Source organism: Chiloscyllium punctatum, chromosome 48 (assembly GCF_047496795.1).
Source record: "Chiloscyllium punctatum isolate Juve2018m chromosome 48, sChiPun1.3, whole genome shotgun sequence".
Taxonomy (NCBI): Eukaryota; Metazoa; Chordata; class Chondrichthyes; order Orectolobiformes; family Hemiscylliidae; genus Chiloscyllium; species Chiloscyllium punctatum.
The window spans coordinates 22,670,001-22,730,948 of record NC_092786.1 but is presented as its reverse complement, the minus strand read 5'-3'; the positions used below and the strand labels follow the sequence as shown (position 1 = coordinate 22,730,948).

Sequence of the window (60,948 nt, the reverse complement as noted above, 5' to 3'; positions counted from 1 at the left end):
CAGCAGTGCTAACCATTCAGCCCTTTACCATTCAAATGACTACAACAACTTAAAACAGCTCAAATTATCCAAGTCATATCAAACAGAAACAAGGTGATACCAATTACTTAGTTCTTGTCTTCCAAATATAATGGTCAAATTTAGCATATTACATATGACATCAGATTTTAGAATGCATTGGTGAATGAATAGTAATACAGAATGCCAACTTTTTTTATATAAAATATGTAGGGCAATGTTAATCCTATCTCAGGCTTACACCCAAAGGATAATCTAACTTGTAACTGGTGCTTGGTTTATGATTATTCACTTTGATACATTAATGTCCAAAATCCTGAGGGAAGCAGAGGTTGAAGCACACCCAGGGTTACCACTTCCCTACTTTGATAAATTTTCTTCTAGCCCTTCATAATCCCAGCCACAAGTAACCACATACTATTTATCTTCAGCACTCCTACACTTCATTGATGTCATAGGGAATTTATGCTAGAAAACTGGAAAAGGTACAAAAAAAAATATTTACAATGATTGTACAGAGATTGAACAGTTTGAGTTACAAGGATAGGACAGGACTGTTTTCTCTGTAGCATGGGAGGCTGAGGGGTGACCTTACAGAGGTGTATTAAATCATGAGGGGTATAGGTAAGGTGAATAAACCAAGGTATTTTCCCTAAGATAGGGGAGCCCAAAATTAGAGGGCATAGGTTTAAGGTGAGAGGGGAATGACTTAAAAGGGACCCAAGGGGCAACACTTTCAGAGGGTGGTACAGATAGAGGAAGTGGTGGATGCAGGTACAATTACAACATTAAATGCATCTGGATGGGTGGATGGACAGGAAAGGTTTAGAGGAATATGTGCCAATCACAGACAAATGGGGCTAGTTCAGTTTAGGAAACCTGGTTGACATGGTCGAATTGAGCCGAAGAACCTATTTCCATGCTGTATGATTCTAAAACTGACCAAAGGCTAAAGATAACCTTTTCTAAACTGGGCAGTACAAAACTGAAATCTCTTGTTCTAGGAGACAGAAGAAGAGATTTGATGAATTATTCAGCAAGTGTGCCAAATGCTTCTTTCTCCAGACACTTCCCACATGACAGAACTGCACCAAGTGAAAGATCCAAAAGGACAATTTAATTTCACGTGCCCCAAAGTAGTTTGATTGAATTTGTATTTCGTATGAGTTAGAGGCAGGAGCAGACAGTTACTTACACTGGAAAGAAGAATACATTAAGGGCTTGCCAGCTTCCCAACCTGTTAGATTATTTAGATGCTTGTTGCTCAGCAAAGCAGTTCCACTGTTCAAGATAGTACAGTGCAGTCCAGTAGCCATCTGCATGTACTACAAACACTGAAATCAGAGAACACTGGGAAGCTACTTACACAAAAACAATCTTGTCATAATAGCAAAAAAACTAACAAACACTGCCTCTTTGAGCAAGTGAGATTTTATCAGTAAATTTCAGTACAATGATTGTCTAACTCATTGTAAAAGCATCAGTATTGTAAAAGCTGGTACAGTGCGAGCAGTAAGATGTCAGACAACATACTTAAAAGCCCTGAACAACTTTCTACAGCAACTGAATAACAATTATACAAACACACAAGGTTGAGTTGGAACTTGTCTACAAAAAAAATTAAACAGTTCTACAGTTTAGGCAAAAGTGGTGTCGAAATTTGAGTGCTTTTCTTTGAAAAAAACTGAAGTCACTGACAATTGAATTGCTTTGTTGCTGTCAGCAGAAAATAGACAGAAATATACCATGGCTACAGGGGAGAATCAGATGAGTTAAGATAAAAGGCTGATATTACAGTGAAAACATTTAAACAGAGTACAGAACTTGCCCAAGCATTGTCAGAAATATCCTGAAATTAATACATAACACTGCTATATTGACCATATGCTCGCTGCATTTTTAAGAATTTCATGTTGAATTTAGAAACCACATCACTGCTCACAAAATAACGGTTTCAAAATAGTACCTAAATCATGGAAGAAAATTGTATTAAGTGTCAATTCGTACAAAATGAAGAGAAACCTTATTTAATGCTGTGATGAAAGATATTGGAAGCAAATGTGACTTATGTTCACAACTGTACAGTGGTAATTCCATTCTTGCCTTTTTAAAAGGCTGCAACTTGCAAAGAAACAATGAAATGCCTGCATATTTGGAATCACTGTCAGGTGAAGTTCACAATGCAGTTTCATCACCTAAAGGCTTGGTGAACTGTAAAAACCAGCACCACTGATTCAACAGTAGTTCCATAATAAATTTCAACATCAAAAGACAAACTAATACAAAAAAATAATTTCTTCTATTCATTTTGAACATCTTCTAATTCAACTATGTCATAGTTCATTTTTATTTGCTCGGTTGCCTTTCTGAGAAACTGTTGCATCTTTTTTCTTATCGGGCTTGATTTCATTCTTCTTTTTCTCTGCTGCTTTTCCGGGGTATGTCTGTCCTTCAACAGTAACATCTACACAGCGCTCCTGATTTATCAGGAAGTCTTTAATCTCCCAAGCATAGCTTCCATCACGTAGCATAAATATGGCACGATCGGAACCAACAACAAACCTAGGAAAGAAAATTTTTTAAAAAGGTGAATTTTCCTCAAAACTAATAGAAGTGGGCAATATCCACATAACCTAAACAAAATTAAAGATCAACCAGGGAACAGAGGTGACAGGAGATTGCTTAGATCCTTTGATCCTCTGCTGAAAAGGTTACTAGTTTTTGCTGTACTTTCACAGCATCTAAGAAGTGTTTTTCTTTCCCCCATTCTTTCATGGGACGTGGGCATTGCTGGCCAGCATGTGTTATCCACCCCTATTTGCCCACAATCTAAAATGCCAAACATCAAACACAAAGATGATTTCCGCCCCTAAAGGATATTAATGAACCAGATGGATTTTTACAATAATCCATGATTGTCATGGTCACCATCAATACCAGATGTTGTTAACTAAATTTAAATTCCACAGCTACTACCACTGGGTATGAAGCTATGCCCCAGAGTACAGGGGCCTCTGGATTATTAGTCTAGTGATATTACTACCATGCTATCATTTCACGGGAAAACATGTCGATCAAAAATGCTAATAGAATGCTGACTTCTCTCAAAGAGGCTGGTATAGTAGTATTACAGTTGCAATTCGTTGATCAGACCCCACCTAGAATACTATATCCTGCTTTCAGCACTACATTTAGGAAGATGGCCTGAGAAAGATTGGAATACCAATTCATCGGCATGAAAGGTTAACTCTGCAGGACAGATTGCATAAACTTGACTAGTACTTCCAAGTTCTGATCAAGTTATTGAAAATCGTAGAACGATTTGATAGTATAATTGCAGAGAAACTCTTTTCTCTGGTGAAAATCCAAAACAAAGGAATACAAACTTAAAATTAAAGTTTCCATATAAAAGGCCAAAGAAATCAGCAACACTTTCTTCAAACATCTGTGGAACCTAAAACCAAGAGGGAAAGAACTTCATTTGGGGAGGGCATTACAGAACATGAGACAAAGGCAGCTCAACAAAACTGGGGACCAGTTCAGTCATGATCTGGCTGAATGGGTTACACAGATTTCAAGTACTAAATGGGCATTTCTTTAATGCTCCAAACAAAGTTCTTAGGCTAATGTTGCTGGTCTGTGCCACTCCTCTTCAATGCATTAAAAAAATACTGTTCTCCTTCACAGGAACTTTATCAGATTTGAAAATGGGCCAGCAGGAATATTGAAGGCAGGTGGTGAAACATTTGGCAATCAGTTTTAGGAAATAATTTTATAAAGGGATGGAAAGTAGAAAGGTGTAAAAAGGGAGTTCTCCTTTATTCATTCACAGCATGTGGTCATCACTGGCTAAGAGGGCATTTACTGTTGACCCACAATTGTCCTCCAGAAGGTGGTGGTGAGCTACCTTTCTGAACTACTGCAAGTGCATACCCACAGTGCTGCCAGAGAAGTATTCCAGGATTTTTACCTAATAGTATTGAGGGAATGGAGATATAGTTCCAAGTCAGAATAGCAAGTGGCTTGGAGGGAAACTTGCAGTTGGTGGTTTTCCTATGTATTGACTCCTTTGTCCTTCTGGTGGAAAGTTGTAAGTTTGGAAAGTGCTGTCTAAGAGGTCTTGATGAGTTGTTGTAGTACATCGTTTAGATGATACAATTTGCTGTCTATTTATGATGGGAGTGCATGTCAATGGTGATAGATGGGTAACAATCAAGCAAGATGCTTTGTCCTACAGAGTTTATAGTTGATTAATTTGTTGTGGGATTGCTTGCCCTATTACATGTCACTCCAATCTTTGGCATGTAAAGTAGTTCTGTGCTGTAGCTTAATTACACTGACACCTCATTTCAAGGCAAACCTGCCTGCACTCTTCATTAAGTGAGAGTTAATTGCCTGATTTGGTAGTAATACAATAGGGGAATGCTGGGCCATGAGATTACAGATTTTCATTAAACACAATTCTGCTGCAGCTGATGGCACACAGCAATCTCAAGGATGCCCAGTCTTGAGTTATGAACATATGAATTGGAGCAGGAATAGGCTATTCACCGCCTTGAGCCTGTTCCATCATTCAATACAATCATGGCTGATCTGTTGGATTTGAATTCCACACTCCCATCAATGCACAAAAATTTTTGATTTTCATACCTAATAGGAATCTATTCCCACTTTAAGAATATTCTTAATGACCATGCCCCACTCCTGCCTGAGGAAGGCAGCAGAGTCACAACCCGCAAACAAAAATCCTAAAATACCTGGCTCTACTTTTAATACACTATTTCTGGACTTACCCATAAGAGAAAATATTATTTCCACGTCCACCTTGTGATCAGTTTGAGGCTAGAGTTAGACAATAACCAGGAGGACTCATTGACCATGTTTGACTCAATGGCATAAGACTTCATGAACTTAGAACATGAGTCGGTATTTGAAGCCTCGATGTTGCGGCCATTACAGAGACTTGGATATCATAGGAGCAGGAATGGTTGTTGGATGTTCTGGGGTTTAGATGTTTCAAAAGGAATAGGGAGGGAGGTAAAAGAGGTGGGAAGTGGCATTGCTAATCAGAGGTAGTATCACAGCTTCAGAAAGGGAGGTCGCCGAGAAAGGTTTGTTTACTGAGTCAGTGTGTGTGGAAGTCAGGAACAGGAAAGGAGCTGTCACTTCGAGTTTTCTACAGACCCCCTCCGTTAGCAACACAGAGGCATGGAGGAGCAGATTGGGAGGGAGATTTTGGAAAGGTGCAGAAATAACAGGGTTGTCGTCATGGGGGAACTTCAACTTCCCTAATACTGATTGTAACCTTCTTCATGCAAATAATTTGGATGTAGCAGACTTTGTCAGGTGTCTCCAAGATGGATTCATGACTCAATATGTACATAGGCCGACTAGAGGAAAGGCCATATTGGATTTGGTGCTTGGCTACGAACTAGATCAGGTGTCAGATCTCTCGGTGGGAGAGCATTTCAGTGATAGTGATCACAACTCAATGACCTTTACTATAGTCATGGAGGGGGACAGGAGCAGGTGAAATGGTAAAGCATTTAATTGGGGGAGAGGGACTTACAATGCTATTAGGCAGGAACAGTGGAGCATAAATTGGGAGTAGATATTCTTAGGGAAATGCACAACAGAAATGTGGAGGTTATTTAGGGAGCACTTGCTGTGAATGCTAGATAGGTTTGTCCCCCTGAGAAAAGGAAGAGATGGTAGGGTGAAGAAATCTTGGATGACAATAGATGTGGAACATCAAGACGAAGAAGGAAGCTTAAAGTTGAGGAAGCAAAGATCAGAAAGGGCTCTACAGGGTTACAAGGTAGCCAGGAAGGAACTGAGATGGACTTAGAAGAGCTGGAAGGGGGCATGAGAAAGCCTTGACAGATAGGATCAAGGAAAGCCCCAAGGCATTCTCACACCTACATGAGGAACAAGAGGATGGCTAGAGGGAGGGTAGGGCCGATCAGGGATAGTGGAGGGAACTTGTGCATGGCGTCGAAAGAGGTAGGGGACGTCCTTAATGAATACTTTTGTTTCAGTATTCACTAGTAAGAGGGACCTTGTCGTTTGAGAGGACAGCATGAAACAAGTTGATATGCTCAAACAGGTTGATGTTATGGAGGAAATTTTTAAAAACATGAGGATAGGTAGGTTTCCTGGGCCAGATGGGATATATCCTAGATTTCTACAGGATGCGAGGGAAGAGACTGTTGTGCCTTTGGCAATGATCTTTGCACCCTCACTGTCCACTAGAGTAGTACCAGATGATTGGAGGGTGGCAAATGTTATTCCCTCGTTCAAGAAAGAGAAGAGGGACAACACTGGGAATTATAGACCTGTCAATCTTATGTTAGTGGTCGGCAAATTATTGGAGAGGATTCTGAGAGATGGGATTTATGATTACTTGGAAAAGCATAGCTTGATTAGAGATAGTCAGCATCACTTTGTGAGATTCATGCCTCAGAGGCCTTGTTGAATTCTTTGAGGATATGACAAAACATATTGATAAAGGTAGAGCAGTGGATGCGGTGTACATGGATTTTAGCAAAGCATTTGATAAGGTTCCCTATAGTACACTCATTCAGAAAGTGATGGGGCATGGGATACAGGGAAATTTGGCTGTCTAGATACAGAATTGTCTGGTCCATAGAAGATAGATGATGGTGGTAGATGGAAACTACTGGAGCTCGGTGACCAGTGGCGTTCTGTAGGGATCTGTTCTGGGACTTGTGCTCTTTGCGCATTTTATAAATGACTTGGGGTGAGGAAGGAGGAGGGTTGGTTAGCAAGTTTGCCAATGACATGAAGGTTGGAGGAGTTGTGGATAGTGTAAAGAGCTATTGTAGGTTGCAATGGAACATTGCCAGGACGCCAAACTGGGTTGAGAAGTGGCAGATGGAGTTCAACCTGGAAAAGTGTGAAGTGATTCATTTTGGAAGGTCACATTTGAATAGAGATTACAGGGATAAAGGTAGGATTCTTGGCAGTGTGGAGGAACAGAGGGATCTTGGGGTCCATGTCCATAGATCCCTCAAAGTTGCCATCCAAATAGATAGGGTTGTCAAGAAGGCTTATTTTAAGGTGATTGGAAGGTTTAGAGGAGATGTCAGACATAGATTCTTCACAGAGTGGTGGTTGCGTGGAATGCAGTGCTAGCAGAGGTAGTAGAGTCAGATACATTAGGGACATTTAAGCAACTCTTGGATAGGCATGCGGATAATAGCAAAATTTAGGGCATGTGGTTTAGTTTGATCTTAAGAGTAGGATAAAAGGTCGGCACAACATCGAGGGCCAAAGGACCTGTAATGTTCTATATGGCCCAGAGTCAACATTCAGGACTTTTACAGCAACTCCTTCCTAAATATCGATCACAGTGTTGCGGCCCCAGTGCAGCTTTCCTGTCTGTTGGATAACAATTGCCCAGGAACAATGAATGTAACGTCTGGGACTTTACAAGTTCTACAGCTTACAGCCCAGATAGATGAAAACATGGCTGTCAACATTAATCAGCAAAATAATGGATACACAAGTGAAAAGAATTAGAGGTGGGTTGTGGGGCTGAGCCCATGGGAGATTTGAAAACAAGGGTAGAATTTTAAAATCAAGACATTATCAGCCTAGGAACAATATGGGTCAGAAACCACAGGAATTAGGAGTGCGGACAGCTTGATGCAAATTATGAGGAATAAACTTTGAAACAAACATGTAGACCCAGGTCTATGGACCTACACTCATAATGAAGGAAGGAACAACATAAAAGCGAGGGGAAAAAACACAACTGTCTCTATCAAACCAACATTCCCCAGGTACCTATAGCTTTCTTTCACCTGCCTATGGTGCATATCAGGGAAGTTTGTGAACATAGCCCAAAGTTTTTAAACTTAAATTCATAATTCCCTGACACAAATGGCTAGCAAAGAAAGTACAAATCAGCAACTTAGCGTTTTTACAGCATAGAGCAAGGTTACTCAGCCTGTCTATTATGGCCCTTAGCATAAGCAATTCAGCTAGTATCTTTCATTCTATCTTATATTATCTTAAAGCCCTGACTATTTTTCTCGGATAATAATCCAATTCTCTGTTAAGTCATGCTTGAAACTATCTACACCAATCTCAGGCAGTGTATTTCAAGTCCTAACTACTTGCTGTGTCAAGAAACTTTTGCCTCCATGTTGCCACTGCTTCTTTTGCCAAGTACCTGAAATCTATACCTCAGACTCTTAATTCTTCTCTAAATGGGAAGAATTTCTATTTACCCTGTCCAGGACAATCAAGATTTTAAACACCTCTATCAAAATCCCCCTTCAAATATCCCTTCTCCAAAGAGAACAGTCTTTGTTTCTTTAATCGATCTGCATAATTTAACTTCAGTAGAACTGTAATTGAAAATTACTGTATGCCTGTTTTTAAAATAGAATCACCAAGCAGTCACTTAATTTATTCCCAGGTTGGATCATAATGTGATGATTATTTGAGATTTCTCAGTCTTAAAAAGGTGCAGAGAAACAGATCTATTAGACTTCATATTTGAAATCTCAGATTAAATTGATGCAAGGAGTAATACGAGAGTATTACAGACTTCCAAAAGACAGATACATTGAGAGATCAGACAAGAAAGAAGTTAAAATGCAGTGAGAAGGGAATGCGCTGGAAATCAATTATAAGAAAAACAACTGTTTAGTGCAAGTCACAAAAAAGGTGGTCATCTGTTCTCTCAGCCAGTACTCAACTTGCAGCCCAAAATTCTTGCAGGATGATCTGTGATGAGCTCAAAAAGTTACTAAGTATCATGTATGCTTTACATTATTGCTGTGCACAATTATAGATAGATAGCCATAAAGCTGTACAGCATGGAAACAGACTCTTCATCCATGCAGACCTGATATCATAAATTAATCTAGTCCCATTTGCCAGCATTTACCCATGTCCCACTAAACCCTTCCTACTCACGTACCCATCCAGATGTCTTTTAAAATGTTGTATTTATACCAGCCTCCACCACTTCTTCTGGCAGCTCATTCTATTCACGCACCATCCTCGGCATGAAAAAGTTGCCCCTTAGGTCACTTTTAAATCGTCCCCCCCCCTTCACCTTAAACCTATGCCCTCCAGTTTTGTACCCCCCAAACCCAGGGAAAAGACCTTCGCTATTCACCCTTTTGCATGCCCCTCATGATTTTATAAAGTTCTATAAAGTCACCCCTCAGCCACTGATGCTCTAGAAAATAGCCCCAGCCTATTCAGCCTCTCCCTATAGCTCAATCCTACCAACCTTGGCAACATCCTTGCAAATCTTATCAGAACCCTTGCAAGTTTCACAACATCCTTCCTATAGCAGGGAAGCCAGAATTGCATGCAATAGTCCAAAAGTGGCCTAACTAATTGTTGTGGTTCTGTTCGCCGAGCTGGGAATTTGTGTTGCAGACGTTTCGTCCCCTGTCTCGGTGACATCCTCAATGCTTGGGAGCCTTCTGTGAAGCGCTTCTGTGATCTTTCCTCTGGCATTTGTACTGGTTTGAATCTGCTGCTTCCGGTTGTCAGTTCCAGCTGTCCATTGCAGTGGTCGGTATATTGGGTCCAGGTCGATGTGCTTATTGATTGAATCTGTTGATTGAATTTGATTCAAATCAATAAGCACATCGACCTGGACCCAATATACCGACCACTGCAACGGACAGCTGGAACTGACAACCGGAAGCAGCAGATTCAAACCACCACAAATGCCAGAGGAAAGATCACAGAAGGCTCCCAAGTACTGAGGATGTCACCTAGACAGGGGACAAAACATCTGCAACACAAATTCCCAGCTCAGCGAAAAGAACCACAACAACGAGCACCCGAGCTACAAATCTTCTCACAAACTTTGGCCTAACTAATGTCCTGTACAACCACAACATGGCTTCCCAACTCCTATACTCAATGCACTAATAAAGGCAGGCATACCAAACACCTTCTTCACTATCCTACCTACCTGCGACTCCACTTTCAAGGAACTTTGAACCTGCACTGTAAGGTCTCTATGTTTAGCAAAATTCCCAGGACCATTAAATGCAGCGCCTCACGTTTATCTAAATTAAACTCCATCTGCCACTCCTCGGCCCACTGGCCCATCTGATCAAGATCCCACTGTACTGTAAGGTAATCTTCTTTGCTGTCCACTACACCTCCAATTTTGGCGTCATCTGCAAAATTACTAACATACTTATGTTCACATCCAAATCATTTATGTAAATGACGAAAAGCATTGAACCAGCATCGATCCTTATGGCACTAGTCACAGGCCTCCAGTCCGAAAAGCAACCGTCTACCACCACCTTCTGACTTGTACCTTTGAGCCAGTTCTGTAGTCAAGCGGCTAGTTCTCCGTTCACCATGTGATCTAATCTTGCTAATCAGCCTACCATAAGGAACGTTGTCTGAAGTCCAGCTAGATCACATCCACCACTCTACCCCCACCAATCCTCTACATTGAATTTTTTTTTAAGTAATCAAGTTCATGAGACAATTCCCCATGCACAAAGCTATGCTGGCTATCCCTAAACAGTCCTTGCCTTTCCAAATATATGTAAATCCTCTCCCTCAGGATTCCCTCCAACACTTTGCCCACCACTGATGTCAGGCTCACTGGTCTAGAATTCCCTGGCTTTTCCTTACCACCTTTCTTAAATAGTGGCACATTAGCCAACCTCTAGTATTCTGGCACCTCACCTGTGGCTATCAATGATACAAATATCTTAGCAAGAAGCCCAACAATCACTTCTTTAGCTTCCAACAGAGTTCCACAGTACACCTGATCCGGCCCGGGGATTTATCTACCATTATATGTTTTAAAACGTCCATATTGCCTCCTCTGTATTATGGACATTTTTCAGGATATCACTACTTATTTCCTCACGTTCCCTATCTTCCATATCCACAGTAAATACTGAAGCAAATTTCTGGTTTTGTATCTCTGCCAGCTCCTGGGGTTCCACACATAGGTGGTCTTGCTGATCTTTAAGTGGCCCTATTTTCTTCCTTGTTACTCATTTGTCCTTAATGTTCAGTGCCTAACTGCAGTTCCTAAACATCATTACAGATCTATTTCTAACCACAGAAAATTAATACATGGCACCTTGCAAAATTCCATTGCAGCACCATGCATGGCTTGATACAAAAAAAAAGGGCAAAACTGATTGGCTCAAATGTGAATCTAAGATTACCAAATATCTCATTCAGGGAACATAAATTAACCAATAGCAGACAGTAACAGCACAGTCAATCCAATAAAACCTCAGTTCACTAACATGGATTCTAATGTTTTAAAATCAGCATGAGTTACATAACAATTCCTTGATAATAATTCTTCCGTATTATTGTGCATCTAAGCTTGGTGGCGCTGTTGCATTAACTTTTAGATCAATGACCACAGAGTATAGCGCAGCCAGCTTCCGACTCTCCCTACAGCCCACCAGCTTCTCGTGATGTCCAGATGCAAAAGTGGAGAGTGGACTATGACAAGAATCAGAAACCAGGAGAATAGTCCATAAAATAGGTGCTATCATTGCAGTGAAAAACAGTAAGCATGTGAGGGAGGGGCAGGGGAAGTATGGGTCAGGGGAGAGGAGATGCCAACATCATGGAGTAGTTATAATGGGGGACTTTATCTACCTGAGTCTTAACTTGAACAGTAGGCATGTTAAGGACAGAGGGGAAAAGCATTCTTAGATTTCAGGAGAATTTCCTACAGTAGTATAGTGTAACAAAAAAGGCGACAATGCTGGAACTATTTCTTGGGAACGAGGTGGGCAAAGTACATCGAGTGTCAGTGGGTTAACATACGGGGGGCTGGGATCATTGTATCGTTAGGTTTTAGATAATGTAGAAAAGGACAATGGGCAATCCAGAGAAAGAATAACCACTTTCCCCAAGTGCCGATTTCAATTTCTCACTGCGATGTCATATTCCATCCATCAATCAATCCCCTGTTCTTATGCTCAGTAGAATAGGACTCTGGGAGTAATTCTGAGACTAACACACGAGGTCCTCCTATTTAAATTATCCTCTTAGCTTCCTGAATTCTAATTTCATGACCATATCTCTCTCCCAACTTAGGCAGTTGATATCAATGTGGACAATGACTTCTGGTCATCCCCTCCATTGGAATGATTATCTGCAGCCTCCCTGGAACACAGCACTACTTCATACCACAGAAACACCCCTACACTCACACCCACCCCACCAAGGGACACCCCTACACACACACACCCCCACACTCTCACCCCCCCCAACACACACCCCTACACTCACACCCCCCAAACACAGCCCTACACTCACAACCCCCCAACACACACTCCCTTAATTCATATCACAAATCACTACTGCTCATCAATCCTTCATTCATCCCAGACCAACTCCCCTGTACCCACCCAACAGCTGAAATGCCCTTTGTACCATGTTTTATTTCTGACTGCACTCCCAAGTGCCATACCTTCACTTGTTTCAAAATGGAATACTGATTGGGCAAGCGTGAAAAGACTCAGGGGATTTTTGCACAAGTCACCTGGTTTTCTTCGAATGATTGGAAGTCACCCATTCTCTCTCAAACAGGAGACTGGGATATCATAGCAATTACAGAAACATGGCTCAGAGATGGTTGAGACTGGCAGCTTAATGTCCTAGGATACAAATGCCACAGGAAGGATTGGGGGGGGGGGGGGGGGCGGCACGAGAGGAGGAATGGTGTTTTTGATAAGGGATAGCATTACTGCTGTACTTAGGGAGGATATTCCTGCGAATACATCCAGCGAAGTTATTTGGGTGGAACTGAGAAGAAATAAGAAACAGACAATCACATTATTGGGATTGTATTATTGAACCCCTAATGGTCAGTGGGAAATTCAGAAACAAATTTGTAAGAAGATTTCAGTTATCTGTAAGAATAATAGGGTGGCTACGGGAGGGGATTTTAACTTTCCAAACATAGACTGGGACTGCCATAATGTTAATGGTTTAGATGGAAAGGAATGTGAAGTGCGTACAAGAAAATTTTCTGATTCAGCATGTGGATGTTCCTTCTATAGAAGGTGCAACTACTCTTGCGAAATAAGACAGAGCAGGTGACTGACATGTCAGTGGGAGAGCAATTTGGGGCCAGTGACCATAATTCCATTAGTTTTAAAATAGTGATGGAGAAGGATAGACCAGATTTAAAAGTTGAAGTTCTAAATTGGAGGAAGGCTAATTTTGACGGTATTAGGCAAGAATTTTCAAAAGCTGATTGGGGCAGCTGTTCACCGGTCAAGAGATAGCTAGAAAATTGGAAGCCTTCAAAAATTAGATAATGAGAGTCCAGAGACAGTATATTCCCTGTTAGGATGAAAGGAAAGGTTACCTCAGATTACAATGGATCTTGATCAGATGTGGCGAAAGTGATGAAGGGCTCCTGCCCAAAACACAGATTTTCCTGCTCCTCAGATGCTGCCTGACCTGCTGCGCATTTCCAGCACCACTCTAACCTTGACTCTTGATGAGGTGTGCCAATGGGGTTGAGGAGTGGCAGATGGAGTTAAATTTAGATAAATGCGAGTTGCTGCATTTTGGGAAAGCAAATCTTAGCAGCACTTAATGGCAAGGTCCTAGGGAATGTTGCTGAACAAAGAGACCTTGGAGTACAGATTCATAGTTCCTTGAAAGTAGAGTCACAGGGAGATAGGATAGTGAAGAAAATGTTCGTATGCTTTCCCTTATTGGTCAGAGCACTGAGTATAGGAGATCGGAAGTCATGTTGCGGTTGCACAGGACGTTGGTTAGGCCATTTTTGGAATATTGCGTGCAGTTCTGGTCTCCCTGCTATAGGAAGGATGCTATGAAATTTGCAAGGGTTCTGAACAGACTTACAAGGACATTGTCAGGGTTGGAGGATTTGAGCTATAGGAGGAGAGTGAGCGGGGAAAATTTTCATGGAGTGTCAGAGGCTGAGTGGTGACCTTACAGCAGTTTATACAATCACGAGGGGCATGGATAGGATAAATAGACAAAGTCTTTTCCCTGGGGTAGGGGAGTCCAGAACTAGACAGCATAAGTTTAGGGTGAGAGGGGAAAGATAGAAAAGGGACTTAAGGGGCGACGTTTTCATGCAGAGGGTGGCGCGTGTGTAGAATGAGCTGCCAAAGGATGTAGTGGAGGCTGGTAGAATTGTAGCATTTAAGAGGCATCTGGATGGGTATATGAATAGGAAGGTTTAGAGGGATATGGGCAAAGTGCTGGCAAATATGATTTGATTAGGTTAGGATATCGGGTCGGCATGGATAAGTTCGACCAAAGAGTCTGTTTCCATGCTGTACTGCTTTATGACTCTGCTTGTACACTTCAAATCTGCAAATAATTATTTTCCTACACATTCTGTTCATGTAGCCCAATGCCTTGAGGCTACACACTGAATCCAGCTACTGCTCAAATGTCTGTGGCTGCTTCTGGCAGATGTGTTTGTTTGGGGCACATGGTAAGTCCATGACCCCTCTCAAACTGTAGGATGTACGCTCCATTTGTCTCCACTGATTTTCCATCCTGTAACTCTGAAAACTATTTGCTAGAGGAAGTACAGAAAGGAAGTGAAAAAGCAAATACAAGAAACAAAGAGGGATTATGAAAAAAGGCTGGCATTTAACACAGAAAAACGTTGAAGTCCTTTCAAGAAACAATAAAAGGGTGGTAGAGAAAGGAGTAGGGCTGAGCTGACTCCCATGGATATTGAACTGGAAATGAGAAAGGAAATCAGAGGCACTGAAAACCATTTTTTCAATCATCCCTGGATTTAGAGGTGGTGTGAAAGGAATTGGAGAATTGTAATCAAGGTTGTATGGAGCAATCTGGCAATTAAAGATCAGCTTAACTCTGGTGGTGGGGACACATCTATCCTGAATAATTATTTCTAGAATAGTCGCCTCGTCACTCTCACTCACTTTTCAAGGAGTACGAGCACTGATTGAAGATATATTGTGGTTTGTCTATTATCTGAGAATCATAAAATTCCTAGTGTGGAAAGATGTCACTGTCTACTGAAATGCACCGACCTCCACACAGATCCAGCCCCCACCCACCCACCCCCATTTACCATAGCAAATCCACCTAACCTGCACTGTTTTGGGCTGTGGGAGGAAACCCACATGCACACAGGGCAAATGTACAAAACACCACCCAGAATTGAACCCAGGTCTCTGGTCCTGAGGGGCAGCAAAGCTAACCACTGAGCCACTTTGCCACCTTTTTGTGATTATGATTTTTGTTCCCCCCTGCCCCCTCACACACCCAAGTTTAAATTGACCACCTAGAAGGTGGTTAAAAGTAGTGTAAAACCACAGCAAGAGTCACTGTCTTCAAGAAAGAGAGAATGGTTAAAAACAAATTCAATTTACTGTGTCTTTACAGGTGCTTCACAGGAACATTATAAAACAGAATATGACAATGACATTAGATCATAAATTATATGACAGAAGGTTTGGTCAACAAGCCAGGTTTTGAGTTGTGTCTTAAAGGATATAAGCAAGGAAGAAAAAATGTAGGGATGGTATTGTAGCGGTAAATGCCTAAGGAATTGAAAGGAGGGATAAAAGTCAGTGCTACTCAAAGCCAGAATGAGGGGATGCAGCTATCTTGGACAGTAATGTAATTTCTTGCTTGGGCATCTGTTGCCTCAGTCCTCCTCCAGGCTGCAGCCTCTGATTCAGCAGCAGCTGGCAGCAGGCTGTCGAAGATTTGAAGGCAGTTCCTGCTTTGCACAGTGGCAAAAGATTCCATTGCTGGCTGCTGTGTGACCAACCCACATCCTGCCACGGAAAGCCATAGGACTGACAGTCAAGAAACCAGGGCTCATTTGCCCCTCATTCTGGGTGTCTCTTTGTTGACAGCTGGCTTTACTGAAGATCATATTGCACATGATCAACGTAAGGTTATACAAGCAAGTTAACCAGATGTGACTACACAGAGCTTTCTCATACTAAATGTCAGTAGCTCGCTGTACTTAACGGTGTTATCAGGCTTTGCAATCTTACACCTATATTCTGTTTCTTCTCTGTACTTTATGCCATCAACTAATGATCCTGTCCAACTGAAGGCAATGCCTCACACTGAATAAACTGACTCAGCTCTCCAGTCATTCTTCCTGTGAGATTCCTCAGTGAGAATCAAAGCAGCAACAGAGCATCCTAACAACCCTAATCCCATCCTTCACATACAAAGCTTCTACAACAAAAGTCATCACCAGGGTGCAGTTTGGGAATTCAGCATGCACAGGGGCTGGTCAGGGACCACTAATCTCTCATGGAGTTGTAAAGGTCCTTTTGCCAGGGAAAGGGAGACCAAAACTAGACGGCATAGATTTAAGGTGAGAATGGAAAGATTTAGAAGGGACCAGAGGGGTAACTTTTGCACACAGAGGGTTGCACTATGGAATGAGCTGCTAGAGGAAGCAGAGGCAGGTACAATTACAACAGTCAAAAGGTATCTGGATGGGTATATAAAAAGGAAAGGTTTAGAGGGATATGAGCCAATTGTAGACAAGTGGGACTAGTTTAATACATGAAACTTTGTTGGCTTGGATAACTTGGATTAAAAGATCTGATTCCTGTGTGTCTCAATGACTCTATGGCTGTTGACATGGTGTACATGGACTTCCAGAAGTTTTGATACTGTGCCAAACAATAGACCTGTGAGGAAAGGTGTAGGTCAAGGAAGAAAAGGAACAGGAGAAATCTGGATGTAAAATTGATTGAGGAATACGATTAGAATATTGGTTAATGGGTATTCTTCAGGCTGGAAGATGACTGTAGTGGAACTCCCAGGAGTTGCCACCGAGACTCTTTTTCTGATTTATATAAATAAACTAGAGCTTGAATCGCAGGGAACAATTCTAATGTTTGTCAATGACATCAAACTTAGGAGAATTTATAACAGGCTGGTCAGAGAAGGAATTGGAAAGGACATTGACATGGAGCAGGGGAATCAGTGCAGGTGAAACTCAATGTGGAGAAATAAGAGATGATGTGGTATGCTACAAAGAACATGGACAGACAATATAAAGAGTACGCTTATAAAGGTTGTGCAGGAGCATTTGTGCACAGGTCCTTAAAAGTAGCAAGGCAGGTAGAGAGCTGTTAATAAAAAAAACAATATTCTAGGCTTCAATAACAATGGTATAGAGCACAATAGCTGAAAGGTGATAGTGAACTTGTATTAAACAGCTGGAATATCACTTACAGTTTTGGGCCCCACATTTTAAGAAGGATGTGAATGCGCTGGAGTGAGTGCTGAATAAGTTTATAAGAAAGATCCCAGTTATGAGAAACTTCAGTTGAGGATGGATAGGTAAAACTGGGACTGGAGAGAAGGCCAAAAGGAGATTTGATGGAAGTTTTCAAATGCTGAGATCTGGACTGAGCAGTTCAGGACACTATTCCCATTCATAAAAGGAATAAAGAACCAGAGGACAGTTTTGAAGTGTTTTGTGAAAGAAGCAAATGCAGGTGAGGAACGTTTTCAAATAGTGAGTAGCTGGCATCCAGAAATACTGCCTGGAAACAAGGTGGAGACACGTTCAATTCAGGCAATCAAGACTTGATTATTTAAACAGAAATAATATGTAGGGCTACACAGAAAAAACAAGTGATTGACATTAAGTCAAAAAGCTCCGACAGCCAGTGTTGTCATGATGGGCTGAATGGCCTCCTTCTACACGATCATAATTCAGTGATTGTGAGGGGAAAGAGAGAAGAGAGGGAGGAAAGAGGAGCCCAACAGTTTTCTTCAATTTCATGTAATCCCTCCCCTCACTTATGTTCTTGACAGCACCTGCCCCCACCCTCGATCATCTTGTCACTAGTACTCCAATTCCAACTTGGAGATGCCAGTATTGGACTAGGGTGGACAAAGTTATAAATCACACAACACCAGGTTATAGTCCAACAGGTTTATTTGGAAGCACTAGCTTTTGGAGTATGGCTCCTTCATCAGGTGATTGTAGTGGTGAGATGCAGAATGAAGTTTCCTTAATCTTTCTGCTCCTCTCCCTCCTTTATAAACATTACTGCTTTCCACAGACCTTACTGAAATCCCTCAGCTAATCAGAAACAGACAAATCTCCAACTGCTCTCAACAATGCACAGAAGTGGTACGAACTATGACTTGGTGCCAGTACTTTTGTGAATTAGGTGGTTGTCAGTTCATCTTTCATTCTATCAATTTGAGCCCAAAATTGAGGCTGACAAATCAGCGCAGTACTGAGGAAGCAGTGCCTTGTTAGATGCTGCCTTTCCAATGGCTGCAAGATATCATGGTTCTGTTTTGGTTCTATCATATCTATCCCTCAAGCGAAAACAGTCAAATAGTACAGCATGGAAAATCAGAGTATGTGTCATTTTCTGAAGAACAATTCAGTTAATTCCAAACCACTGCTCTTTTTCCAAGATCCTTTTCATCTTTTTCCTGAAATTATTTATACATGTTCCTTTCAAAAGCTTTAGTGAACAGTGCCTTACAGATCACAACAGCTCACTGTATTAAAAAGACTCATTTCTCAGGATTTTTTGGTCCTTGTCACTTTCCATCTGCATCCTGGAAGCAGTTTCACTTTAGTTACGACATCAAAACATTTTTATCAGATTTCCTCTTGGTTTTCTCTGCTTTACGGACAACTCTGGCTTCTCAAAACTATTCAAATAGCTGTAACCCTCAATCCCTGCAACCATTCTACCAAATATCGCCCATAAGCCTTCCTAGTCTTGTATTCAGAATTGAAAACAATACTCTAGTTGGGGCCTCTCTAGTATTCATACAGGTTTAATATGTGTACTCTTTGCACCTATTTATAAAACCCATAATACCACATGTATTATCAACTGCTTTGTTAACCTGACTGACATGTCCAAAGCTTTGATCATAAGCACCCTCATCTCTCGCACTTTATATCTTTTAAAATTGTGTCATTTATCATGTTATATCAGTCCTCAGACTTCCTTCCAAATTCTACTACTTCACACTAGTGTTATTGAACTTCATCTGCTTGTTCTACCAGATTATCCAGTCATTATCACTGCTCATTGTGGGATGATCTGTGCACAATGGTCTGTGCTTCCCCATATTAACAACAATTCAAAAGTATTCTCGGTTGCTCTGAGATTGCAAAATTATCTGTGCTACGTTTTACTGATAAGTCAGTAAATAAAAGGTAAGGAAATTAATGCTTCCTGTTCAGTTGCATTTTGGTTGCTACACACTTATGCAAGATTCAACTATTATACAAAAAGAATTTGAACTTAGTGACAAATCAGAGCTACAAGGGAAACAAATATATATTAAAGACAAAAAAAATCTGTTGGTAACACATTTCAAATCCTTTTCATCTAACGTCTTTAGAAGAAAGATGAATGTCAGAAAAAAGTTAGCAGTTAACTTACAAATTCAAATTCATAATACCATATTTAATTCTTATGTCTTGTGGACCTAAACTTCTCAGTAACACTTTTACTCCAGATAAAAATGAGAAATTGGATTAATTATGTAGGTACATAAAAGCAAGATGTAAAAAGTCACCCCAGTCTTCCACAATTAAATCATACATTGAATATTTAACTAACCCTGGCTTCATTTTCCTCATTTACCTAAAAACCGTAAGAATTCCAAATAAAAATGGTATTAGTTTAGAAATTTTCAAGTGATTTAACCTCCACTCAACTTGGTGTAAATCTTTCAAAGGTTATGGATTCATACACATTTCAAAATATCAAGATGTAAATTCCAAGATGGTTGCCAAAGTCCTATGTTGGACCCATGGAACGTCACATCCTGTAAAGTGTCAAGAATACCTTAAACAGAGATAGACATGTAACAGGAAGAGAGCTGATGATCTCCCACCTTCTCAGCAGAAAGCCACCTATTGAAAATATTTTTTTGGTTTCGCCTTTCTAGGAAAATACAGATAATTGTGCTTAAAAATCCGATGCACTGCATTAGTCAAAAGAGATGTGCCAGTGGAAGATAGTATGCTAGTGAACTGAGGCACCACATGTAAGAGCTTTGACTTCAGTGCCAGTGTGCCAGGAAACTAACAGACAAAGAGTCATCCACTAGTTGCAAATGCATTGCAGGTAAAAGGACTGACTTGTTCTGCGTGCTGGAAGCCAACAGCAAGCCAGTCAGAAGGATCCATTGTAAGAAGCATTCTTTGGATCAGAGGGCTACCAACAAGCCATTGTCAGAAGGATACAGGATAAAAGGACTTTGAGTGATCAGCAAGAGTCAAAAATCCTAAAATGTACTATTCAACTATCAATACTCTACACTCCACAAAATACGCTGAGAGATTGATCCATATATCTTTTAACACTAATCTTTTTTAGTCTCTTTATCTGTGTCATAGTCATAGAGATGTACAGCATGGAAACAGACCCTTCGGTCCATGCCGACCAGATATCCCAACCCAATCTAGTCCCACCTGCCAGCACCCAGCCAATATCCCTCCAAACTCTTCCTATTCATATATCCATCCAAATGCCTCTTAAATGTTGCAATTGTACCAGCCTCCACCACTTCCTCTGGCAGCTCATTCCATACATGTACCACCCTGTGTGAAAACGTTGCCCCTTAGGTCTCTTTTATATCTTTCCCCTCTCACCCTAAACCTATGCCCTCTAGTTCTGGACTCCCTGACCCCAGGGAAAAGACTTTGTCTATTTATCCTATCCATGCCCCTCAATTTTGTAAACTTCTATAAGGTCACTCCTCAGCCTCCGACATTCCAGGGAAAACAGCTCCAGCCTGTACAGCCTCTTCCTGTAGCTCAAATCCTCCAACCCTGGCAACATCCTTGTAAATCTTTTCTGAACCCTTTCAAGTTTCACAACATATGTTTGTGTGTTGTCTTATTCCTCGTTTCTGCAGTTACTAATTAATAAAGTTATTCTTTTGTAAAATTGATTTATTTGGAACAAATTCATTTGGTAAAGACAAAGGCATTCAGAAGGGAGAGACGCTTTTAAATTCATTGTGTTGTGAACAAAGAGGAGGGCAAATGAATAAAGGAGGAGAGCCAGTTTGTCCCTCCTCACCCAACACTTAGAGGCCTTGAGTCACCATATAATCACCAGATCAGTGTGTCAGGTTTGGCACTGTGCAAGTCTGGGATACTGTTCACTAGCCATGGGGAGTACAAAATCACTACCTAAATTAGTCAGTACTGCTGAATCAGAAAAAAGTTAAAACAACACATCATCACAATACCCATCATTGCATTTAGTCACTTAAAAGCAATGGAGAATTTATGTAGTGGTATGTTCCCAGGATCCTGTTGCAACATATGGATCATTAATTTGGAGAAAGACGAGTAAGCTGTTTGAAAAAGCATGGACTAATAAAGGATAAATCAGCATGGACACATTACTGGCAAATCATGTTTGACTAACTTGATGTATGCTTTCCTAATGAGGTAACAGAGAATGAGGAGAACAGTGCAGTTGCTGTCATGCACAGGAATGTTCAAAAAGCACATGAGAAAACACAGATTTGCAAAACTGCCCATGAAATACACGATCATAAGAAACAGAAAAAGGAGCACACCATTTGGACGTCGACCCTGTCCATTTACCATCTTACCATTTAGTATGATCATGTTTGATCTCACTGTGGCCTTAACTCTACTTTTTTGTCTGCTCCCCATAATCCTGCCTCCCTTGTTGATCAAAAACTGCTCAAGTTTCAAATATATTTAATGACTGAGCCAATGGAGCTCTCTGGAAAAGAAAACTCCAGAAAGCAAATTATTGCGGAAAAACTACTCATTTGCATCTTAAATGGATGAAGCCTTAGTTTAAAATTTGCCCCCTCATTTCAGAAAACACTCAGGACTTGCTCTGGCAAGCTCTGTCAGAATTTAATGTTTCAATAAAATCATCTCTCCATCATCAAGGTTGCAAGGGGTGTAGGCTTCAATACTGAACACATAAGAGAACATCTCACCCCAGTAATCAGCTAAAGAACCTATTGTGAACTACTTTCTATGCAAATATATCAAGTTTTCCTTCTAAAAAGGCCAAAACTGTTCACTTTCCTTGAGGTGTGGTCTCACTGTACATTTGTAGCAAATCTTCCATACTTCTCTGCTGCATCCATCATTCTAATTACTTGCTGAATCAACATGCCATCTTTTGAGATTCATGCACAAGAGTACCTAGATCCTTCTGTACTAATGTATTGGAGCATCTCTATTTAAAATAATATGCTTCTCTTCTATTCTTTTGATCAAAGTGGACAACCTCACATCTTTGCACATTACACTTCATATACTGCCAGTTGGCTCATTTGGCTAGATGGCTGGTTTGCATTGCAGCGTGACACCAACAGCACAGGTTTCATTCCCAAACCAGCTGAAATTACCATGTAGGTCCCACCTCTCCCCCTCACCTGAGGTGCGGTGACCCCGAGGTTAAATCATCACTAGTCATCTCTTTCTAAAGACAGAGCAGCCTTATGTTCTGCGAGAGGTGAAACTTGAAAGGACTCAGAAAAGATTTACATGGATGTTACCAGAGTTGGAGAGTTTGAGAAAAAGGGAGAGGCTGAATAGACTGGGGCTGTTTTCCCTGGAACAACAGAGGCTGGGGTGGGGGCTGTGACCTTTTAGAGACTTATAAAATCATGCGGGGCATGGATAGGGTAAATAGTCAAGGTCTTCTCCCTGCAGTGAGAGAGCCCAGAACTAGATGGCATAGATTTAGGGGGAAGAGGGAAAGATTTGAGAGAGACTTAAGGGCAACATTTTCACGCAGAGGGTGTTGCACATATGGAATGAGCTGTCAGAGGAAGTGGAAGCTGCTGGTACAATTAAAACATTTAAGAGGCATCTGGATCGGTATATAATTAGGAAGGGTTTCGAGGGATGGGGGCAAAGTGCTGGTAAATGGGACTAGATAAGGTTAGGGTATTTGGTCAGCATGGACGAGTTGGACCAAAGGGTCTGTGCTGTGCATCTCTGACTATGGTGACTTTTACCTGCATTGATAGAGGAAGTGGAGCTGCTTTCCTCAGAGCCAAGGCACTGACAGGAAATTTGATAACGATGTTTAAACCATCCTCGATAATTGGCAGGGGCGGGGGTTGGTCTTGGTGGAATGCTCTTCGGAAGGTTGGTGTACACTTGATGGGCTGAATGACTTCTTCCTGCGCTGTAAGGATTCTATGATTCTACCCATCCTTTAATCAACACCACAAACAACAGATTATCTAATCAATATCAGAGTAGTTAGAGGAAACTTATGTTTTCTACAATACCATTATGAGTAGACTTAAAATAAAGGAGCTTTAAAGTACAAGATTCCAAGTGATGAAAAGCACAAATGCAGGTGTTACCTTATAGAAATTTAAAAACAGAAATGATGCAAAATGTTCTCTCTGGTCATCAGAGATAGAAATATAAATCATTGAAATTGGCAGCTTATAATGGCTTAACAAAGCAGATAATATTGTGGGAGTCATAGGGAAGCAAAATGTACAAAAGCAACAAAATTATGATGAACCTTTAAAACAGCAGTTTGGTTCAACTGGAATATTTTGTTCAATTCTTTACACTTGCAACAGGCTGTGAATGTGCAGAAGTAGATTCATTAGAATGGTTCCAGGTGAGAAACTTCAGGACCCATCCTGGAGTACAGACCCAAAAATGCTAACAGAATCCCACTATACAATTCATGTAAAACTGTTCATACGCAAAATAAAGACAGCAAATGTTAGTTAATTATTCAACCATGACAGTTACCTCACAGGATCCCTTTTCACTTTATATGTTTCACAGAGATGGGGAAAGCTTGTACCATAGTAGCAGCATCACTGGACTAATAAACCAAATGCTAACGTTCAAGGGAAATGGGTTCAAATCCCACCATGGCTGTGGTTGGAATTTAAATTCCATTTAGAAAAATCAATATATGGAACTGAAAGTCAATAGTGACCATGACACCATCACTGCTTTAAAAAGCCATCTAATTCACCAAATGTCCTTTAGGATAGGGTTGGACCAAAGGGTCTGTGCTGTGCATCTCTACGACTCTGGTGACTTTGCCTGTATAGAAAGAGGAAGTGGAACTGCTTTTCTCAGAGCCAAGGTGCTGACAAGAAATTTGATTACGGTGTTTAAACCATCCTCGATAATTGGGGGGGTGGGGGAATGGTGTGTGTGGCTGGGGCTGGATCTTGGTGGGATACTCTTCAAGTGTACACTTGATAGGTTGAATGGCCTCTTCCTGCACTGTAAGGATTCTACCCACCCCTTAATCAACATCACAAACCTCGGTTTGGCCTACATTGGTTGAGGTCCAAAGTGGTGTGGTTGATTCTGAAATGCTATGGGCAATTAAGATTGGCAACAGCTCATCAGCAATACTCACATCTCATGACAGAACGAACAAAAAAATTCAACTTTTAAGCGAAGATCATCAAATAGACAATCATACCACAAAGTAAAAACTGAAAGAATGGCAGATGCTGGAAATCAGAAACAAAAAACAGGAATTGCTGGAAAAGCCGAGCAATTCTGGTAGCATCTGTGGAGAGAAATCAGAGCTAATGTTTCAGGTCCAGTGATGCTTCCTCAGCACTGTTCTGAAGAAGAGTCACTGGACTTGAAGCATCAAACCTGATATCTCTCCTCAGATGCTGCAAGACCCGCTCAGCTTTTCCAGAAATTTCTGTTGTTGCTGTTGAATTAGACTACAGACACCATTTCACTTATAGCCATTTTTGTTGATTCACTGGTTCTTTGTAGCTTTGTTTTAAGACATAATGCTGAAACACTTACCGCTGTACATCATAATTTGCATTGTACAGGCTGCCTTGCCAAAGACTGGTAATCTCTTCAGTGTCCTTTTCAGTGGGATTCCCAGACACTGTTACAAATACCATTAAGGTCTTGCCTTTCTTGGTTGCCTTCAGCAGGTTTTCAGGATTGCTGGGATCAATTTTGGAAAAGTCTATTGGTGGAGAAGCTCTCTTGTGTTCTGGTAGGTCCCCTTCTTCTATATCATCGTCTTTCTGCATAAAGACAAGGTAATACAAATTTCTGATGGAAAATCATCTACTAATTTGAAATCAATGTTAACACAAAACACTGTACCACATTACCTGAGAACTTCACGCAAAATATCATTTAATTAAGCGATCTTCCATGTTATTTTAGATTAAGTTTATAGATAAGAAAAGCAGATGTCGACTTCAACATTTTAAGAGTTCATAATGAAAATGGCACATACTAACTAGCACTCTTATGCTTGGTACAGGCCACATGATACTGAACATTAGCAGAAACAACCAGGCAAATCTTTTAAACTGCGGGAAGTATTTTGTGCAATACTCAGAATATACAAATCTTGTTTCAATGACACTTTTGTCAGCAATAATATTTTAGAGTTAATTCTTCAAAATAAATATCTTAACTACTTGAGTTTTGAAACATGTTTGCAAAACAACACAATGCTGGATAAATTCCTTAAGAGCTACAGATCCTTAACTTTACAGGAAGTGAAGCGCAAATCCTACTTTTGAAGAAATTCACCAGAACTTAGCAATTTGCCGACTGGTTATTAGTTCTGTTTGGATCAGGGAACGAAAATCAAAAATATTTTATGGAATAGTTAGTACGACTTTGTCACCATCTGGTTGGCTATCCTTCAACAACATGATGTTGATAACCACAGCACCACCCTTTCTCACCCCATCAGGCTGCTTCCTCAATCATGAAATATCTGTTACGTCCGTCCCTATCCCTCAATATACTTAAAATCAACTTCAAATTATTCCAAACCAATTAATTCTACCTCCCAAGCAAACACCCCTCCCACACCCACTTACCTGACCCTATCTTTTTCAAAATCATACAGCAAGACAGACTGACTATTTGGTCAAACTCATTCACGACAACTAAGTTTCCCCAAACTAAACTAGTCCCACTTTCCTGCATTTGGCCCATATCCCTCTAAACCTTTCCTAAGGCGTAGGTGTAGGTGTATTAATGTCTTTTAAATATTGTAATTATACCTGCATCTACCACTTCCTCTGACAGTCCATTCTACACACAAACCACCCTGTGTGCAATAGTTACAGCTCAGGTCCCTTTTAAATCCTTCTCCTCTCACCTTAAAAATATGCTTACAAGTTCTGAACTTACTCACCCTAGGGGAAAAACCTTTGTTATTCACCTTATCGATGCCACTCATGATTTTATAAACCTCTGTAAGACCACCTCGCAACCTCACCCACTCCAGTATAAAAGTCCCAGCCTATCCTCATAAGCAAACCCTCCAGTCTCAGCAACATATTTGTAAATCTTTCCTGAACCTTGTCCAATTTAATATTATCCTATATTCAATCATCTGAGCAAGGAAGACAGCATGCTAAATACCTTGTTTAGCACCCTGGCTGAGATGCAACTTTCAAACAATTGGTAAGGCCATTTTTGGAGTATCGTGCGCAATTATAGTCTCCCTCCTAGAGGAAAAATGTTGTGAAACTTGAAGGGGTTCAGAAAACATTTATAAGGATGTTGACAGGGTTGGAGGTTCTGTAATATAGGGAGTGGGGCTGTTTTCCCTGGAATGACAAAGGGTGAGGTTTTGAAAATGAGGGGCATGGACAGGGTAGATAGACAATGCATTTCACCTGGAGTGAGGGAGTCAAGAACTAGGGGAGAAGGGGGATGAGGAGAGGCAGACACAGGGGCGGGGGAGGGTAACCGGGGATGGGGGGAGGGAGAGAGAAGAGACAAGGGAAACCAGATGGGGGGGGGGGGAAAGAGAGACGAGGGTAACCGGGTGAGTGGGGAGACCCTGGCTTGCTCCCATCCCTGCTCACTCCTTTCCTTTCCCTCCCTCCCGCCGGGCCTCTCTTTATTCCCGCCTCATAGCGACTCCGCACCTCCCACTCCTCCAGCAACCTCGCCATGTCGGCGTCGTTGTAATCGCGGATGTCCTTTTTCTTCTTGGGCCGATTGTCCTGCCCGGCGGCAGGGCCGCTCGACAGCAGCGGGAGCAGGAGCAGCAGCAGCACCGAGACCCAGGCCGCAGGCGCCGCCATTGCAGAGAGCAGGCCGCCCCTCCGCTCGCGCCGCCCCTTCAACGGCCGTGCTCGCGCGCTCACGCAGCCCCTGACGTCGCCAGCGCGCGTCCCGCCTCCATGCGTCCCCACCACCGCCGCGCGCGCGCGTCCCGCCTCCATGCGTCCCCACCACCGCCGCGCGCGCGCGTCCCGCCTCCACGCGTCACCACCGCCGCGCGCGCGTCCCGCCTCCACCCGTCACCACCGCCGCGCGCGCGTATCGCCTGTCCCGCCGCCCTATTCGTGAAGCACCACGGAGCGGGTCTGTGACGTTAGGCTGTTGCTACCCTCCTCCCTCCTTCCAGAATGATCTCTGAGCTGGGCGAATGTTGGTGTGTCGTCTGTTCAGCCCCTCCAGCATCTGGAATCTCCCCGCATTTTCCTAATTTTCAGGCATCATGGACCCACTTCACTCAGCTCAACTCTTTCATCCTCAGGACCAAAATGGTGAGCCGTGCCCCACGTCCAATGTACATCCTTCAGTTAGACAGGGAGACTACACCAGATGCCCCCCCCCATCCCCCCCCCGTGTGTGAGATGAAGGGCTCATGCCCGAAATATCGATCCTCCTGCTCCTCGGATGCTGCCCGACCTGCTGTGCTTTTCCAGCATCACTCTCTCAACTTTGTAAGACTTGTGCTTTTTTTTTGTGCCATTCAGTGAACATTAACCAGACATTACAGCAAGTTGGAAATCGTTTAAAAAAAAACTTTCCCCATGGAACGTTAACGTTAAATAGTTGGTTCATTGTGTGTGACAGCAAACTTAAAAACTGAAAATCTGGAGGAACTGAACAGGTCTGATAACAGCTGTGGAGAGAGAGAGAGAAAAACAGCTGTGGGTGGCATGGTGGCACAGTGGTTAGCACTGCTGCCTCACAGCGCCAGAGACCCAGGTTCAATTCCCGCCTCAGGCGACTGACTGTGTGGAGTTTGCACATTCTCCCCGTGTCTGCGTGGGTTTCCTCCCACAATCCAAAAATGTGCAGGTTAATTGGCCATGCTAAATTGCCCGTAGTGTTAGGTAAGGGGTAAATGTAGGGGTATGGGTGGGTTGCGCTTCAGTGGGTCAGTGTGGACTTGTTAGGCCGAAGGGCCTGTTTCCACACTGTAATGTAATCTAATCCAATCTAAAATTATGATTCTGATATTGCTTAGTTCTTTATCATCACACTTTAATTGATTCTGTAATTGCACTTGATTATTTCTAAGTTATAAATCACAACACCAGGTTATGGTCCAACAGGTTTACAATATTTTGGAAGCTCTAGCTTTTTGAGGGCTGCTCCTTCATCAGGTGGTTGTGTCATAACCACTTGATGAAGGAGCAGTGCTCCGAAAGTTAGTGCTTTCAAATCTTGATTATTTCTGTGTATTTTTAAAACATGATATAGGAATAAGGGCAGCAATGGTTGAGCTAGTATTTCGTGCCCATCCCCAATTACGCTGGAGATGGTGTGGTGAGCCCCCTTCTTGTTTTTGAGTACTTATAGCATTCACAAAACAAAACAAAAAAAATTCACCAAAAATTTCTATAAAAGTTCCAAATTTAAACCTAAGAAACATCTGAGCAGCACGGTAGCACAGTGGTTAGCACTGCTGCCTCATGGCACCAGAGACCCAGGTTCAATTCTCGCCTCAGGCAACTGTGTAGAGTTTGCACATTTCTACCTGTGTCTGCGTGGGTTTCCTCCGGATGCACCAGTTTCCTCCCACAGTCCAAAAATGTGCAGCTTAGGTGAATTGGCCATGCTAAATTGCCCACAGTGTTAGGTGTAGGGGAATGGGTCTGGGAATGGGTTGCACTTCGACGGGTCGTTGTGGACTTGTTGGGCCGAAGGGCCTGTTTCCACACTGTAAGTAATCTAATCTAAAAAAAATCCAGGAATCAATCCAAAAACACTTAAATTGATGTCTCTGAGCAAAAGTTTTCAAAATTTTATGTCCAAATCTCTCAGCTTGGAGATGGGCATCTCTTCTGTGTGTGGGATTTGACTAAATGGTTTTGTTGTTATAAATTGTTTAATTGTGAATTTGTTTATTTAATTAATCCTGTACACTGATAGATGGATATCATCACATGTTCACATCAGAGAAACTGAAGATGTAGCAGGTATGTATAAAATCCATTATGTTACCACAAAGATAATTGTCATATCCGGATTGTACCAGTTCTGCAAAGTTAAATGAAAAGGGCAGACCTTCAGAGAGTCCCCAGTGTGGAAAGAGGCCATTTGGCCTATTGAGCCAATACTGATATCCTCCGCAGAGTGTCCACCTAGGCCTAGCCCCGACCCTAAGACATTAAAGAGTTAATTTGCTCTACTGACCTGCAAGAAATTGAATGCCCCAGGGATAAAGGTGGTGTGTCTTTGTCTTATAGATGGAATGTAGGAGGTTTACATGGTCATTTCCTTGCCATTCAAGGATGATTTACATTTTCTTCCAGTTGGAATTTGACTACTCCCCCATAGTTACAAAAAATAATTTGCAACAGATTTGACCATTAAGGGATGATTTGCATTACATTGTTTCTGGAGGTGGGGTGGTCACTGCATTGTATCTTGAGTGCCATTTGACTGTAAGGGAATGGTTGGGGGTTGTCTTGTGGGCAGTACTAACTGTGATGTTGAGAGTTTTGTACAAAGGAAAGACTGTTTCCTTTGTACAATGAAAGCTTTTACCACAATCCCGTAAGTTCTGTGAGGTGTGTTAAAGGTTCCTCCAGAAAGCCTGTACTGTACTGTGTTTAATAAATTTGGTTGCTTGTTCACAGAAGTTGGTGTGTTGCAGTTGCTTCAAGTGTGTAAGAACCTCAGAAAAAAGGACTTACAACCCTATTCCTATAATCCATATTTAACACAGCCAATCCTTCTCATCTGCACATCTTTGGACATGGGAGCATCTGGCAGAAAACCATGCAGACGTGGGAGAACGTGCAAACTCCATACAGTCGGCCAAGGCTAGAATCAAACACAGGTCCCTGCACTGTGAGGTAGCAGTGCTAACCCCTGCTGCCCTTTCAAAGGCATTGTCTGTTTATGAAAACTGTAATTAGGTCATACCATGAAGCGACGGTTTGAAGGTTGGTTGGTGGCTGTGCAGCAACTGTCTCCCACCATTAATAATGAAGAAATCATTCCCATCATACAGAAAGACCAATCCAAAATCTCTGGATATGAATGCAGCACAGAGGATGTGGTAACTGTTTATCATACTCTCTGCTTGCAAGAGGTGTCCATTGTTGTACAGGACCAAACTGTACATCTGGAAAACAGCAAAACAGTCATTTGATGTGCCATCAAAAGGAAGTGTATCAATTCTGAAGCATATTTTTTAAAAATTCATTCACAGGATGTGGGTGCCACTGGCCAGGACAGTATTTATTGCCCGTCCCTAATAAAATCCAACTGACTCAATGATGCCTAAATCATGAACTGACATTCTTGGGTGTTTAGCAGCAACATGTAGTCATATTGAAATTTATCCTTTCAAATTCAAAAGGACCCATAGACCGTAAGAAGTGGGAGCATAATTAGACCATTTGACCCATTGAGTCTGCTCTGCCATTCAATCATGGCTGACATGTTTCTCAGTCCTATTCTCCTGCTGCCTCCCTGTAACCCTTGATTCCCTTACCGATCAAGAACCTATCTATCTCTGTCTTTAATACACTCTATGAATTGCTCTCCACAGCCTTGTGTAGTAATGAGTTCCACAGATTGACCACCCTTGGGCTGAAGAAATTCCTCCTCAACTCCGTTCTAAAGGGTTGTCCCTTCACTCTGAGGATGTGTCCTGGGTCTCAGTCTCACCTACCAGTGGAGACATCTCCTCCATGTTCATTCAATCCAATACTCTAAGTTTCAATCAGATTCCACCCTCCACCACATCTTCTAAAGTCTTTTGTGTGCAGAAGAAAGTGAGAACTGCAGATGCTGGAGAACAGATTCAAGAGTGTGGTGCTGGAAATGCACAGCAGGTCAGGAGCATCCAAGGAGTAGCAGAATAGATGTTTCGGGCATAAGCCCTGATGAGATGCCTGAAGAAGGGCTTATGCCCAAAACGTCGATTCTCCTGCTCCTTGGATGCTGTCTGATCTGCTGTGCCTTTCCAGCACCACACTCTTGACTGTTGAGTACAGTCTCAGAGTCCTCAACTGCTGCTTGTATGACAAGCCTTTCATCCCTGGAACCATTCATGTAAATCTCCTCTGAACCCCTTCCAATGCCATTACGTCATTCCTTAGAGACAGGGTCCAAAACTGCTTACAATAATTTAAATGCAATCTGACCAAAGCCTTATGCAGCATGAGCCGTACATTTCTGATTTTGTATTGTAGCACAATTGAAATGAATGCTAACATGACATTTGCCTTCTTAACTGCCAATATGTAAACCTCAGGAGAGTCTGAAGTAGGACTCCCAAGTCCCTTTGTGCTTCTGATTTCCAAAGCCTTTTCTCAGTTAGAAAATAGTCTACACCTCTATTCTTCCTACGGAAGTGCACTACCTCATACTTTCCCACATTATAGCCCCATCTGCACTTCTTTGTCCACTCTCTTAGGCTGTCCAAGTCCATCTGCTGCCTCCCCGTTTCTTAACACCGCTTGTCTTTACACCTATCTTTGTGTCATCTACAAACTTAGCAACAATGCCTTCAGTTCCTTCGTCCAGATTGTTAATATATAATGTGAGTAGTTGTGGTCCCAACACTGACCCCTGAAGAACTCCACTTGTCACTAGCTACTATCCTGAAAAAGGCCACTTTATTCCTGCTCTCTGCTTCATGTCAATCAACCAATTCTCTATCCATGCCATGCCTTTTGCCTAACACCATGGGTTCTTTCCTTATTTAGCAGCCTCCTGTGCAGCACCTTGTCAGACAGCTTCTGGTATTCCAAATAAATCATGTCCTTTGTCTAACTTGTTTGTTACATCCTCAAAGAATTCTATTAGATTTGTCAGATATGACTTCCCTGACGAAACTGTGCTGACTCAGCCTTATTTTACCATGTACTTCCAAGTACTCTGTAATCTTAGCCTTAACAATTGACTAAAGATTTCACTAACGACAAAGGTCAGGCTAACAAACCTATAGTTTCCTCAATTCTGCCATCCACCCTTCTTAAACAGGAGTGTTACATTAGCCATTTTCCAGTCCTGTGGACTCCAATGATTCCTGAAAGATCACCATCCATGCTTCTACAATCTCCTCAACTGTCTCCTCCAGAATTCTGATCCATCAGTTGAAAGTTGGACGGTGCCACTTTTGTTTTCTGAAAATTTCATTTGCATTTGCATTTCTGCAATTTTATTGATTTCACAGATGAGGCAGAGGTCACTGCTGAATCCTTATGAGACAAGATATGTTTCTCACAACCCGGCCAGGATTTCATGAGTATCATAGCAGGCGGATTTCTGACTAGTCAAATATTCCATCCAAATGCAAGGGCTTTTCACGGTGATTACCTAGATACTGAAAGAGGTCATACTTGGGCCAAAATTTACACCAGCAGTGAAGGTATTGAATCTGCCATTTTGTGTTGCTAATCCATAAGAGGATCTTGCCACTGTCAATGTCTTGTTGACAACTGCATGAAAATTATTGCAGGATCAATCTCAAACCCAAAAATCTCCACCAGATCTCGTAATAAATAGAATTTTGTTGTGGAACATGCCAGAGTTGCATTCAAATCAACGCGGTTCATTGTTCCATGCCCAACATTTTGGTCTTGGACTTTGCAACTCAAAATCTGTCCCACAATCACTTCATGTCACAACCCATTGTTTAAGAACTAATGACATAAGCATTTATTGCAGGTGATCATAGAATACTTGGAAAAGAGTCTGGCACTGGAATTAGTTTAGATTGCTTTGGCAAGCAACTGACAAAAATATTGGGCCAAGTTGCTTCCTTCTGCTGTGAAAACCTTTATGACTTGAAGGTACCTCAACTTTGTGAAACATTTGAAACAAAAACAGAAATTGCTGAAGAAACCCATCAGGTGTGTGGCAGTGTCTGTGGAGAAAAAGCAGAGTAAATGATTCAAGACCACAATCCATTCTGAAGAAGGGTCACTGAACTCAAAAGAACATTAACTCTGCTTTCTCTCCACAAATGCTGCCAGACCTGATAAGTTTCTCCCTCATCGGGGATTGAGTGTAAAAGTTGGCATGTCATGTTGCAACTGTACAAGACTTTGGTTAGGCCATATTTGGAGTATTGTGCGCACGTCTGGTCATTGCAGTAAAGAAATGATGCAGAGACTTTGAAGAAGGTCCAGAAGAGCTAGGATATCGCCTGATTTGAAGTGTATTCACTATAAAAAGAGGTTGGACAAACTTGAATTGTTTTGACTGGAACATCGGAGGCTGAAGAGCAACCTGATAATATCATATACTTCGATGAGGGGCATAGATAGGATAGATAGTTGTGGTCTCTTTCCCAGGGTGGAAATGTCAAATACTAGGGCATAGTACAGCACAGAAACAGACCCTTCTGTCTAACTTGTCCACGCTGAGCTAATATCCTAAATTAATAGCGTCCCATTTGCCAGCATTTAGCCCATATCCCTCCAAAGCCTTCCTATTTATATACCCATCCAAATGACTTTTAAATGTTGTAATTTTACTAGACTCCATTAGTTCCTCTGGCAGCTCATTCCATACACACACCACACTCTGGGTGAACAAGTTGTCCCTTAGGTCCCTTTTAAATCTTTCCTCTCTCACCTTAAACTATTTCTTCTAGTTTTGGACCCCCCCCCCGGACCAATTCCGGTGAAGAGATTTTGGCTATTGGATCCTTACCCCTCATGATTTTATAAACCTCTATCAGGTCACCTCTCAGCCTGCAACTGTCCAGGGCAAATAGCCCCAGTATATTTAGCCTCTCCCTAAAGCTCAAACTGTCCAACCCTGGCAACATCCTTGTAGATCTTTTCTGAGTCCTTTCAAGTTTCACCACATCCTTCCTATTAGCAGGGAATAGTCCAATAGTGGCCTAATGAATGTCCTGCAGCTGCAAAGTATCCTCTCAACTCCTATACTCAATGCACTGACCAATAAAGACAAGCATATCAAATGCCTTCTTCACTATCCCATCTACCTGTGACTCCACATTCAAGGAACTATGATCGTGAATTCCAAGATCTTTGTTCAGCAACACTCCCTAGGACCTTACCATTAAGTGTATAAATCCTGGTCTGTATTGCCTTTCCAAAATACAGTACCTCACATTTATCTAAATTAAACTCCATCTGCCGTATAGGTCCTGTTTATTCTGAGGTAACCTTCTTCGCTGTCCACTACACCTGCAATTTTTGTGTCATCTGCAAACTTACTAACTATACCTCCTGTGTACACACCCAGGTTGCTTATATAAATGTCGAAAAGCACCAATCTTGTGGCACACCACTGGTCACAGGCCTCCAGTCTGAAAAACAACTTTCCACCACCATCATCTTCCTTTGAGCCAATTCTGTATCCAAATGGTTACTTCTCCCTCTATTTCATGTGATCTAACGTTGCTAATCAGTCTACCATGAGGAACCTTGTCAAACACCTTACTGAAATCCATTTAGATCACTTCCACCACTCTACCCTCATCAATCCTCTTCATTACTTCTTCAAAAAAACTCAGTCAAGTTTGTGAGACATGACTTCCTACACATAAAGTCATGTTGACTATTCCTAATTAGTCCTTGCTTTTCCAAATACACGTAATTTCTGTCCCTCAGGATTCTCACCAACATCTTGCCCACCACTGATGTCAGGCTTACTGGTCTGTAGTTCCCTGGCTTTTCCGCACCCCCTTTCTTAAATAGTGGTGCCATGTTAGCCAACCTCAAGTCTTCTGGCATCTCACCTGTGGCTATCGATGAGACAAATATCTCAGCAAAAGGCCCAGCATTACCTTCACTACCTTCCCACAGAGTTCTTGGGGACATCCGAATGGGTCCTGGGGATTTTTCCACCTTTATGCGTTTTAAGACATCCAGCACCCACTCTGTAATATGGACACTTTTCAAATTGTCACTATTTATTTCCCCACATTCTCTACATTCAATATCCTTCTCCATAGTAAACACTGATGCAAAACAGCTGAAAAATGTGTTGCTGGAAAAGCGCAGCAGGTCCAGTAGCATCCAAGGAGCAGGAGAATCGACGTTTCAGGCATAAGCCCTTCTTCAGGAATAACCAGGAGGTAGAAACGGGCGGTGCGGGGTTGTGGGACTATGAGATTGGAGGCGGTGGATGGGAGATCCCCTGAGGTGATGAAGTTATGGATGGTCTGGGAGATGATGGTTTGTTGGAGGGAGGTGGGGTCATGGTCAAGGGGGCCGTAGGAGGAGGTGTCCGCGAGCTGGCGTTTAGCCTCAGCAATGTAAACATCGATGCGCCAAACTACCACTGCGCCTCCCTTGTCTGCAGGTTTGATAGTGAGGTTGGGGTTGGAGTGGAGGGCTGCATGTTGCGAGGATGAGAGGGATGGACAGGTTGAGGCGGTCAATGTCGCGGCAGCAGTTGGCTATGAAGAGATCGAGGGCGGGTAAGAGGCCTGCACGGGGTGCCCAGCTGGATGGGGTGTGTTGGAGGCGGGAGAAGGGGTCGTCAGAGGGTGGGTGAGAATCCTGGTTGAAGAAGTAGGCGCAGAAGAATTGTTTGAAGTCTCGCTGCGTGTTGAACTCGTAATCCGGGAACGTAGGGGGATGAAGGTGAGGCCTCTGCTGAGGATTAATTGTTCCTCCTCAGAAAGGGAGAGGTCTGGAGGGATGGTGAAAATACGGCAGGGCTGGGAGCTAGGACCTGGTGTGGGGGCGGGGATCGGTATGGGGGCAGGGATGCAAAATACTCTTATTATTTCCTCCACCTCCTTTGGTTTTACATATAGGTTGCGTTGCTGCTTTGTGAGAGGTCCTATTCTCTCTCTTGTTACTCATTTATATTGATGGAATCCCTTTGGATTCTCATTAACTCTTATTTGCCAAAGCTATCTCATATTGCCTTTTTGTCCTCCTGACTTCCTTCTTAGCATTACTCCTATACTCTTCTAGGAGTTCACTTGATCCCTGCTGTCTATACCTGATTTATGCCTCCTTCTTATTCTTGACCAGAGCCTCAATTTCTGTGGTCATACAGCATTCTCTACACCTACCAGCCTTGCCCTTCATCCTAACAGCAACATAATGTCTCTGGACTCTGGTTATCTCCGTTTTGAAGGTTTCCCATTTTACAGCCATCCCTTTACCTATGAACATCTGCCCCCAGTCAACTTTTGGAAGTTCTTGCCTAATATTTTCAAAATTGCCCTTCTTCCAATTTAGAACTTTAACTTTTATATGCAATCTATCCATTTCCATTACTATTTTAAAACTAACAGAATTGTGGTCACGGGCCACAAAGTGTTCCCCACTGACACCTCAATCACCCTTAATTCCCAAGAATAGGTCAAGTTTTGCATCTTCTCTAGTAGGTACATCTATACACTGAATCAGAAAATATCCTTAAAGTCATAGAACTGTACAGCACGTAAACAGATCCTTCGGTCCAACTCATCCATGCTGACCAGATATCCTAAACTAATCTAGTCCCATTTGCCATCACTTGGCCTGTATCCTTTTCAAGCCTTCTTTCTTAAGCATACTCCTATACTCTTCTAGGAGTTCACTTGATCCCTGCTGTCTATACCAATCCAGATGCCTTTTAAATATTGTAATTGTACCAGCTTCCACCATTTCCTTTGGCAGCTTATTTCATCCATGCACCAGCCTCTGCATGAAAAATTGCCCCTTAGGTCTCTTTTAAATTTTTCCCCTCTCACCCTAAACCTATGCCTCCAGTTCTGGCCTCTTGTACACACTTAATAAATTCCTCTCCGTCCAAGCCCTTAACACTATGGCAGTGCCAGTCTATGTTTGGAAAGTTAAAATCCCCTACCAATACCACCCTATCATTCTTACAGATAACTGAGATCTCTTTACAAATTTGTTTCTCAATTTCCTGCTGACTATTGGGGGTCTATAGTACAATCCCAATAAGTTGATAACCCCTTTCTTATTTTTCAGTTCCACCCAAGTAAGATCCCTGGACGTATTCCCGGGAATATCCTCCGTTACTACAGCTATAATTTATCCCTAATTAAAAATGTCACTGCTCTGTTCTTTTGCCCTTTTTTCTATCCTTCCTATAGCGTCTATACCCTTGAACATAAAGCTGCCAGTCCTGTCCATCCTGAGCCACATCTCTAACTGCGATGACTTCCCAGTCCCATATTCCTAACCAAGTTGTGAGTTCACCTGCCTTCCCTGTTAGGCCTTTTGCATTGAAATAAATGCAGTTTAATTTATCAGTTCTATCTCGTTCTCTGCCTTGTTTCTGTCTCCCCTGAGTGTTTGACTCGCTCCTTTTCCCAACTGTACCAGTTTCAGACTGATAACTTTTCTCATTGTTTTCCCCACTACCCCCAAACTAGTTTAAATCCTCTCAAGCAGCTCTAGCAAATCTCCCTGTCAGTATATTAGTCCCATTTCAATTCAGGTGCAATCCGTCCTTCTTATACAGGTCACTTATACCAAAAGAGATGGTTTAATGTGAGAGGGGAAAATTTTGAAGAGATATGCAAGAGAAGTTTTTTTACACAGAATAGTAGGTACTGCCAGGGGATGTGGTAGAAGCAGATATGGTGGCAAAGTTTAAGAAGGACACATGAACAGGCAGAGACTAAGAGATACGGACCATATGCAGGCAGATGGGATTAGTTTAGAATTGCGGTGGCACAGATATGGGAGACCGAAAGGCCTGTTCAGTGCTGTATTGTTCTCTGATTCTATAACAGGCAAGTACCCTAATTCATTAAAAAAAATGGTGAAGTGATACTCATAGTAAGCCTTGGCTATTGTTCTAAGGACATAGATTTGACTCCCAACACAGTTGCTAATGGAAAATGAATTCAGTTTTTAAAATTCTGGAATTGAAAGCTAGTCTCGATGGTCTTGACTAATGCCTTGACTAAAGGTTCACTAATGCCTTTAAGTTAAGGAAACCTGCTGACCTTACCTGGCCTGATCTACCTGCGACTCCAGAACTGCATCAGTGTGGTTGACTCAGAACTGCTGTTAAAGATAATTGGGATGAGAAAAAAATGCAATGCTCTTATCCCATTGAAATAATTTTTAAAATTAATTAAAAGTACAGCACCATAACAAATTACTCTCTAATTTAGAGACAAACATAGAATTTTAGGAACAATAACAAGCTTTCACACACTTTCGCAATGTGAAAAACTGATATTTTATTTCTTATTAACATCCTGATGGTTAAGTCCCTGTTGTATATCATGTGGAGTTCAGTTGGCCAGTTAGATATTCACAAGAAAAGCAAAATACTGGAAATCTGGAATAAAAACAAAAAGGTCTGAAGAAATGCAGGTCCACACGCATCTGTAGAGACAAAAACACAACTAACTTTTCGAGTCCAATAACACTTTCTCAGAACCCATTCGCAATACTTGAGAGCAGATTTTTCTTAACTAGGAATGCTGTGTACCTTATCATGTGATTTGAGCTACAACAGCAAGAGTCGTCTTTGCTAAATTTGCTAAGGTTGTTGTGACTACCTTAATTCCAAAATGTGTGTTTTAAAAGAGAAAAGCAGAGTTAACAGTTTAGTCTGGTATCACAGGACTGGAAACATTAATTCTGCTTTCTCCACAGATACTGCCAGACCTGCTGATTCCTCTAGCAATTTGTTTTCATTTCAGATCTTTAGCATCTGGAGTTCTTAGTTTTATTCCAGTCCTATTGGGTGCACTAGGGGATTGAATGCTCTTACATGTAATTGTCTGCTTTTGAACATAGTTAAAAATCACACAACACCAGGTTATAGTCCAACAAGTTTGTTTGGAGGTACAACCTTTCGAAGTGCTGCTGCTTCATCAGGTGGTTGGACAACACCAGCATCTCCAAATCATAGCTCTGAACATGTATACTCTAAGAGCAACATTCAAATAACCAGTTACCTCTGTGTTGTGGAAGATCCTTTCTCATTCAGATCACCAAACCATTTAAAAAGGGAATCAGGATAAAGGACTTCAATCAGCCTCCAAAACCAAGAATCTCAAACATCTTCTGTTCAGCTGCCAATGTCAGCAGTATCAGTAATCTCCACAGCAACAGCCACAACATTCAATTATCCACTCTTCACGAACACTTCATAGACTGATCTATATATCTGTTAACTTTTAACTTTGTGGGTTAACCTCTTATTTCTAATCTATGTGTGTGCGTTGTGTTATGAATATTAATTATTAATTACTAATTAATAAAAATAACTCTTTTTGTGAATTCAAGAAAGCCTGGTTAAATTGGCTCTTTTTAAAAGACAAGTTCATTTGTGTCCAGGAAAAAGATATTAACAAGAGAAGGGATTCCTTTTTAAAATTAACCTTGTGACCAACTGAGAAGTTAGGTGAATAAAGAAGTGGAGTGAGTTCATCCCTCCTCACCTGGGAGCGTCACAGCTGGCATATCCCATCTAAAACCATCACAAATTAGGGAACTGCATCCAGAACCTGGTTATAAAAAGATTGACATAAAGCCAGGGACTCAGCACAACTATTTTCAATCGGTAGGATCTTAGAATCTTAGGTACAGGTGGAGAGACACAAACAATGCTCCATGATGCAGAGGCATGCCAACTGTACAGACAAAATGACATCACTATAATTTAGAGTGATTAATTGAGACATCACTTTAAATTTAGCAGTTGGAAGGTTATCGCTTGTCTTTTGGGATTTATATTCACAAAATCAATAAATAAATAATCATGTGATTATAAATAAAGAAGCCATCTAGCCTTAATTGCTGCTTGATCTCTGAACCTGTCAATGATGTATGTGGTATGAAAAGATGACAGACCTTAGCACATTCTTACCGACATGCATGTTCACCTGAGAAGTAGGGAATAGAATCTTCCCAGCCACTGACTGACGTTAGGATTGGTGAGATATTTTGGAGAATTGCGTGAAATTTGCAGTAAGGAGATTCCTGTCATCAAGAGAAAAAGTCCCATTTTCCAACAAAGCTTTGAAGGGCAAGAGAAACTTCTCACTGGTGGAAGGTGAGAGACCTGTTTGAATGCTTATGCATGCTCATTACTACATCATCTTGCCTCAGTGATTAGCAGTTTCCAATACCCATCAAATAGAAATTAGATGGCGACAATTCCCAACATGAAGTCCAGAGCAATAACCTGTCGGCTTCAGCTCACCACTTCTTTCTCGCTGTTATCAGACTACATGTCAAAGTTGATCTGTCTCTGCACCTCATCAGCAGCTGTAACATTGTATCCTGCACTGTTTTCAAGTAATGATGCATTTGTATAGTACGATCTGCTTGTAAAGCACACAGGTGACAGTAATCTTATGAACTGTCCTATCTGTCCATCTTCCTTTCCACCTATCTGTTCCACCCTGTGCTGTGACCTATCATCATTACCCCCACCTCCATCCATCTATCACACTCTCAGCTACCTTGTCCCAGCCCCACCCACTCCCATTTATCTCTCTACCCCCTCAAATCACTTGTACCTTTGGCCATCCATCTTGGACAGCAGTCACCGACATCTCAGTGGACTCAATGGTCAATGCTCAATAAACAGCAGCAAATGCATTTTCTATCCACCAGGACCTCCAGGTCCCTGTTGGAAAAGTGGGGTGCTAGTTTCCCATCGCTTGACGTGTGGGGGGCAATTGACAGAAACTGCAGAGCAGCTGCGGAGTGCCTGCACTTCATCGGATGCATGCCTGGGCTTTAAAGATGGCACCAGCATTCGGGCTCCCCAGAGGTCCTGACAGTGACCAGCACTTTCACCTGTGGTAAATTGGAGAACACAAGTGGGATGCCATAAAGGCATGATGTGTAGGTAATGACGTGAGCCTAGAAAGATAGTGTGAGAAAACTCACGGGGGCTTGTGGAGAGAAACCATTCACGAAACTGGCAAAAATTGACCTTTAGCGGATTTCTGGTAAAATTCAGTCCAAACATCTGAAATTTGATCTATTGCATTTCTCTCGTAGTTTGTGCTCTATTATCATTTATGAATATCGCCCCCCTCAACACATCATTAATATCGTAAAACTGTAAAGAGAGTTATTTGACTGTTTCATGGGTGTTTTATATATATATGTCATACAAGCTCATAGTTCCTTCTATGAGCAGCTGCTAATCTCATAGATACATATTAAAGAAGTCACTTCCTGCTTTTAGAAATTAACTCAGCAGTGAAAACAACTTCTGCTAACGGGATTTGATTTTACTGGCATAAGGAGGAGGGAAGAAAGAAGTCTTAAAATAACCTGGATGCTTGACATGAAAAGTGGTGCCACAGTTGTTTCTTATTAATATTAACAAGGGTGTTTCAGCACTGTGTACAGGAAAAGCTGTAGGCAGTTGGACTAACTAGCTGGTACTGCATAAATAGCATCAGCACAATTTCTGAACAAAGGGTGAGAAAATAGTGTGTTTCACATAAGCTTTTTGTTATTCTGCTGGAAGTTATGAACTGGGTGGTGACACTTTTAGAGAGAAGTTTTTTTTTCCTGTTTGCTATTTATAGCTTGTAAGATCCTTTGCCATGTTTCTTTCAATGCTAGCATTGGAAGTTCTTCCCTAACTGTATCTAGGAAATAGTTACTTTCCAATTTATTCTAACCTTAGGACAGAGTAATTAGAAAGGTAGCGAGTGTTCTTTCAACAAACTGAAAGATAAGTGAGGGGGCACACCAGTTCATACACATCACAGAATTCCTACAGTGCAGATAGATGCCATTCAGCCCATCAAGTCTGCACTGACCCTCCGAAAAGCATCCCACCCTATCCCTGTAACCACACATTTACCATTGTTAATCTACCCAGCTTGCACACCATTGGGCAATTGAGCATGGCTGATCCACCTAACCTGCTCACCTTGGGACTGTAAGAGGAAACCCATGAGGACATGAGGTGAACATGCAAACTCAGACTGTTGCCAAAGGTTGGAATTGTACCCAGGTCCCTGTGCTATGAGGGTGCAATGCTAACCATTGTGCTGCCTTATGGACCACTATGTGTGTGGTGGTGTCAGCATGTTTTAATTGAAACATAAGGAAAACATTTTTAAGTTTGTGGTCAATTTATTTCTCACTTAAAAGAGAATATGTCATTTTTGATAAATGATGCATACATTTTCCTTCTTATCCAATGTCAACATGGAAGTCTTATTGTTGTGTATGTTTCATGTTAAATTCAATGTTCACTATATATGACTCAAATGTTTTATTTCAATTTTCGTTGTCAAATAGTAATCTCTACTGCACCAACTAACTATTTCCTTTGCCTGCTTGTCCAGTGAGATCTTTAGGTCAGAAAGAAAGTGCCTGAGAGTTGATGGTCCAGAGGTGCTGCTGGTGAAGGGAATTAATAGAATGGGTACTGTTATGAAGTTAAAGTGAGAGGGGGACAACATTGCTAACTAATAAAAGACAAATCTAAAATTAACATCAGGAAATATGTGTGCATTTGAAAACCAAATTGTATTTTTATACCAGCATTCATGGCATCACATTTCACAATCAGTACAGTACTTTTGAAGTGTATCCGCTGTTGTAAGAAACGCAGCAGTTCCTCAATGCCACACAAGAAGAATTGCTTTGATTTTTGTGCTCAAAACCTAAACCCACAATCATCCAATTGAAAGATAAGAGTACCACCAACTGAACCATAGCCAATAATAACCAAGTAACATGTTGATTAGACTTCCAAATATAGATGAAACCCCTGGAATCTTGTAAAAAAAAACTATGAAATGCTAAAAGAGAGGTCTGTAATAAATTTCTGGATGGATAAAGTAAGATGAGCCAAGATAAACTAAGATGACACTGTTGCTCCTTAACAATCTTGTTGCTATTTTCATTTATTATTATTATTGTTTAAAAACTAAAATGGATAACAACAACTTATTTATGTTGTGCTTTTTAGTGTAATGAATCATCCCATGATGCTGAACTTGAGTGTTTTAAAATAAACTATGACGCTGAGATGCCTAAGCAGATATTAGGTCAGAAACATCCAAGAATCTCCAGTCCATGCTGGAGCAAGTTAAAAAGACATTTGGGATTTTATCCCGGACATTGCTCTTAAAATGCCAGAGAAAGAAAAGTATGTAGTTGAGGACCTTGAACAGAATAACTGTGATGTTCATGAAAAGAATGAGGAATGACATGTTTTCAGCTTAGAAAGAAGCAAATTAGAAATTTCAGTGGACTGTCAACTAAAAACTGCATCAACAAAGTATAGGTGGACAATAATCAGACAGCTGTTCGAGGCTACAGTTCAAAGGAGGGTTAGACAAGGATGGTGGAAGCAGGTACTCTTGCAAGCATCTGGATGAGCACTTAAAATGCCAGGATTTGGGGATGCCAGTGTTGGACTGGGGTGTACACAACACCAGGTTATAGTCCAACAGGTTTAATTGGAAGCAGTAGCTTTCGGAGTGCTGCTCCTTCATCAGGTGCTTGTGGAGTATAAGATTGTAAGACACAGAATTTATAGCAAAAGTTTACAGTGTGATGCAAGTGAAATTATATATTGAAAAAGACTTGGATTGTTTGTTAAGTCTGTCATCAGTTAGAATGACCATGTTGGTTTCAGTTCTTTCATATGTAAATCGCAAAACATTTTTTTAAAAGTTACATTCGCAAGTGAACTTTAACAATTGGTGTCATGTTGGCCCAGATAATGTATTGAAGGTGCGAGCCTGTCCGTGCTACAATGGTCAAACTGATTCTAATTTTAAAAATGGATTTATAGAATCTTACGTTGATTCATGCAGTTTTTGAGCGAAGTGTAATTCTGCAAGTACAGATTCACCCCACAAACTTTTATGTGTATGTGTGCATGTGGGTGTGTATGTTGGGGAGGGCGATGCTGGTGGAGGTATGAGTGTGTGTAAGAAGGTGCATGTTAGTGTGTGGGAGTGAATGTGTGAGCAGATGAGAGAGGGACTGCATGAGTATGTGTGTGTGTGTGCACAGGAATGTGTGTGCGCGTGCGTGTGTCTGTCTGTGTATAGTGCAATGGGTCACCTGTAATGTGACATGAACCCAAGGTCCCGCTTGAGGCCATCCCCATGGGTACCGAACTTAGCTATCAGACTCTGCTTGGACACTTTTTGTTGTTACCTGTCCCGAAGTCCGCCTTGGAGGATGGTCACCTGAAGGTCCGAGGTCGAATGTCCCAGACTGCTGAAGTGTTCTCCAACTGGGAGGGAACATTGCTGTCTGTTGATTGTTGTGTGGTGTCCATTTATCCATTGCCGTAGCCTCTGCTTGATCTCACCAATGTACCATGCCTCAGGGCATCCTTGCACGCAGCGTATGAGATAGACAAAGTTGGCTGAGTCGCATGAGTACCTGCCACATTCATGGATGGCCTCAACCGGGACCTTGGGTTCATGTCACACTGCAGGTGATCCCATTGCACTATACATACACACAGACAGACGTGCGCGGACACACGGACACTCTTGCACATACATACTCCTACACACACACATACACATACTCCTTCAGACACACTTACACAGACCCTCTCTCATACACTCACATATACACTCTCACATACACGCACCCTCTCAGACTTATACTCCTTTACACTCACTCTCTCACACATACACACACCCTCTCACAGACACCCATAACCACAACCCCAACACACACACCCACATGCACACATATACATTTAAGTTTCTGGGGTGAATCTGGACTTGCAGAATTACATTTTACTTTGCTCAAAAACAACATGAATCCATGTAATATTCTATAAATCCAATTTTTGGATTAGAATCAATCAGACCATTGTCATAATTTGGAGATGCCGGTGTTGGACTGGGATGTACAAAGTTAAAAATCTCACAACACCAGGTTATAGTCCTACAGGTTTAAGTGGAAGCCCTAGCTTTCGAAGCGTTTCTCCTTCATCAGGTGGTTGTCAACTTTGACCATTGTGGCATAGACAGGCTCACACCTTCAATACATTTATCTCGGCCAACATGACACCAATTGTTAAAGTTCGCTTGAGAATGTAACTTTGAAAAAAGGTTTTGCAATTTATATATGAAAGAACTGAAACCAACATAGTCACTCTAACAGATGAGAGACTTAACAAACAATCCAGTCTTTTTCAATATATAATTTCAGTTACATCACACTGTAAAGTTTTGCTATAAGTTCTGTGTCTTACAATCTTATACTCCACAAGCACCTGATGAAGGAGCAGCGCTCCGAAAGCTAGTGCTTCCAATTAAACATAGTGTTGTGTGATTTTTAACTTAAAATGCCAGGGCATTCTACACTGTGGACCAAGTGCAGGTAAATGAGATTAGTTTAGTTTGGTACTTGTTGGTCAGGATAGACATGGTCGGCCAAAGACCCGCTGCTATGCTGTATGACTGTCAGGTTTATCTTGTATTCAGATCTAATGTATGAGAGAGATAAAAAGAAAGGACATATTTATGTTGCAACTTCATGACCAGTGCACATCTCAGCAATTCAACACCATTAAAGTACATTTCTTCAAGTGTACTCACTGTTATGTTGCTCATTAGAATATTTAGCTATAGTTTGTCAGAAGTTAAATTTTCTGATTACCCTCTTCCATTTTGACCTCATACTGGGTAGTTTCCTGTGTACAGTAAAGAACTGATTGGGTGTGATCTTACTCAGGATACTGTGTACAACCTATAGTAATTTAGATAGTCAGTCCTAGGGTTGCTTAGTGAAAGCAACCAGATCTGCTGAGTTTCTTCAGCAGTTTGTTTTTGTGTATTTTAGATCACTAGCAATCACATTTATTTCATTTTTAAGGAATATATTTTGGATTGAATTTCTGTGGTTTTCCTTTATATTGAGTGAGATTTCCTATACGTAGGGGAAGGTGGCAGATGGTACTATATTTGCTGGACGGCTGGTTCTGGAAAGTCACAGCTATCTGATCACAAGTTTCACCAAATTTTGTGCTGTCTTATTCATAATTAAGTGCTGCTGAATAACAGATGAAACTGCTCCCTGTGCACCTGGATTTGCTACTTCAGATGGTCCAAATAGAGTAGCAACCCAATGGGCATAGATCCCACCACAAAACCAACCCTTGAGAAGTGATATGCAAACATTACAATCCTTTCTGGCTAACAATTTTATGGAAACTTGAGTGCTTGAGTCCTGGAGACAGCTTGAAGCCTAATAATTATTTCATGGTGAGCATTTCATAGACTCCCTACAGTATGGAAACAGACCATTTGGCCCAACAAGTCCACACCGACCCTCCAAAGAGTATCCTACACAGACTCATTCCCTTATCATATTACTCTACATTTACGCCTGACTAATGGACCTAACCCATACATCCCTGGACACTATGGGCAATTTAGCATGGCCAATTCACCTAAACTGAACAACTTTGGATTGTGGGAAGAATCCGGAGCACCCAGAAGAAACCCATGCAGACACTGGGAGAATGTCCAAGCTCCACACAGACAGTTGCCCAAGGCTGGAATTGAACCCGGGTCCCTGGCGTTGTGAGGCAGCAGTGCTAACCACTGAGGCACCATTTGCACTGTTAGAATAAATCTACCTGACATTCTTTTGTTACTTTTTCATAAAGCAGTAAGAATTAACGTATATACATCAAAATGTTAATTATTTATTCTTTATAGGAATGATCCTTTTTTTTGTATTTCTCTAATAAGCTTAATTGCATACTAAATTGACTGCATACCAACAAGTCCACACAAATAAACTTCTTATCAGCTGTCTGAATGTGATGCCAGTTTTTTTTACATTTGGATGTTAAGATCACAAAGGTAAACTGTTAGACTTGGTATTCATTCTGTGTTTCTATCCATGACCAGTCAAAAACCTCCTTCCTGGAAATAACCATACTAGGTTTCCTAGAAAGTGACTTAGAGATTACTAAAAGTCTCAAATTGTGGTCTTTGTATATAGCCATACTCCTTCACAACCAAACTATGCAAACACCCAGCACAATTATTGTCATCCATCTTTTATCACAGACATAATGCATTTACAATTTCACGCACCATCTTTATTTTAAGATTCTCTATCTTGATTTCTAATCTCTCTATGGCCTTGCCCTTTACTATCTCTGTAATCTCCTCCAGCCCCACAACGCTGAGATATGTGTTCCTCTGATTCTGGCTTTGTGGGCATCCTTGATTTTAATTGCTTCACAATTGGTAGCCATGCCAAAATCTACCAAGCCTTGAAACTGTGGAATTCACTTCCTACACTTTCTCTCTCTCTCTCTCTCTCTCTCTTTGTCTCACTTTTTTTTAAGGTACACCTTAAAACCAAACTCTTTGACTTAGACATGGTCATTTCAGCCCAATATCTCCTTCTGTATGCCAGTATCACGTTTTGTTTTGTAAAGTTCCTGTGAAGTGCTTGAGCACATTTTATGTTAATGTACTTTATAATTATAAATAGTTTTTGTTGCATGTTCCATTATCTTTTAAAAGTGGCTTGCAGGAAAAGCAGGAGAATGAAGTTGAGATCAGCCATGATTTCGTTGAATGGTGAAGCACATTTGATGGGCTGAATAGCCTATTCTGCTCTTGCATTTTATTATGTATGACTATACCAGTAAACTATTTGATTGAAGGATCATAATTAGCCTGAAAACAGAGGAGAGTGCTCTACTTTTCCTCAAAGTAATGCCATGGAATCTTTTTATTCTGCCAGGAAGGGTAGATAGGGCTTCAATTTAATATTTCCTCCAAAAGCTTGCTCCTGTAACAATTTAGCAACCTCTTGATTTTGCACTGGAGTACTTCTTATGCAATACAGAAGATGTAGTCTTCACCAGCTGGGCCAACATTTACTGCCCATCCTAATTACCCTTGACAAGGTAGTGGTGAGCTGCCTTCATGAAACACTGCAATCTATTTAGCGTGGGTACATCTTTAGAGTTGTTACAGAGTTCCAGAATATTGACCCCATAAATGTGAAGAAATGGTGATATACTTCTATGCCATGAATGTCAGTGGCTTGGAAAGGAACTGCAGGGAATGGTGTTCCCATGTATCTGCTGTCTTTGACCTAGGTGGTTGTGCTTCTGGGTTTGGAAGGTGCTCTCTTAGGAGTCTTAATGAATTTCTGCAGTGCATCTTGGAGATAGTATACATTTCTTTCACAGTGCTTTGGTAGTGAGAGAGTCAATGTTTGAGGAGGTTGTGACAATCAAGGAGGTCTCTCCAACCTGGATGATGTCTATTTTCTTGAGTATCGTTGGAACTATAAACATCTTTGCACATGGGAGGTATTCCTTCACTCTCCTGACATGTAGATGATGGGTAGGTTTTGGGGAGATAGGAGGTGAGTTACTCACTGCAGTACTCTTACTTACCCTCTGAACTGCTGTTGTAGTCACAATATTTATATGGCTGATCCAGTCTACCTTCTTGTCATTTGTAACCAAATGCTGTTAATAGTGGAATATTTGGTAATGGTTATAATAGCATTGAATGTCAGTGGATGGTGGTTAGTATATTTCTTGTTGTAGATAATTATTACCCGGTGTTTGTGTGGTGTGAATGTTATTTGCCACTTATCAGTACAAACCTGGACATTGTCTGGTCTTACTGCATATGGACACAGGCTACTTTGGTATCTGAGGAGTCACGAATGGTACTGCACATTTTGTAATCATCTATGAGCAGAACAATTTCTGATCACATGATAGAGGGAAGGTTATTGTTGAAGCATCCAAGGATACTGTGGCCTTTAGTAACCACATCACCTTCCATTGTTCTAGGCGTGACACTAACCAGCAGAGAGTTTTCCCCTGATTCTCACTGACTTCAGATTTGCTCATGCAACGTATTGGTCAAATACTGCCTTGATATCCTGAGACAGTCAATCTCACCTCACCCTAGAGTTCTGCTCTTTGGACAAAAACTAGAATGAGTTCAGAAGCTGAGAGAATCTGGGGAACCCAAATTTGGCTTTAGTGAATTGGGTATAGCTGAGCAGGTGCTGTTTAATAGTACTATTATCATTGCATTCCATCACTTTACTGATAATAAAGAGGAGACTGGTATGGCTGTAACTGACAGGGTTAGTTTTGTCCTGTTTTTTGTGGACATGACATAGCAGCGTAATTTTCCACAGGTTGGATTGCTGATTATGTTGTAGCTTACAGTGGGAGATTTGATGACCATGTTTAGTAATGTTCAACAATTGACAGATAAGAAATAAATTGCATTGGAAAGGTTTAAATGCCCTGAATAGGGGAAAGGAAAGCAAAGATGGACATCAGTGATAAGGAGATTCTGTTCAGTCTTAAAAATGCAGCACCAATTTGCACAATCATCAAATTCTTGAGTTTGCAGAAGTCTTGTCGAACCTGATTAATTAGTATTTGCAAAGATGTGTGTCACTCTTCTTGTTTCTGAAGCACTTAAAACATTTCCATTACACAGCCTCAGTTCTAAATTGCTAAGAAATAAAATGTTAGGAGGTCAAGCTCTTATAAAGGTTAATTTCATGATTAGAGCTTAGAGACTGTGCCTTTCATGTTCATTGGTTAAGATGTTGACCATGTTACAACATGAAGTTATGCGTGATTTGAATGCAATGAAGTGAAATCTCAATAAGTACCTGAGGAAGAAAGGAATGAACAGAAAGTGATGCTGATGGGGTGGACTGAAGTTGGGTTTGTTGTATGAAATATAGATCAGCACAAACATGTGATATGACATTCTTGATGAAGGGCTTTTGCCCGAAACATCGATTTTCCTGCTCCTCGGATGCTGCCTGACCTGCTGTGCTTTTCCAGCACCATTCTAATCTTGACTCTAATCTCCAACATCTGCAGTACCCACTTCTGCCACAGATATGTTGAGTTGAGTGTCATGTGTCTGTATTAGAACTTGCATGGAAATATGTATAATCTGTGTTCAATATATATTAATTCATGCAAGTAGTTTTGTGTTGCAGCTATTCTTTTGCTTCTTTTGTACAATCTTTCTCCTTTTTTTTCTAATTTTTACACAGCCCTTTTGAACTGCACATTCATACTTTATTTCTGCCCATAATTATAAACATACAGGTCCCTAGATTGCTATAAATATTATTGTTAAAAAGTGATTTGTCTTAAACAATAGGAAATTCCACCTGCAGACAGTATTATTGAACCAGTATGTTGAAATAATTCTAATCCCTTCACCAATTCTGCTTGTTCAGACACATTCGCACTTTCTCAAACACACATTGTCCCACACTCACCCGTGAACTCTGATATACATGCACTCAAGCACATTGGATGGAATTTTGACACTGAGGCAAACCATCTTGGACACAGGGCTGTGAAATTTCAGATAGTTGTGTCCTGGGAGGGTTTCCAGCATTGCCCACCTCCAGACGGGCTTCCCGTGGACAAACAGATGCAGATTATCAATTAGAACAGAGAGGGTTCAGCTTTCGAATCATTTTCAGAACTCATTGGCAATGTCCCTGTGTCATACTGGCCCAACTGCTGAGTCTGGCTGCTGCTTGGAGGCTCAGAACCCATATATGGTCTTGGTAACAGGTTCTCAATGCCCATGGGAAAGTTTAGTCCACACATTTGCAAACATACACTCACAACCATTTACGCCAGATACCAAACTGGTAGCTTTGGTCAAGAAATTTCTTGATTTTGTAGATTTACTCCATTTCAAATACCTGATTATTTCTGATTTTTGTTTCATGTGCAGGAGGTAACTTTGACCCTAGAAACAGAATTGAGACAGCCATGGAGGTCATCAAATGGAAGACAGTAGCATCTGCAGTTCTCACTTTCTCCAAGGTAGTAAGGTGGTCCATATTTTTCTCTGGAACTTCATCCCTGTTATGATAAAAACAGTTAGGCCCTCTAGCCTTCACTCTCCACACCATCTTGTACCCTAATACACTCCTTAAGACTTCTCACAAACTTCAATGGCAATTTAAGTATCTTCTAAACTCATTCACCCAATATGCAGATGAATATAATCAATGGACCATACAATAATGAAGGCAGTGTGAAACTGCAAACAAAAATAAACATCCTTGCAGAAAAGAGTTCTGAAAAAGCAAAAGCTACATCCTGTAAAAAGTGTGAATCAGATTATTAAAGTTTCAGTAACCGAATACTTGCACACTTTATACCTCTTGATCTTGTCCAAAATAAATGTTGGAACATTGACAAAAGAGACCATGGAATGAATAGTTTTTTATAAATACTTGAAGATGTCAGTCAAACAATGTAAACAATTCACTTTGTAAAAGCCGATTCGCTGCTGAGTTAATGCTTCTGATGTTCTGAGCTCTCAGAAAAGCATACAAAATGAAGTCAGGGCTAATTGGAGTTCAACCTCTGGATGTAGGTTTGCTCGCTGAGCTGGAAGGTTCATTTCCAGACGTTTTTTATGTTTGGGTTTCTTTGGGTTGATCATGTCATTTCCTGTGGTGATGTAATTTCCTGTTCTTTTTCTCAGGGTGGTTGGAATGCCATGCTTCTAGGAATTCTCGTGCGGGTCTCTGTTTGGCTTGTCCTAGGATGGATGTGTTGTCCCAGTCAATGTGGTGTCCTTTCTTATCTGTATGTAAGGATACTGGTGAGAGAAGGTCATGTTGTTTTGTTACTGGTTGATGTTCATGTATCCTGGTGGCTAGTTTTCTACCTATTTGTCCAATGTAGTGTTTGTTACAATTCTTGCACGATATTTTGTAAATGACATTAGTTTTGCTTGTTGTCTGGATTGGGTCTTTCAAGTTCATTGGCTGCTGTTTTAATGAGTTGGTGGGTTTGTGGGCTACCATGATGCCAAGGGGTCTGAGTAGTCTGGCAGTCTGGCAGTCATGTTCAGAGATGTCTTTGATGTAGGGGAGAGTGGCTAGCATTTCTGGACATGTTTTGTCTGCTTGTTTGAGTTTGTTATTGAGAAATCAGCGGACTGTGTTCATTGGGTACGCATTCTTTTTGAATACACGGTATAAATGATTTTTCTCTGCTCTACATAGTTCCTTTGTGCTGCAGTGTGTGTTGGCTCATTGAAATAATGTTCTGATGCAGCTTCATTTGCAGATGTTGGGATGATTGCTTCTGTAGTTCAATACTTGGTCCGTATACGTTGTTTTCCTATAGCCGCTGGTTTGAAGTTCCCCATTGGCTGTTCTCTCTACTGTGGCATCTAGGAATGGCAGTTTGTTGTTGTTTTCCTCCTCTTTAGTGAATTTTATGCCAGGAAGGGTATTATTGATGGTCTTGAAGGTTTCCTCTCATTTTTTTCATTTAGTGATGACAAAGGTGTCATCCACGTAGCAGACCCAGTGTTTGGGTTGGATGGTTGGCAGAGCTGTTTGTTCGAGTCTCTGCATTACTGCTTCTGCTAAGAACCCTGATATCGGAGATCCCATAGGTGTTCCGTTGGTTTGTTTGTAGGTTTTATTGTTGAAGGTGAAGTGTGTGGTAAGGCATAGGTCCACTAGCTTGACAATACTGTCCTTGCTAATGAAGTTAGTGGTGTTTGGTGTATGTGCCTTTGGGTCTTCTAATAGTGTAGTCAGTGTTTCCTTGGCCAGGTTAATGTAAACAGGACTGTTACATCAAAGGAGACCATTATTTCATCCTCTTCTATCTTAGTGTCTTTGATGGTCTTCAGGAATTCTTGGGTGGAGTGGATGGAGTGGCGTGAGTCTTCTACTAAGTGTTTTAGTCTTTGATGTAGCTCCTTGGCCAATCTGTAAGTTGGTGTACTAGGTAGCAAGACTGTGGGTCTGAGGGGGCTCCTGGTTTGTGAATTTTGGGTAATCCGTAGAAGCATGTGTGTTGGATCCGTCTGGTTTCAGTTTTTGGAAGTCGGTCTTATTTATTTCTCCAGATTTCTGAAGTTTTTTGAGTAGGGCTGTGGTTTGGTTCACTAGTTGTGGGGTCAGGTCTATCACTACTTGTTGTTAAGTGTTGGTATCTGTAAGTAGTGTGTTTGCTTTTTCAATGTAGTCTCTTTGATTTAGAATGGCTGTCAAGCATCCTTTGTCTGCAGGTAGCATAACAATTTTTTTTTAGTCTTTCCAGTGCTTTCCTTTCTTCTGTATTGAGTGTGTTTCCTTCATTATTTCAATGAGCCAAACACTGCAGCGCAGAGGAACTATGCAGAGCAGAGAAAAATCACCTATACCGTGTATTCAAAAAGAATGGGTACCCAATGAACACAGTCCACCAACTCTCAGCAACAAACCCAAACAAGCAGACAAAACATGTCCAGAAACCCTGACCACTCTCCCCTACATCAAAGACATCTCAGAAATGACTGTCAGACTACTCAGACCCCTTGGCATCATGGTAGCCCACAAACCCACCAGCACACTGAAACAGCAGCTAATCAACTTGAAAGACCCAATACAGACAACAAACAAAACTAATGCCATTTACAAAACACCACGCAAGAACTGTAACAAACACTACACTGGACAAACAGGCAGAAAACTAGCCACCAGGATAGATGAACATCAACTAGCCATAAAACGACATGACCCTCACAAGTATCCTTACATACAGATAAGGAAGGACACCACTTTGACTAGAACAATACATCCACCCTAGGACAAGCCAAGCAGAGACACATACGAGAATTCCTAGAAGCATGGCATTCCAACCGGAAATCTATCAACAAACACGTCGAGTTAGACCCCATTTACCACCCCCTGAGAAAAAGATCAGGAAATGATATCACCACAGGAAATGACATCATCAACCCAAAGAAACCCAAACATATAAATAGAAAGCAGGAATTATCAGCAGTGCTTTGCCCGCAGGCCCACTGAAGATACTACCTAGTAAGGTGATAAAACGTCTGGAAATGAACCTTCCAGCTCAGCGAGCAAACCTATATCCAGAACCTCAACCTGAGCTACAAATCTTTTCAAAACTCGCTGGAATTCAACCTGCCTATATTTCCTGATTCGAGCTTCCAGACCCAATAGCAAAAATCTGTCTTACATACAACCAACCTATGTACACACAAACATATACACAGACATACACTCACAAACACATAAATATACGTAATAAACATACAATATGTCAGAGCCACTCAGTTCCTGAACTCATTTCAGCCTTGATCCAAACATTGACAAAAGAGCTGAAATCCAGAGGTGAGGTGGGAGCGACTGCCCTTGACATTAAGACCGTGTTTGACCAAGTGTGGCACCAAACATGTACTCAAACACACATTCACAAGCATACACTTGCACACTTTCCTTGTTTAATAACACCCATTCTAATAATGTTAAACAATGTTGCACAAATCTGCTGGGTTTTTTTCTCATCATCCTCTGAAAACTGACCAAATATGATGAGAAATTGTGATTTAAGTTTCAAATAATGGATAGTGACATATAGACAAGGCCAATTTAACTTTCAGGATGGATCCCCATAATGAACCACTGCATTAAAAGCATTTCTACTTGACAGCTTTGAAGAGGTGAAAGTAACTTGCAGTCACCTTTTAAAATGTTGCCGATTACTTGGTAGGCTTCCATTTTTTTCATGAATTCTCGATCTTGCCATGCTTTTAACAGGTTTCATAAACATGCAGTACCAGATGAAAATGATATCTTGGAGGTGAAGCAAATATTGCCCCCCTTTTAAAGTGGCAAACCTGACCTCCGTTGTGGTGTGTGTGTTGCACACTAGTCAGACCTGACCCATGAAAAGGCAAGAGGAGTCATTAAGTCACAGAAGTCTGTAGCATAGAAAAAGGCCCTTTGGCCCATTGAGATTGTGCCAGTCACAAGCACCTAACTATTATAATTTTTTTTCCAGCACTTGGACCAAAGTATTTTATTCATTGGCATTGCAAATGCATATCTACGTACTTCTTAAATATTATGAGGGTTTCTGCCTGTTACCATCCTTACAGGCAGTGAGTACCAGATTCCCACCAACTTTTCAGCAAAGTAAATTTTCCTCACTTCCTGCTAAACCTCCTGCTACTTAGCTTAAATATCTGCTTTCTGGGCATTGATCCCACCACCAAGGGGAAAAGTTCTTGACTGTCTACCCTGTCTATGCCCCTCATAACTGTGTATATCTCAATCTTGTCACTCCTGAGTCTCCTCTTCTCCAAGGAAAGCAACCCCAATCTATCCAATCTCTCTTCATAACTGAAACTCTCCAGCCCAGGCAACATCCTGGTAAATCTCCTCTGCATCATCTCCGGTGCAATCACATCCCTCTTGTAATGTGGATTTCAGAACTGCGTACAATTCTCTAACTGTGGCCTAGCCTGCATTATATTCAGTTTCAGCATAACCTCCCTGCTCTTGCTAATAAAGGCGAGTATCCCATATGCTCCCTTAACTTTTTATCGACCTGCCTTGCTAGTATAAGGGTGAACGTACATTCCAAGGTCCATCTGATCATTAGTGCTTTCCAGGCTGCTACTGATCATGTATTCCTTTGCTTAATGGGGGCTTATGCTCGAAATGTTGATTCTCCTCCTTGGATGGTATGCTTTTCCAGCACCACACTCTTCGACTCTATTCTTTTGCCTTGTTTATCTTGCTCAAATTCATCACCTCACACTTATCTGTATTGCATTTCATTTTCCACTGATCATCCCGTCTGACCAGCCCATCTATATCCTCCTGTAATGTAAGGTTATTCTTCTAACTATTTGCCACTGCACCAATGTTCAAATCATTCTTGAACTTACTCATCAACTCTCCAACATGCAAGTCTAAATCATTTATAAATACTACAAACATTACAAGCGCCAACACTGACCCTTGTGGAACTCCTCTTGACAGAGGTTTCCAGTCGCAAAAAATATCCCTTGACTATCACTTTCTGCTTGCTGCCACTCAGCCAATTCTGTATCTGATTTGCCAACTTTCCTTGGATTCCATGAGTTCTCACTTTCACTATCAGTCTTCTACGTGAGGCAGGAAATGACTGGGGGTCAAAAATATGAAGAAAAATTGGATCTCCAACAAAAAAAATCAAAATGTGACTACTTTCACACCAAAACATGCCTCTACAATGGGACTGAAATTCATTCCATGGTCTTATTACAAAACTCTTCATAATTGAATCCATGCGAATGATCTGGCTCAGAAGCCATAGCAACAAGCAATGGTCACAGTGCTCACAGTTTTGGAGTACAAATAGTTAAATTTTGATTCTATTCCCCAAGATCCCATCTTGCTGAGCACAAATGTCAAATAATACATGTGTAATGTACAAATTCTTTTCCTGTGATATAAACATAACCACAAACATGAATTACAAAAAGTGCTTGACATTTCAAAAAAGGAATTTGTGGCCAGTATTTCAGTACTGTATTTGGAAAACTGTCAACTCCTATGATGTAGGTAATCCAAACTCAAAATTAAACCTTAATAACATCAGGTCCACCCAGTCTCAGAATACATAAATCCAGTTATATTGGATAAGAAGTTACAATTTGATTTCCTTGTATCAATCAACATATTTATGTAACCTTGATGTTTTGTTGAAGCTTTTCATCTTGCACTTACCAGGACATTCATAACAATACCAATTTAAGGGCGAGACTGTATGCATGAGAGGAAAGTGTGATTCGTCATCAAGTGGATTCTGATAGGTGGAGGTGTTGCTTTGTAGAATGTGCCAATTAATGATGATTGGTAGTTATCTTTTCAACAATATTTTTACATTAATAATACATTTTGTTGGAAGGTTATTGAAGCATAGCAACCTTGAAAGGTTCAAATTTGAAGCCTCTCTCTCAAAATGAGCCTCTGACCACTTAAAATTCCCCAAAACCATCCATTTCCATCACTGTAACATTGCCCATCTCCTATCCTGCCTTAGCTAATCTGCTGCTTAAACCCTAATCCTAAACTTTCTTACCTCCAGAGTTAAGTACTTAAGGCACTTTTGGTTAGCATCCCATCTTCTATCCAGCATAAGCCCACGCCCCTCCAAAATGCTGCTGGTCTTTTCTTAATTCACAGCACAGGCAGAATTTTGTTTGTAGGCTTCTGAACTCACTATCAGGCTTGTCCTCACTGTGAGTGAATCAGTCATTCACCTGGGTTTTTCTCCAATTGGCCAATTTGTGGCCAGAAGGTGGGTTTGCCATCCAGATAATGATGGCAGAAAGCCCTTCAAAACTGAAGGGTCAGTAGGAGACCATCTAGCTTAAGGCAGCAGCAAGATCCCATGGCAAATTATTTATTCCTTCATGGATGTAGGCATTGCTCACAAGGTCATCTTTTATTGTCCATATTGAATTTTCTTTGAACTGAGTGGCTTGCTTAGCCATTTCAGAAAGCAGTAGATCATAAATCACATGGGTGTGGATCTGAAGTCACATTTAGATCAGACCAGATAAGGACAAGTGACCATTCTGCAGAATAGATTTCTGATTATTTTTAACTGAATTTAAATTCCACTAGCTTCCACCATGGGATTTGAATCCATGTCCTCAAAGCATTAGCCTGGGAATTTGGATTTGAATCTAATGACATTACTAGTCCTCCACAGTTTTCCTAAATTAGACACATAGACTTGTACAGCACCAAAGCAGACTTGTCGGTCCAACACATCCATGCTGACTAGATATCCTAAATAAGTCGAGACCCGTTTGCCAGTATTTGGCCTATATCCCTCCAAACTTTTCCTATTCATATACTCTTTTAAATGTTGTAATTGTTCTCTGGCAGCTCATTCCATACACGCACCATCCTCCTCCAGTCCTCTGGGGCCTCATCTGTGTTCAAGGATGCTGTAAAGATATTTATTAAGGCCCCAGCTATTTCCTCTGTCTCTTCCCTCAGTAACCTGGGATAGATCCCATCTGGACCTGGGGATTTGTCCACCTTAATGCCTTTTAGAATACCCAACACTTCATCCCTCCTTTTGCTGACCTGATTTAGAATAATCAAATATCTATCCCTAACTTCAACATCCGGCATGTCCCTTTCCTTTGTGAATACCCATGCAAAGTACTCATTAAGAATCTCACCAACTTTCTCTGACTCCATGCATAAGTTTCCTCCTTTGTCCTTGAGTGGACCAACCCTTTCTCTAGTTAACCTCTTGCTCCTCATATATGAATAAAAGGCTTTGGGATTTTCCTTAACCCTGTTTGCTAAAGATATCTCATGACCCTTTTTAACCCTCTTAATTCCACATTTCAATTGGTCATACTTTCCCTATATTTCTCCAAAGCTTTATTTCTAGTCGCCTAGACCTTATGGATGCTTCCCTTTTCCTCTTAGCTAGTCTCACAATTTCAACTGTCATCCATAGCTCCCTGATCTTGCCATTTCTAACCCTCATTTTCACAGGGACATGTCTGTCCTGCACTCTAATCAACCTCTCTTTAAAAGCCTCCATATGTCAAATGTGGATTTACCTTCAAACAGCTGCTCTCAATTGACATTCTCCAGCTCCTGCCAAATTTTGTTTTAGTTAGCCTTCCCCCAGTTTAGCACTCTTCCTTTAGGACCACACTTGTTTTTGTCCATGAGTATTCTAAAATTTATAGAATTGTGATCACTATTCCCAAAGTTATCCCGTGCTGAAACTCCAACCACCTGACCGGGCTCATTCCCCAATATCAGGTCCAATATGGCCCCTTCCTGAGTTGGACTATTTACATACTGCCCTATAAAACCCTCCTGGATGGTCCTTACAATTTCTGCTCCATCTAGACCTCTAACACTAAGTGAGTCCCAGTCAATGTTGGAATAATTAAAATCTCCTATCACAATCACACTGTTGCTCCTACATCTTTCCATAATCTGTTTATATATTTATGCCTCTATCTCACTTTCACTGTGGGAGGCCTGTAGTACAGCCCCAACGCCGCATCCTTCCAATTTCTGAGCTGTGCCCATAATGCCTCACTGCTCAAATCCTCCATAGTGCCCTCCTTCAGCACAGCTGTGATATCCTCTCTGACCAGTAATGCAACTCCTTCACCCCTTTTACCTCCCTCCCTATCCTGCCTGAAGCATCAATAGCCTGGGATATTTAGTTGCCAATCATGCCCTTCCCTCAACCAAGTCTGAGTAATAGCAATAACATCATACTCCCAGGTACTTATCCAAGCCTTCTATGACAATTCTCACATTAAAACAAGTGCACCTCAGACCACCTGTCCCTTTGCATTCATCATCTGCTCCCTGCCTACTCTTTCCCTCAGTCATGTTGATTTTATTATCTAGTTCCTTGCAGGCTTGAGTTACTACGTCCTTCCTGTCCACTAACCTCCTCATTTGGTGCCCATCCCCCTGCCATGTTAGTTTAAACCCTCCCCAACAGCATTAGCAAAAGCACCCCCAAGGACATTGGTTCCAGTCTGGCCAAGGTGTAGATCGTCCAATTTGTAATACTCCCACCTCCCCTAGAACCAGTCCCTATGTTCCAAAAATCTGAACCCCTCCCTCCTGCATCATCTCTCAAGCCACCCATTCATCCTGCCTATTCTTTCACTTCTATTCTGACTAGTACGTAGCACTGGTAGCAATCATGAGACTCCTACCTCTGAGGTCCTACTTTTATTTTATGATTCTATAAGACATTGCTGATGCTGGAGATCCACACTAAAAACTGAAAATCTGGAGGAACTGAGCAGGTCTGATAACAGCTGTGGAGAGAGAAAAACAGAGCTATAACTTCAAGTCCAATATGATTTCTTTAGAACAGAAGAGAGCTGAAAATGTGTAGGAGAAAGCAAGGATTGCAGATAGAGTCATAGAGCAGAGAGATGTACAGCATGGAAACAGACCCTTCGGTCCAACGCATCCATGCTGACCAGATATCCCAACCCAATCTACTCCCACCTGCCAGTGCCCGGCCCATATCCCTCCAAACCCTTCCTATTCATATACCCATCCAAATGCCTCTTAAATGTTGCAATTGTACCAGCCTCCACCACATCCTCTGGCAGCTCATTCCATACACGTACCACCCTCTGAGTGAAAAAGTTGCCCCATAGGTCTCTTTTGTATCTTTCCCCTCTCACCCTAAACCTATGCCCTCCAGTTCTGGACTCCCTGACCCCAGCGAAAAGACTTTGTCTATTTATCCTATCCATGCCCCTCATAATTTTGTAAACGTCTATAAGGTCACCCCTCAGCCTCCGACGCTCCAGGGAAAACAGCCCCAGCCTGTTCAGCCTTTCCCTGTAGCTCAGATCCTCCAACCCTGGCAACATCCTTGTAAATCTTTTCTGAACCCTTTCAAGTTTCACAACATCTTTCCGATAGGAAGGAGACCAGAATTGCACACAATATTCCAACAATGGCCTAACCAATGTCCTGTACAGCCGCAACAACTCCTATACTCAATACTCTGACCAATAAAGGAAAGCATACCAAACGCCTTCTTCACTATCCTGTCTACCTGTGACTCCACTTTCAAGGAGCTATGAACCTGCACTCCAAGGTCTCTTTGTTCAGCAACACTCCCTAGGACCTTACCATTAAGTGTATAAATCCTGCTAAGAGTGTGGTGCTGGAAAAGCACAGCAGGTCAGGCAGCATCTGAGGAGAAGGAGAATTGACATTTCTCGCATAAGCCCTTCACTAGGAGCGCCATCTTGATGAAGGGCTTATGCTCAAAACATCAATTCTTCTGCTTTTCAGATGCTGCCTGACCTGAAAATGTGCTAGGTCTTATACTGTAGAGGTGGGAAGGAGCAAGTGTAACAGAGGGAAGATCTCGGAAAAGTTAGCATTTGAGGAAGA

The 60,948-nt window shown here is 41.4% G+C and overlaps 1 protein-coding gene and 1 long non-coding RNA gene across 2 annotated transcripts; one reads left to right on the top strand and one right to left on the bottom strand.

Moving 5' to 3' along the window:
• Positions 1-1,433: 1,433 nt before the first annotated feature.
• On the bottom strand, positions 1,434-27,157 carry mesd (mesoderm development LRP chaperone). The gene is made up of 3 exons (XM_072564805.1): positions 26,950-27,157; positions 24,839-25,071; positions 1,434-2,580 (listed from the first exon to the last, which is right to left on the bottom strand). The coding sequence occupies exons 1-3, from the start codon at positions 27,106-27,108 to the stop codon at positions 2,352-2,354; spliced, it is 621 nt and encodes a 206-aa protein (XP_072420906.1). The 5' UTR covers positions 27,109-27,157; the 3' UTR covers positions 1,434-2,351.
• Positions 27,158-27,327: 170 nt separating this feature from the next.
• On the top strand, positions 27,328-30,547 carry LOC140468781 (uncharacterized). Its single transcript, XR_011955830.1, has 3 exons — positions 27,328-27,576; positions 29,195-29,241; positions 29,905-30,547. It is a non-coding gene; the product is annotated as an uncharacterized lncRNA (long non-coding RNA).
• Positions 30,548-60,948: the final 30,401 nt, after the last annotated feature.

What these genes read in the sequence shown, in the direction of transcription:
- mesd (XM_072564805.1), bottom strand. Translation starts at nt 27,108, where the DNA reads ATGGCGGCGCCTGCGGCCTGGGTCTCGGTGCTGCTGCTGCTCCTGCTC. An exon ending in GGTTGCTGGAGGAGTGGGAG is followed by an intron (nt 25,072 to 26,949) that starts GTGCGGAGTCGC and finishes GTCTTTATGCAG; the next exon opens with AAAGACGATGATATAGAAGA. An exon ending in GCAAATTATGATGTACAGCG is followed by an intron (nt 2,581 to 24,838) that starts GTAAGTGTTTCA and finishes TTTCTTTCCTAG; the next exon opens with GTTTGTTGTTGGTTCCGATC.